General features: G+C 38.4%; 1 protein-coding gene across 1 annotated transcript; it reads left to right on the top strand.

The window, feature by feature from the left end:
- Positions 1-19,026: 19,026 nt before the first annotated feature.
- Positions 19,027-42,159, top strand: LOC101129103 (putative dimethylaniline monooxygenase [N-oxide-forming] 6). Its single transcript, XM_055377598.2, is given in 8 exon segments — positions 19,027-19,171; positions 23,998-24,186; positions 27,174-27,336; positions 28,443-28,585; positions 30,381-30,580; positions 32,726-33,078; positions 34,953-35,028; positions 41,817-42,159. Coding segments are annotated over 8 exon segments (1,599 nt in total). The 5' UTR covers positions 19,027-19,039.
- The last annotated feature ends 18,544 nt before the right edge of the window (positions 42,160-60,703 follow it).

Raw genomic sequence — 60,703 nt, 5'->3', positions numbered from 1 at the left:
GATAAATGGTTGAGGTGATGGATATGCTAGTTACCCTGATTTGATCACTATTCATGATATACATGCATCAAAATATCACACTGTGCCCCATAAATTGTATAATTATTATGTGTCCATTCAAAATAGTAAAGGCAATAAAAAGATATTATAGATCAGTGGTTCTCAACGCAACATAACTTGGTGCAATGCCCTCTTTTAATAGCTAGAATTTTGTAACACTTTATCTACAGTCCTGAAGTAAAATTAATACACAAATGTGTTAAATGTGTGTGTGTCACTGTAGCCCCACTTGTAACGAATAGAATATTTTCAAGTTGTGCAACTGTAAGTACACATCCAAGAGGGCTTTGTGTCAAATCATTTTGCAGGACTTCACAGAGCTTCTAATAACTAGAACTCCTCAATCATGCAACAACAAAAACTCACCCTGAAAATTCCAAAAATACCCTAAATCAAGTGAAGTACCCCTAATGAGATTCACTATAAAATGAATGAAAAATCTAAGTCTCAGAGATTATGATCCAAGAACACTAATCTAAAAAGGGTAGAGTTTGAACCCAAAGCCATATCTCATGATATATAATCTAGTAAATTTGTTTAGAATGTCGCAACTGCCTCCTAATTTAGAGTGGTTTTTCAGGGTGACATTTAAACCTTTGTGTCTGTCCAAGGTCTGTTGACTTTTAGAGACACAGAAATCAGGCAGCACATAGTTCCATTCAATACAAAGTAATGGACAATCTAACTTACTGACATTGATATATGATGCTAGCCCCATATAACCAGCCCTTTTGGTTGAAATCCAGAAGGGATTGAGAATAGATGACAGGGCTCAAATTTATTTATTTAAATCATCTGCATAAGAATTTATAAAATTTCCAGATTTGCACATACCACTGCCTCCTTGATATCTTTTCTTGCATGTGCATAGGCATCCCACACATAAACTACTACATTTACCTCTCAGTTTTCCCCACCACCAACATTCCCGTATAGATTCCAAACATGTTCTTTCCTCAATCTTACTCGTCCTGGTAATGAGACCTCTAAATACCCCATTTCTCAAGCCACAAAACTAGGCATAATCCTCAATTCCTTTAGCTGCCTCCTGTATTCATTAGCCAGGGATGCCATAAGAAAGTACCACAGACTGGGTGGCTTAAACAATAAAAATTTATTTTCTCACAATTCCTGAGTCTAGAAATCCAAGATCAGGGTGTCAGCAATGTTGGTTTCTTCTGAAGCCTCTCTCGTTGGTTTGTAGATAACTTCTTCTGTGTCTTCACACAGTCTTCTTCTGTACATGCCTGTGACCGAATCTCCTCTTCTCATGAAGAAACCGATTATATTGGATTAGGGACAACCCTATGACCTCATTTTAACTTAATAACCTTTTTAAGAATGCTGTCTTCAAATATAGTAACATTCTGAAGTACTAGGGGTTAGAACTTCAATATATAAATTTGAGAGTGACACAAGTCAGTCCATAACACCTCACCATTCCCCCACCTACAGCATCAGCAAATGTTCTCACTTCTGTCTACCTCCACAGCCTCCACTCAGGTCAAAGCCACCAATAACTCTTACCCATTATTCTAAGAGCCTCCTTCTTGATTCCATTCTTGCATCTTAACATTCCATTTTGTATGCAGCAGCAAGAGTAAACTTTTTCAAACACAAATAGGATCTTGTCACCCTTCTTGCTGTGTCATGTAAGGACATGCTTCCAATTCCTTGCATGCTGCTGGCTAATCTTAAAACATAGGAGGGAAGCACCCATAATCCAGAAACTCAGCTCTCTATTGACAGTTCTCTTGGGTTAAGATAATAGTATTTAACAAAAGAAGTTCTGTCCACCCTCTTATAATTCTGAGATGGTACCTACGCTGCTCAAGCGTTTTCCTACAGACATTTATACCTGCTGTATTTAAAACTTCTTTTCATAGGCTTGGTTACCAGATTTAAGTATGAAGAAAGCCCTGAAAATAGAAAGCTTTCTAAGTTGGAAACATAAGTTGGTTAGGATAATTGCCCATCTCTGATTGCCAAAAGGATTAAGTTGTAATATTAGTCTCCACATGGAAATGTATAGCCTCTTGTTTGTTGTGTAACTGTGTAGTTATCCAACAAGTAGAAATTTCAGTTCTCTCTGTTAAGTCCATGCCTCAGGTTTGTAGAAAGGCACTTCCTGATGTTGGGAAAAACTATGGAGGCAATGAGATTTACTGTGAAATTATCAGCTTTCCCTTTCTGCTTTTGTGCCCCTTAGAATATTTTCATGTCACTCAAATAGCCACTGCCTTCACATTTCTTCTGCTTTCACACTAATCTCATTGAAGGATCTGTAGTTTGCTCCCACTAATAATGTTTTCCCATTAAGAAAACAGCTGAAAATGTCACCTTTCTTGAAGGGAGTACATTTCAACATCTCATATAAGTGATTACTACTTTAATTATTGATGTATGAGAATCCGGTACCTCAACTGTAGGCCAGTGTGAAAAGGAACAAAGTCCAAAATCATGCATATTACAGGCTTATGCAACTTACCTGACCACAATAGAAAGGTGGAAAGTGGTCAAAATTCCGGTGTCCAACTTGATTCAATTTATAGCTGGCATCCAAGAGGACAAGATAGTGAGTTTCTTGGTTTCTCGGTCATAGCTACAATGAGGACAAGATGAGTTCCTCAATTGTAACAAGATTCAAAATCGTACAAATGGTTCTAGAAGACCAATGTCATTCTAGGTAGCCCATACATTGGTGGAATAAGACTCCAGCCAGAAGTAAATGACATGAAGAAAAGATTTAGCTCCTAATTACAGGTAAGGGATACTCCTAAGAACCAGACAGACTACCAGAGTCCCAATCAAGTGGCATGGAGATCAGAATAAGGCTCCAATAAGTCAAGTCATAGAGCATGGGTATATTCTCTAAGAATGGTCCTCCAAGGAGCATATGACAACATATGACTAAACATGCAAGGAATTGATCAGGAGAATACCTGTGAAAGATAATAGGAAAGGAGCTGGAAAAGACAGGGAGAGCTGTCAGACAGGGATGCAAGTATGACCCCAAGCGAAGAAGTGAGGGGAGAAGAGTTGGGTGAAAACATTTCAGACTACCAAGCAGTCTAGAAATGGTTTGGCAAAGCTGCAGGGGAATGCCTGAACAAAGTTGGGCATCAGAAGAACCCTGTGTCTATAAGGAAGAGGCCTGCCTAGGTATCTCTTCCATACTCAGTCATTGGCTGGGAATAGCCTGAACAAGTACAGCCTCAGTTCAAAGGCAGCATTCAATGAGCAGCTTGGGTCCATTAGTCAATTATGCTCCCTGTAGTCTGGGTCCATTGGTCAATTATGCTCCCTGTAGTTTGGGTCCATTGGTCAATTATGCTCCCTGTAGTTGGAGATCTGCAACTTCTCATGACCACCAGAAGGAGCCAGCCCAGTAGGATTTACCAAAGGATTGGTGAGGGAACAGGTGCAGAGTTTATACCAGATACCAACATTACCAAAGGAAAACTAATTCCAGGCCCTGCAGCTGACCATTGTTCACCTTTCACCTTGGTTTGGATTGGCTTAGTGATCAGGAACAGCAAACTCAGCAGACTGAAATTTCTCTGTGTTTAGGTGAAAATGTGCTTCTGTGTGAAGGCACAACTGGCAATTATTAAAACTCCTCTCCCAAGCTTGAGTAAATTAAAGAGGGGCTCTGAGCTATGAATTTCAGCTCAGAGCCTTCAAAGATAAATGTTAAACTTTTGAAAATTTTCCAGCAAGATAATGGCAAATGGTTATCTAAATTTCACTGTGTAATTTGCATCCTGTCAGATAACACAACTCCTGTCAGTGTTTTATGTTGTTCCCCCAGCCTGTTTTCAAGCAGTTTTCTTCCTGTGGAACATAAAACAGACAGATAATAGTGGGGGTCACATGATCTGCTTATTTTTAGACTGCTGCTCTACTGCAAATAGCTTTCCAGTGCCACTGTGTCTTAGCCCATATGTGCTGCTGTAAAGGAATATCTGAGGCTGGATAATTTATAAAGAAAAAAAGGTTTCTTTGGCTCATGGTTCTGCAGGCTGTACAAAAGCATTGCACTAGCATCTGCTTCTGATGAGGGCCTCAGGCTGCTTCCACTCATGATGGAAGGGAAAGGGGAACTGATGTGTGCATAAATTACATGGTAAGGCAGTAAGCAGTAGAGAGAGGAGGAGGCATCAGACTCTTTTTAACAACCAATTCTCACAGAACTAAGAGTGAGAACTCACTCCTGTGAGGATGACACCAAGCAGTTCACGAGAGGTCCACCCTCAAGATCCAAATACCTCCCACCAGGACCCACCTCCAACACTGGGATCAAATGTCAACCTGAGACTTGACAGGGCCAAGCACAGTATATCCAAATCACAGCACAGTTTTTCAGCTCCAGAATAATTATCATGTTTTCCAGTGCAAAAGTTTCCATAAAAATGATAATAGTAAAGGGCAAACAGAATTCATGCTTTCTACCAAAAGTTTTTGTACTAGTTATGTACTAGGGTATATTCTAGGACCTGGAGATTTAACAGGAAATTATATTAAAATAATCCCACTTTTAAGAAAGTCACATTCTATCAGGGGAAAATAGTCTATTTAAAAATACACAGGCCAAACACAGTGGCTCACGTCTATAATCCCAGCACTTTGGGAGGCCAAGACAGGCGGATCACGAGGTCAAGAGATCAAGACCATCCTGGCCAACATGGTGAAACCTTGCCTCTACTAAAAATACAAAAAATAGCCAGGTGCGGTGGCGGGTGCCTGTAGTCCCAGCTATTCAGTTGGCTGAGGCAGGAGAATTGCTTGAACATGGGAGGCAGAGGTTGCAGTGAGCTGAGATCATGCCACTGCACTCCAGCCTGGCGACAGAGCAAGACTCCGTCTCAAAAAAAAAATTAAAATTAAAATTAATAGAGAACATATCATGACATAGAAAAATAGAAAACAAATGGCCTTGAAAGTTGTCTAGTCCAGTCCTCTAGTTGTAAACCAAAGCAACCCAGGAAACATGTGAGGCCAGTGGTTACCAACTCCCTTTGAGTCCCAGGTGTACTTTTTCTTAAGCTACTGAAACTATATTGCTTACAGTGTATCAGCCCCAAACCTGATGGATTTCTAGTCAATTTATCAATATTCTGAAGTTCTATATTTCCCTAATCTCTAGTGCAGAAATCCAGCTGCAATTCCTTCTATTTTATCCCAGTAAGATCTCATTCTAAATCAGCAGAATGCTCCTTTTTGGCATCTTCAATGCTTGTTCCCACCCCACTGTGCCTTCGACCAATTCATTTCATCATTTCTTCTCTCTCTCTCTCATTTTTATGCTACCCATACCCAGACTCAATATTTCAGCCTCATTCTCTCTTCCCCTGGCTTGAATCCCCACTTGCAATCTAAGGATAGGTTCTATAAAGTCTACTTTCTATATCTCTTTTGCCTCTTTCCATCTTATAATTCCCACTCTGGCAAATTAGATCTAGCTATCATTATTTTTTTTAATTTTGATATAGTATTATTTGTCTATTTTTCTTTTGCTGCCTGGTTTGTTTTTTAATTTTTTGTTCATGTTTTGTTTTGGTTTTTTTAGAGGCAGGTTTTTGTTATGTTGTCCAGGCTGGCCTGGAACTCCTGGGCTCAAGCAGTCCTCCCATCTGAGCCTCCCGAGTACATGGAACATACCACCCCACTCCCAGCTATCATAATTTCTTAGTCTGTTGGAATAGGCCTCTAACTGGCCAGCTAGACTTTAGTTTCCCTGTCATAGTTTATCCTGTATACTACTGCCAGAATCATCTTCCTGAAGTGAGCCTCTAAAACACATTACATGTGCATACAATTCTTTACTGGTTCGTCTTTCTCCCCATTTAAATCTCATACAAGGGGCCTCCCAATATGACTAACGCTACTTTTCCAGTCTTATTTGTAACTATGTTCCAGACAAACTATACTATTTAGAGTTTTCTCCCTGAATAAACCCACCTTCATGTATATATTTATGGTTATACATGAAATATATATATAACCATAGAAAAATGCCTGAAATCCAGGCATTTTTTAAACCCGTCTTAAATCTAAATTCTTTCCTTTGGGGTCAGACTTTGTACCTGTTCCCAGAAGCATGCTGAGATCTAACTCTAGTCATGAATCTAATGGCAGCAAAGGCTGGATTGGGGTACTTCTTGAGAATAGCCATCCTTTTGCAAAGCAATTGCCACCAGTGAGGTTATTACAGGATTTTTAAACATCCTCAGACTTGGGATGGTGGGCTGCTTCCACTAGAAAGAGAAGCTCAAAGTGATTCGAAGGTTTGAGATTCTCAGCTTCATTAAAAGACTTGCTGAGGCTGGGTATTCAGCATAAGTTGTCATTCTGAAACCTGCAAAATTAAAATTTGTTCTGATTTTCAGACAAGTTGAACCTTTGTTGCAAGAAATAACATTATTTTAAATCCACCACAGGAGCACTCTCGCTGTCTGGCATGACTTGAGCCGAGAGTTGAAAAACCTGTGCCTGTCATCTTCTTTCTTAAGTGCTTCAGTGCACTCAGAAGTTACCATCCCTACCCTTGATCTTGTGGTCATTATTGCCATCATGCAGGTAAATGTAGCAACCACTTGTCGTCTGCCCCACCCCCACCCTGCCCCACCAAGGGACTTGCTTCAGTAGGTACTTCCTCACAATCAAATAGAGGTGATAATGTGGTTAATTGTGATGCCATTGCTTGCATGGATTACTGTATCACGATTCTCAATTTTTAAGGAGGTCAGCACTGCATTCAAGTCCAAGGACATGACCAAACCAATCCCAATATCTTATTTTTAAGTGTCCATTTTCTTGGACCATTCCTGGCACCAACTTCTGTATCAGTCAGGGTGCTTTCAGGAAAGAGAAACCTTATCAATAGTTTCAACATAGAGAATATTGATATAGTTTTGCTGTGTCCCCACCCAAATCTCATCTTGAATTCCCACGTGCTGTGGGCAGGACCCAGCGGGAGGTAATTGAATCATGGAAGCAGGTCTTTCCTGTGCTGTTCTCGTGATAGTGAATAAGTCTCATGAGATCTGATGGTTTTAAAGAGGGGAGCTTCCCTGCACAAGCTCTCTTCTCTTGTCTGCTGCCATGAGAGATGTGCCTTTCACCTTCTGCCATGATTTTGAGGCCTTCCCAGACACGTGGAACTATAAGTCCAATAAATTTCTTTCTTTTGTAAATTGCCCAGTCTCTGGTATGTCTTTATCAGCAGTGTGAAAATGGACTAATACAAATATAATATTTAAAAGCATTAGCAAGGTATCAGAGAGTCTTAAAGGCGAAAAGAGAACTCAGAGTATCACACAGATAGTTTCTATAGAAGGAGTTGCCTCTCCTATGCCTGAAGAGAAAACAGAAACAGGTTGGAATTATTAAAACTTAGAGGCTTAGGAGGAACTTGCAGAGCTGGAATCTCATCTCTGAAGAGGGTGCCAGCTGGCTGGTCTTGCTCTCCCTGAAGTCACATGAAGAAACTTGTTCTAGGAGTTTGGGAACAACTATAAATCGGAACTAGCTACAGCACCAGCATGGCTGCAGAGGTGAAGACCTTTTTCTGCAACAATACTAACAGGAACAGGAAGCAACCAGGAAGGAGCGAAGGGGAATGAAGTTTGCAAAGTCCCAGCCCCAGCAACATAAAGCACAGCGTAAAAGAACATGTTTGAAGTTGAGAGAAAGTAACTTAATCAGGAAGCCTTCTTTAAACCCATCTCAAATGGGTTTAAATCCTCCTCGTTTGAGGCTTTCTTAATTTACTCTCTATATATGTGTTTTTCTCTCTCCTTAGAATCTCTACAGCAACTTAGATGCTTTTTGGTGTCACTTGTATTTTGCCCTGTACTACAGGTATCCCTATAGCTGTCTTAATCTCTCCCCTCTTCATTGTCATTCTTCTCCATACACAAAAACATACATATTAGAAAAAAATCAATGAATGCTGGAACAGTGTTTCATTTATTTCCATATTGCCTCTGACTTCTCAATAGCTAGTTGTTGAACTTGTTCACTGCTGAATCCCCAGTGCTTAGAACTGGACCTAGAGTATAATACATCATGTATGTATGTGTGTGTGTATGTGTGTGTGAAAATAAATGATTAGTTAGTGAATAAATTTAACTGAATTGAATGTCAGTCCAGGAAGTCAGACTTGAATGACAATAGGGGATTCTGCATATGGGAATGCTTTGATTAAACAGTAATGCCATTTGAGGAAACAAAATAAAATATCTTCTTTTTATGGTGATTAACCTAATCTCAAACTTGGAAAACTTCTCAGCATCTAATTCATTGTCTTCCTTCACTCCTCCCCTTGACCATGTCAAAAGAAAGATTTAAGTGGATCCAAACCTGAAAATGTTCCCATAACACAACAAATGTAGAGAATGTGTTTTGCAACCAGTAGTAATGACCAAAAAATGTATTTACATGGACTTGCTTGAAAAGATAAACATAGCATATTATATTCAGAACAAAGGAAGAATGGCTCTTAGCATGCCTGTGGTAAGAAATAAAGTCTGTTCCAAATCCCAAGGTACCAGAGAGCCTAAAATTCCCTGGCAGATGAATTTAATCACTCTTCTGTGTTGTTAATAAGAAAACACTACAGAATGTCAGCTGGTGGAATGGGAATTTTCAGTGCTCATTCTCTCACAGTAATATCAATTTTAATAACCATCCACCACAAAAATACCAGCACAAGACCTAAGGAATCCAGGTGAGAGATTACAGCACCTGAATGGGGCACATAAATAAGAAAAAACACATAGAAGAGGATAGGAGGGACAGTTTCACACTACCTGTATCACCTCTCCCCCAAGCCTAGGCAACACAGTATGGAGACAGATGCCCTCCATTTAAGTAAGGAGAAGAAAATGAGTAGGCAACTTTGCTCTGGACCCTATTACCAGGCCTGCACTACTAAACCCCAGTGCCAGGTGAGTCCTCACAGTCCCAGGCTCCAGGCTTAACCAGGTGTCAGGCCATATCTAATGGTCCCAGGCTGCAGGATAACTCCTGCGAATCCAGTTTTCCAGGCCTGCCTGAGATTTAAGGGCAGCAGCCCTCATGGCCCCAGACACCAGACTGACCACTGAGAACCCAGGTTTTAGGCCCACCCCAGTACCAGGCCAGCCCCTGTGGACTTGGGCCTAAGAACTGCCCCAATGCCAGGATAGCTCCTGTAGACATAAGCTTCAAGCGCACCCCCATGGACAGTCACTAAGGCCACCCCAGTGGACCACAGAGCCATGCTGGCCCCTGTGGATGCAAGCACCAGGACTGTCCACATGGCTGCAGCTTCAGGCCAAGCCCGATGGACCCAGGCTCCAAGTCTTTCCCATGGACCTATGCATCAAGTTGACCTTTGTGAACCTAGGCATCAGACCTGTTCATCTGCTAACTTAGGCACCAAGCCAGCTCACCTGAGGACTTCAGTAGCAAACCTGTCATGGACCTTGCATGTCAGACTGCCAAGAATCTCTGCCCAGTCTGACTGTAAAGGGATCTCCCTGCCAAAACCTGTCTCTAACAACTAGAAGAGGTCCTTACTTTTTAAAAGCTGCAGACAGCAGTTCAAGACCACAAGATTACAAATAATCTGGGCAATGTGACACCACCAAAGGAACAGAATAAAGCACCAGTAAACCAACACTAAAGAAATGAAGATCTACAAACTTCCTGAAAAAGAATTTAAAATAATTGTCTTAAAGAAGTCCAGTGAGCTAAAATAGAACACAGGTAGGCAATTAAATGAAATCAGGGGAAAAATAAACAAAACGATAAGTTTAACAAAGAGATAGAAACCATTCAAAAAACACACAAAAAAATTCTGGAGCTGAAAAACACAATTACAGAACTGAAAGATTCAACAGAGAACTTCAACAGCAGACTTGATCAAGCAGAAAAAAAAAATCAGCAAACTTTAAGACAGATCAGTTGAAATTACCCAGTGAGAGAAACAGAAAAAAGAATGACAGATAGTAAAGAAAGTCTACAAGACAAATGGGAAACCATCAAGTCAACCAATATATGCATTATGGGAGCCCCACAAAGAACCAAGAAATAGAGGTAGAAAGCTTATATAAAGAAATAATGATAGCAGACTTTCCAAACCTAGGAAGGGAGCTAAACATCCAAATCCATAAATCCCAAAGAATTCAGTTAGATTAAACATAAAGAGATCTTCACTGTGACACATAATCAAATTCATAAAAGTCAAAAGACAGAATTTTAAAGGCACCAAGAAAAAAGTGATTCATCACATACAAGAGAACACTCATAAAACAATCAGTAGATTTCTCAGTAGAAACTTTGTAGGCAAAAATGGAATGATATACTCAACATGCTGAAAGAAAAATAAAATGCCAATCAAGAATACTATATGTGATGTGTTAGTCTGTTCTTGCATTCCTATAAAGGAATACCTGATGCTGGGTGATTTATAAAGAAAAGAGGTTTTATTTTTCACTCACAGTTCTTCAGGTTGTATAGGAAGCATAGTGCCAGCATCTGCCTTTGGTAAGGGCCTTGGGAAACTTGCAATTATGGCAGAAACTGAAGGAAAGCAAGCATGTTACACGGCCAGAGGGCGAGCAAGAGAGAAAGAGAGGAGGTGCCACTCAGATCTTGAGTGAACTACCAGAGCAAGAACTTACTCATCACCAAGGGGATGGCAATAAGCCATTCATGAGCAATATGGCCCCATGATCCAAACATCTCCCACCAGGCCCCACTTCCAATATTGGGGATTACATTTCAACATAAGATTTGGAGGGCACAAACACCCAAACTACATCATTCCACCCCTAGACCCCAAATCTCATGTCCTTCTCACATTGCAAAATATAATTATCCCTTCCAATAGTCCCCAAAGTCTTAACTCATTCTAGTATTAACTTAAAAGTCCCAAGTTCTGAGTCTCAAGTCCAACGTCTTATCTGGAAATGAACCCCTTTCACCTATGAGCCCACATTTGTCTCAAGTGCCCATAGACTATTCTCCAGGATAGATAATATGTTAGGCCACAAAACAAGTCTTAACAAATTTAAGAATACTGAAATCATATCAAGTATCTTTACTGACCACATGGTATTAAATCAGAAATCGATGACAGAAAGAACTTTGGAAAATTTACAAATACATGTAAATTAAATAATATTCTCCTGAACAATGACTAGGACAAAGAAGAAATCAAAAAGAACATTTTAAAATATCTTGAGAGAAAAAAAATACCAAAACTGAGGGATGCAGCAAAATCAGTTCTAAGAGCAAAGCTTACAGAGATAAATGCCTACATTTTAAAATAAATGAAAGAAGAGACATTATACAGATGCCTCAGAAACAAAAAAGATCATAGAGGACTATTATGAATAATTATATACCAACAAATTGAATAACCTAGAGGAAATATATGAATTCCTAGAAACAGAAAACAAACCAAAACTGAGTCAAGAAGAAATAAAAAGCCTGAACATATAAACAAAAAAATTTAAGTAGTAATTTAAAATCTTCCAATAAAGAAAAGCCCAGGACCAGGCTGGACATGGTGGTTCATGCCTGTAATCCCAGCACTTTGGGAGTCTGAGGTAGGTGGATTGCTTGAGCCCAGGAGTTTGAGACCAGCCGGAAACATGGTAAAACCCCGTCTCTACAAAAAATACAAAATTAGCCAGGTGAGGTGCTGTGCACTGGTAGTCCCAGCTACTCAGGAGGCTGAGGTGGGAGGAATAGCTTGAGCCAGGGATATGGAGGTTGTGGTGAGCAGAGATAGCCTCATTGCACTGCAGCCTAGGAAACAGAGATAGACCCAGTCTCAAAAATAAAAAATAAATAAACAAAATAAAGAAAAAAAGCCCAGGAAAAGATGATTTCATAGCTAAATTCTAGAAAACATTCAAATAAATAATATCAATCCTTCTTAAACTCTTCCAAAAAATTGAACCAGAGGAAATCAAACTCATTTTATGAGGCCAGTGTTATCTTCAAAACAAAACCAGACAAGGATACTGTAAGAAAAGAAAATTCTAGGCCAATATCCCTAATGAACATAGATGCAAAAATCCTCAACAAAATGCTAGCAAACTGAGTTTACAACACATTAAAATGATTATACATTATGACCAAGTGGGATTTATCCTTGGGATAGAAGGAAGGTTTAACATATGCAAATCAGTAAATGTGATACATCAAATTAACAAAAAGAAAGACAAAAAAGAAGATAATCTCAATTGATGCAGAGAAAGTGTTTGACAATTCAGCATCCTTTCAAGATGAAAATTCTCAACAATTACATATACAACAAATGTACCTCAATATAATAAGACCATATATGATAAGCTTACAGCTAACTTCATGCAAAATAGTAAAAAGCTGAAAGCTTTTCTTTTAAGATCAGAAACAAACAAGAAAGCTAACTCTCACCCCTTCTATTCAATGTAGAACTGAAAGTCCTAGCCAGACAATCAAGCGAGAGAAAAAAAAATCAAATCAGAAACGAAAATGGTAAATTGCCTTTATTTACAGTTGACATCATATTTTATATAGCAAGCCCTAAAGACTTCACCAAAAACTTTTATAACTAATAAACACATTCAGTAAAGTTGCAGGATACAAAATCAACACTAAAAAATTGATTGCATTTCCATACACCAACAACAAACTATCCAAAAAAGAAATTAAGAAAGAAATTCCATTTACGATAGCATCAAAAAGAAAAAATACTTAGGAATACAATTAGCCAATAAGGTGAAAAATCTGGACATTTAAAACTATAGTCTTTAAGGCAATTGAGGAAGACACAAAAGAATGCAAAGATATTTTGTGTTCATTAATTAATATTTTTAAAATGTCCATATAATCCAAAGCAATTTACATACTTAATGCAATCCCTTTCAAAATATAAATAGCATTTTTCACACAAATATGAAAAAACATTCCTAAAATTTATATGGAACCAAAAATATCCCAGATAGCCAAAGCAATCTTGAGCAAAAAGAACAAAGCTGGAATCATCAGACTACCTGATTTCAAAATATATTACAAAGCTATAGTATTCAAAACAGTAATGTACTGGCACCAAAACAGACACAGACCAATGAAACAGTATAGAGAGCCAAGTAATTACCCACACATATACAACCAACTAATCTTTGACAAAAGTGCCAAGGACACACAATGAGAAAAGGATAGTTTCTTCAATAAATGGTGTTGGAAAAAACTGGATATCCACATGCAAAAGAATGAAATTGGACCCTTAGCTCACACAATATGCAAAAATTAACTCAAAATATATTAAAGACTTAAACTGTAAGTATAACATGTATATAAAACATGAAACTGTAAAACTACTGAAAATAAAAACAGAGACAAAGCTTTTTGAGATTTGTCTGGGCAATGATTTTTTCAGATATAACCCCAAAACCATAGGCAACAAAAGCAAAAAGAGACAAATGTGATTGCTTCAAAATAAAAGGCTTCTATACAGGAAAGGAAACAACATAGTGAAGAGACAACCTATAGAATGACAGAAAAGATTTGCAAACCATGCATGTGATACGGGGTTAATATCAAAATATATAAGAAACGTAAACAAGTCAACAGCAAGAAAACAAATAACCTGATTTTAAAATGGGTAAAGGACCTGAATAAACATGTAAAAAAAATGGCCATATGAAAAAATTCCCAACATCACTAATCATCAGGAAAATGCTAATCAAAACAACAAGATATCACCTCACACCTATTAGGATGGCTATTATCAAAAAGATGAAAGATAACAAGTGTTGGTGAGGATGTGGAGTAATGGGAATCCTTGAACGCTGTTGATGGGAATGTAAATTAGAATAGCCATTATGGGAAACAGTATGAAGATTCCTCAAAAAAGTAGAATAGAACTACCATATGATTCTGCAATCCTACTTTTGGGTATATATCCACAGGACATGAAATCAGTAAGTCAAAGACATGTCTGCACTCCCATGTTCACTGCAAAATTATTCACAATGACCAAAATATAGAATCAACCTAAGCGTTTATCAACAAATGGATAAAGAAAATGTGGCACTTTACAGTGGAATATTATTCAGGCTTAAAAATGGAAAACATCTTGTTGCAACAATATGGATGAACCTGACAGACATTTTGCTATGTGAAATTAACCTAGGCCCAGAAAGACAAATACTGATCATTCTCACTTACGTGCAGAATCTAAAAAAGATAAACTCACAGAAGCAAAGAGTAGTAGGGTGATTTCCAGGGGCTTGAGGGTGGGGGAAATTGAGTAATCTTGGTCAAATGGTACAAAGTTTCAGTCATGCAGGATAATTTTGTTCTGGAGATGTAATGTACAATATGGTGACTATGGTTAAAATACTGTATTGTATGCTTCAAATTTGCTAAAAGAGTAGATCTTAAATGTTCTCAAAAATAATGGTAACTATGAGGTGATAAATATGTTAAATAGCTTGATTATCATTTCACAATGGGGAGATATATATATATATACCATGTTTTGTGCCTTAAATATATGCAGTTTTTATTTGTCATACACCTTACCTCATGGTTTGCATTCTGCACTCTGCCCAACTCTCTGTGTGCACTCTCTTGGGTATGTGCTCTTGCTCCCATGGTCCCTGTAGCTGACAACACTTTCCACCCATTTCAAACCACACATTTTTCCTCATTCTTCGAGTCCTTTCTCAAACACTGATGAAAATGCAAATCTTCCTCCAGTCCCCTCCCACAGAGTAAATTTCTCACCCTTCTAGGTTTAAATAGCCCCTTTTAAGACTCTGTTACTATGTGAATCATGGTCAAAACTGTAGCATAGTTAACGATGTATGTGTCTTCCTCCTGTCTATGTGGCCTAATGCTGTGACTGATACCTATTAAATATTTGGTACATAATAATTCCTTTTCCTTTTCTTTTCTTTTCTTTCTCTTAAGGGGAGGCAGCACATCTTCACAGTCCTGCCACATCTTAGTTGTATAATTGTGCCAGGTTAACCTGCTAAGCCCCAGTCTTTCTTCAGAAAAATGGCCGCAGTAATACTTGCCTTATAAGGTACTTTTGAAAACAAATAACATAATGTGTCTAAAGTGCTTAGTTTAGTGCCTGGCACCCAGTGAATGCACATTCTGAAGTGATTATTTTTAGTGGTATTTTCCCCCATCATTTCCTGACTGTGAGGCAGTCTGAAGCATTTTACGTACCATGTCCCAGAGTCTGCACTAGAACTTAGCTTCCTAGGAGATGGTACTCTGTCCTTTTTTGTTGCCACTGTATCTGTAACATTGCAAACAATGCCTGGCATGCAGTAAATGCTCGATTAATACTTGCTGAATAACCCTCTGAAGGTTCCATACTCTCTAAAGTAAGAGTATCTTCTTCATACTCTCTAAAGTATGTCTTCTCACTATTCCCATTTATAGGGTATTGGAAAAAACATAGCATCAAGTCATCAATTTTTGCTGGCTTAGCAAATCTGAACAGTTCAGTTTTTCATTAGTATATTGAGGATAATAATACCTGCCTCACAAGGTTAATGGAAGAAAATAAATGAAAAGCACTTTGAAATACATGTCAGCATTCTGAAGATGTTCATTAATCTCAATCTATTCTTAATCCTGTTCTTGGAGTGGCTAGTGTGAACCATTAGGGGCTGCAAGCCTCAGTGGTATGACCTATAGAGCCCTGAGCTTTAAGGGAAAAGCATGGAACTTTAAGTACAAGGAGACATGGAAAGGCCACAGAGAGGTAGATTCCCAGCTGAGGGGGAGGTAGAGGAGCTCTGGAAATGATCACCTTTATCCCTGGCCTTAACATATCTCTTCCTCCTGGGTCCTCCATAGTACTCAGGGTCAGCCTGAAGATGGTTCACCAGTAGAGAACTGCTGGCGCTGAGGAAGAAGAAGACACTGTGGACAATGTTCTCCCCTTGTTTCATGATCTTGCTCACTTTGGCCTATCAAATAACTCCAGGGACTTCATCTTTTAGTTGATTAAGTACCTGGGATACCACCTTCTTATAGCTCTAAAGACACTGCCAAGTTATGAGAATGCAGGGGGAGGCAGGAGATCGACAAGGTCTGATTTTCCTGATCATTTTTGAGTAACAGGACTTTCTGTGATCTCATTAAATCACAAACGCAGTCTCAATCCAGAAAATAGATCCCATCATATGTGATAATCAAAACCTTGGACTTTACTTTCAGCTGTAATCTTTTCAGTATTACCTTCAGCTGAACCTGCAGCTAGGGGAAGCCTGAGGTCCTGGAAGGCAAGCATGAGGCTTTTCTCCTATATCGCCTTATGCTTCCACTCCTCCTCCCCATGATGCTGATGGAAAAGTTTCCAACCCTTTCGGAAAATTATATTTTCTGTCTTTGAAAAGCTGACATTTTACAAATCTCTTAATTTCTTAATACACTGAGGTGTATGCAGGAAATTAAGAGATTTGTAAAATGTTGAAGGGATATTAGTAATTACTTAATCCAATTTGCTTATCTTACAGGGGAGGGATCTAAATTCCTGCAAGAATTATCCCAAAATATACAGCCAAAGAGATGAATCACTGAGTTTTTAACTATAATATTAGATAATAGTATGAATATTTTTTAAATTTATAAGAAGGCAGAACTGGCTTTCATTTAATATCATATGTATTACAAGAATTGGAAAGCTAAAAACCACATTTCTAAGACTCTCTTGCAGTTAGGGATTGGATGCAATTAGTTTTGCCAGTGAGACAGACATTTAGGCTCAGAAGGCAAAGGGAAGCAAAAGCTAAATTTTCGTGACAATGTTGATGGGCAAATGTATTCCAACAGGTGTGCTTACATCAGCTGAACTCCATGTTCCACCTTTTAGCCCCCCAATTTGTATGTTGGAGGCATCTGTGGTGATAGAAGCAGTTTCCTGCTCTCTGGATAGTAGCTCTAGTGGTGTGACCTCTCCAGTCCTGCAGCAACCTCCTAGTTCCTGCTCTTTCAGCTCTTTGACCTTTTGCAAGCACCTAATTCCCTGTAGTATATACCTTTCTTCATGAAATATAGTGTTTTTTATCTCCTGCACTAAATCATGAGCATATGCATATAAATCATAATACGAAATCTTAAAAACAGAAGTACTTTTGCTGAGGCATTAAGCATATAATCAGTCAGCAGGTCCCCAAACATCTAATTCCTGAATATCTCTTATATCCTGTCTCCATTATCCATTCCTCTAACGCTACTCTAATTTAAGTCCTCAGTCTCTCTGGCCTAGATTGTTGAAATAACATCCTGGGTTTTTGGTCTCCTTGATTCTAGTCACCATCCGCTCTAGCCTCCAGGTGAATCTGATCTTGTCTGATGTTGTCACTTCCTTGTTCAAAATTCTCGAATGGACAACCGTAATCCAGAAGATAGTATCCAAACCTGTGATTGTGGCACTTCAGTATCCTTCATAACCTATGTCCTGCATGTTTAACCCATATTTTGCTATTCCCATCACTTATGGTCCAGCAAAACTGAACTAATTGTAGTTCCCCCATCACGTGTTCTTACTTTTCTATGCATTTTCACATATTTTTCTCTCTGCCTTTTTTCTATTTCTTGTCCCTTATCTGTCTGGAAAACATCTATTCTTCCTTCAAGACTCAGCTGTCTTCTCACACTCCTTGAAGCCTCTCTTTTTCTTCCTCCAAGTGGACCTAGATTTTTCTTCCTACATGCTAGCACTACACTGAACCATACTTCCACTGTGACATGTATCATCTCCCTCAACACTAGACTTCATGGTTCCAGATGGAAAGCACTGTGTCTTCTCACCTTTGAATCCCCCAAAAGACTATTATAATGCATGACATATAGTAGGCTGTCAGTACAGTGAAAGGAATGGCCAGAGGAAGGAAAGGAGGGAAACAGAAGCAGGAAGGACAGGTATAGAAGCCGGAGGGAGCCAGAGACAAGGTTCAGAGACCACAATTCTGTCTTTTGAGTTCACTAGTTTTACAAGCTCATCTACAAGCGTTAGTTCAGCAACTCAGATCAGGCCCTAAGTTTCCAGAAATTTGAGCTACTTTTCACTGTTGACACAACAAAACATTTCATTATAGTCCAGGTGCATAGCCTTTGTTTATATATTCTATATTTCCAAAGCAAAAATAAATGAAAGAATCATTGTTCCCCTAATCTCCCAGGAGTTTCACCTTACAGCTCCAGTGGCCATGGCAGTCACTGTTTTATATTTTTTGTAACAAGAACCAGAGACTTCATTCTTGCCTTTTTCCTACCCCTTTCTTTTTACTTCACCCATGCCTCCCCTGTTCTTCTCTTATCCCTACCACACTCAGTCCTTCTCTTTCAGATTTTACTATGGCTCTATACCATTAAAAATACAAGAAAAAAAAAAGGAATTTTTACTTTAAGAATAACTCCTTCCCCTTCCCCAATTTTTACATCAAAAGATATTGTTAAATGTCATTCTCTTCCACATTTCGAGAACTGCTGATTCTCTGGGGAGAGAAAGGTGATTGCTTAAGAGGTGAAGCCCCTTAGAGCATTCAAAATGAGGAGTGATTCTGTACAGAGGATATCATGCAGCAGGCTGGATGTCTAGTTCCAATTCCTTTATTTGTTACCTCTGAGACCTTGAAGAAGTAGTTTCTAGTCTCAGCATACCAAAGCGTCATCTGCAATTGAGAGCATTGGACTGATGATCTTCAAGGTCCTTCCTGCTCTAGCATTCACTGAATCTGCTATTTTTGACATATTGAATAATCAGAAGCAGCCAGTTTTAGAATCTTATTATAGCAAAAGTGGTAAAAATAATGAGCATATACTATCAATGTGCATCTATGTCTTCTTATGTTTGAGGGAGGATCCTGATACATAAACCTTGGCTGATAATTTCTACTGAAAAAAATCGTAAGTATTAAAGACACTCTTCTGAAGATGTTCTCTCCAGACTCTCCTACAGGCAATCATGAGCAAGAGGGTTGGCATCATCGGAGCTGGAGTCAGTGGCTTGGCTGCCATACGGTGCTGTCTGGAGGAGGGGCTGGAGCCCACTTGCTTTGAAAGGAGCGATGATGTTGGAGGCCTGTGGAAATTCTCGGTGAGTGGCACATCATTAGAACACCAGTGGAAGGAGATGGATTCCAATGCAAATCAAATCTGGTCATTTCTAATTCAGATTTAGAAGGCAGATCACAAAAGCTCCAAATCTGGAAAGTAAAATCTTACCTCTCCAATCACACTAATGCCCAAAAAACTATTTCACACCAGCAAAATTTGTCCTGAAAAGGACATTTTCAGCTCATTAAACATCATTACCTGCATGGTGAAATCCAGATCTTCAAGCTGTAAAGGGCACTAATGTTAGTAATTAGTCAAAAATATACCATGGCCTTCCCAGGTAACTGAAACGATTCTATTCTTTATTGCTCTTAAATGCCAGGAACACGATTAGAAAAGAGACAAACAAACCTGGACTGAGATCCTGAGGTCAGAAGTCCTGAGTTCTAATTTCAACTTGTAGGTTTTCTAGGCAGATAAGATTTCAGGCCAGTTGCTTTTGTTTCCCTGGACCTCAAATGCTCATTTGTCAAATGCAGAGGATATGATTCTATAATTAACTTATGTCTATTGGGCAGATAGAAATTATTATAGATGATGATTGTGTGTGCGGCTGTTGAACAGCCTATCAGCTCCAAATCCAGAGGGAAAAATTATGGTCTTTGCCATTTGGGCTCATTGTAGAAATAATATAATTAGGAAATAGTCCTTGTAAACACATTTTTTTTTTTAATTTCAAAGCCAAGTTTGGAGAAACTTCTAGTTCTTCTGTCCTGGATTTCCCAGCCATTGTAATCAGTTGTCGATGATACATATTTGGCTTGAAAACATATTCACATCATTCATATTGTAACTACTTCCTGTCCTGGTCTCAGTTACTGCTCTGCCTGCGCCAATAGCCTCCTCCAATAGAGTATATCAGTGCTAATTTAGAACACATTTTTATTCTTCTCCAAGCTTTTTTTAAAAAAATTTTTGGTTTTGTAACCCTGAAAGCACTCCATGAGATATAAGGTCATTAATTTTTATTTCCCAGTAGGGGGTAATCAAGAGTTAATATTTTTCAAGAATTTAATTTTCCTTATTTACATTTGCTCAGGGAAATGTGGACAGCTTAGAGTAAATCATAAAATGGCTTTCTACCATCTCCCTAGTAACAATTAAATGATGCTTGAGCATCTATTCTGGTAGTTTGTGCTAAGTACTGGGATGACAAATATGGAATATAATCACTCCTTGTAAATGGTTCCATCTCATTTGATTAAGCAAGCCATAATATAATTCCGCAATCCTTTGATAGCAAATGGGCAAAAACTCATTTGACAGCCGAACCTCTTCTGAAATCATAAGGTTAAATACCGTGAACTGGATCAACATGAAGCTAAGGCTCTCTTTCTGTTGCACGGCAGAAATTTTATTGCATTTGACAGATTGCTGCCCCAGATCTCACTAGGAGTATTATGGAGCAAAATCCAAAAATGTACACATTCCAAAATATATCTGGCCCTGAGACTTTTAAAATAAGAGATTATATAACTACAACAACAAGATAGACCTTGACACCATCAATTCAATGGACGAGTGCCTCGAGCATTTAGAAGAGGGTGGACTACGGAAATCTTAGTAGGTCAAAGAAAACTTCCCACAGGGATGACACTTAGCCTTGAAGGATAACCCCAGACAAGCAAAATAGAGGACCACCTGTGACACAACTCCTAGAGAGTGCATTTCCCAACAAAGTCTGCGAATGGCACTCCATAGGCCTATGCAGTCATTGGCAGTGTGCCAGCACCAGGTTAAGAGAGACCAACAATCCATGAAAGGCACAGAAAAGGCAATGAACACGGTGTGTGCAGAGAGGGATCCATGAGTTAGCCAATATAGCCAGATCAGAAAGTTTACTTAAGGAAGCAATAATATGATACAAAGATCAGTAAGATTCAAAGTTGGATTCTGAGTTATCCACAAGAGGAAATTCTTCTTTTCCATAAGGTCATGTCTATAAGCAAAATTCTACTCAAAGTCCTGGTGAGGATATGGACCCATACAAATACTCAAAACTTTAGCCCCCTCCACATACCCCAGCCCTTCCTTCTTTTCTTAGAAAAGTTGCTTGGCACAATATATAATCAGAGAGGGATTTTTTTTTATGTGTTACATATGACTTTATCTTGTAAGCCTTTTTTAGAAGGTGTTCTAGCAGACAGAAACCTGATAATTCTGAACTTTTCACTATTTGCTTTTTCTGAGAAATGAAAACCAAATGGGATTTAAATACTAGCAGGCTGAATGTGTGTTTTAAGTTTCATCCACTCCTAAATAGGGCCTCGTGTCCTCAAAAGATGCTGTAATAAGAAGTTGCTTAACAGCCAGGTGCGGTGGCTCATGCCTATAATCTCAGCACTTTGGGAGGCCGAAGCGGGTGGATCACCAGAGGTCAGGAGTTCAAGATCAGCCTGGCCAACACAGAAAAACCCCGTCTCTACTAAAAACACAAAAATTAGCCAGGTGTGGTGGTGGGTGCCTGTAATCCCAGCTACTCAGGAGGCTGAGGCAGGAGAATCTCTTGAACCCAGGAGGCAGAGGTTGCAGTGAGCTCAGATCATGCCACTGCACTCCAGCCTGAGCAATAGAGAAAGACTCCATTAAAAAAAAAATGCTTACCAATAGGTTAGTAGCATTTTGATTGCAAAAGCTGAAACCAGGACTATTTGAACTTTTTCCCACTCATTTATTCCTTTGTTCATTCAATGAATACATACTGTGTACTTTATGTGTAGGGTACTATATTAAGCATAAGCTGCAGATAAGAGGCCAGCCAGCACTTTAAAAGCCATGAGAAAACAAGTATTAGAATAACTATAAGTGACTATATAATTAGGGCAATAAGGATAATGGGAGCTTAGTAAAACTAAAGATGATTTGGCAGTAGCTGAGAGGGAAGGTAAAGAAAGGCATGAGAAAGTTGAAGGCAACTTTTGAGCATATTTCAAGGGCATATTTAGACAAGGAGATATGGGACTCATAAGCAGAGCTGGAATAGGAAAGAAGATCAAGGTAAACTGCTTAGATGCATGTACAACATTCTGAAATTAACCTCTGACTTTGCCCTCAAGTTACTTATGTTCTCGTGGGAAAGATGAGAGATGAACACAGTTATCATCCAAGACAGATGGTGCCCACAGCTGCTTAGATCTCTGGTTCTAGGGTAAAGCTCCCTCAGCTAGAGGCAGAGTCGAAGTTGAATTTCCTCCTTACTGGCTCAAACCACACCTCATATTGAAATAATAAAAATGCATGCTCCCTGGAGCAACTGACTTGTTATCTAATACATTTGCTTTTTTGTGTTTGTTTGGAGAACAGTCTTTTAGGAAAAATTCCAAGGAGCTGTAGTGTACATACTCTTCTCTCCTTGTGTTATAATTGGCTGAGGTCAAGGGGCAAAAAAGCAGACATTCATTTAAGATGGAAATATTCCAAGGCCTTAGCATCTGTTTCCCGGAACAGAGTCTTACATTCTTTAACCAGGCTCCATCCCACAGTTCAGTCCTGCCTCCTTTCAATAGGCAGCTGAAAAAAACCTCCTTCCCACCTCTCCTTCTTCTCACAACCATCAGTAGAAGGCACTAGCTGTGGGTGAAAGGGAAGCACTCAGCCTGCCAAACTGCTGGACATGAGCCTTCACCCTTTTTCTGACCTCCACAAAAATTTTAAAAAGTTTAAATTCCTGTGCTTCCACGCTTATGAGAAATACAGCAACCATGAATAGAGGAAGATTATGTTTTCAACTTGAGAAAAAATACTGAGGCTTTGGGCAGCCCCCCACTTCCCCACTGGGACACAATCCTCTCAACCCTTTCCAGCACTTTTTGTCTCCCTCTTCCAGAGGTCATCTGGTGTGAGAGGGAGATACACATCTTGAATCCAGCAGCAACGTGACATTCCATCTCTTTCCCCCATTGCACAAGAGTCCCTTCCGGACCTCGGGAAGCAGAAGCTGCCAGCTCTGAAATGTATTTTCAAGGCAGCACATTGTGTGCACTTTTACCCTACCCTCACAACTGAGAGGAAATGTTTATTTTCAATTTGGCTTTTGACTGCTTCTAAAAAATAAGCCACTTTTCAATTACACAGAGGCTTTAAAATGAAGTGCCAAGATTTAACACATGTTCTAAGGGCTCTGGTTTCCTGTGTTTCTTTGGTGAGGAGTGAAGTCCAGCAACTGATGAGCCAAAGAATAGGATTCATTTACAACAGAGCAGTAGTTCTCAAAGTGTGGTTCCTAAACCAGCCACATCAGCATCACCAGGAACTTGTTAGAAATGCAAACCACCCCAGACTCCACCCCAGACAGATTGAATCCGAAATTCTAAGAATAGGGCCCAAGAATCTACTGTCTAGGGAGCCTCCAGGTGATTCTCATTACGCCAAAGTTGGGAAACCACTGCAATATTGGGATGTTGCCAGTGAAGAGTTTGCTAAACTCCAAAAGCAAATAAATGGGCTAGAAGTCAGAGCCTCCTCTAGACAGTTTTGTTTTTTGTTTTTTTGTTTGTTTTTTTTTAACCTGAGTATAAGATCAGAACCAGTGTTGGCACAGGAGAAAGCAAAAACCACTAAGTGACTATAAAGACAGAGCTAACACTGAGGGTAATAACAGTAAGAGGATTCACGTGGAAAGAGCTCCAGTTCTGTGCCAGGTGCTACGCGAAGGGCTTTCCATTCCTTATCTTACTGAGAGCTTTTAATTTTTGTTTACACTTTTAAACATTAAAAGGGTTTTAGTCAACCAAGAATTGAACCACTGTGTTCACTGAAGGGAACACGATTCTTGGCTTTCTCTTTAAGCTTTCTTATTCTCCCTAGGACCACACAGAAGAAGGCAGAGCCAGCATTTACCAGTCTGTATTCACAAACTCTTCCAAAGAAATGATGTGCTTTCCAGACTTCCCTTACCCGGATGATTACCCAAAATACATGCACCACAGCAAGCTCCAGGAATATATAAAGACATATGCTCAAAAGAAGGATCTTTTAAGATACATACAGTTTGAGGTAGGGGTCTCATAACTTGTACTGTTGAAATTAAGATATGTGTGGGTTAGAGAAAAAGGAGGCAGCAAACTATTAAAAAAATTAGAGCCAAATGTTTGGGCACCTCAGTAATCAAATGTTGGCTCTGATTATAAAGCATTCATGCATTGATTTTTTTTCTCCTAGACTTATTAGTTCACTAGTCTCTGAGAGCTTTCAGACTACCTTAGAAAATGGAGGCAGCTAGCCCACCATTGTCCACTTTCCACCCTCATGCTCTGATGTTTTGGAAATAATCCAAAATGCTTTAGTATATATTAGGAATTTTGTCAGTTCAATGCCAATGAGTTGTGGTTCAAAAAACCACAGCATTTGGTAGGGATTCTCCCATTACATTATGAAAAGGTTAACAACTTAAATGGGAAATATACTCATTGCCCCCATCTTTACCCACTCAGTTCGTTAGTTTTTTTTTTTATTAAAAAGATGCGATTTCAGCATTGTTTCTGTGAGAATAATGTTTTACATTTATTTGGGACTCTTTATTGAGCATTTCTGTCTGTATGTTTGGAACTCTTAACCTCAATTAACTGCTGCTAAATGCAGAACACATGCATATAGTGGGAAAAACAATCAGCAAAATTATGAACCATGGTGATATTTACATCACTATTTTACCTGGAGTAGTCCCAAATGTATAGTTAAAATAAAATTTTCCAATAGTCATTTTATTCCATTCATTCATTACATTCATTTGCTTCCATTATGGTGTTAATATCAACAAACATTAATGAAGTTCCTATTGTGTGCTTGCGTTGTGCTATGTGTTATATGTAAAAGAAAGAGGTCTAAGACTTAGCTCTCAAGAAGTTATTTCAAAATAAATATATAAAGAGTAAGTAAAAAGATTCCAGTAACAATTTCAATCAAAGAGAAAATTTTTTAAAGCTGTCCATGATTTGTTTATAAATAAAACAATGCTATGGAGATCATGAAGCAAGAGGCAACACTTTGGGGGAAGGTATTTTCTAGAGGAGGTAAAATTTAGTTGTATTTAGTAGGTGTTTTAGATAAATGAGTGGCATAAGTAAAATTAGAGAGGTGGGAAAATGCCCTGCTCATTTGGAGAACAGTGGGCAAACCAAGTTGGTTAGGAGGGAGATATATATGCTAGGATGAGATATGGCCACATATATCAGTAAACTAGTGTGTACTGTGACTTTGAAAAATAGAGGATTATTTTGCAACCATGTAAAAGAAGTCCAAAGAAGGGACATCCAGAGCTTATGTGATGGCACCAAAGTTATCAAAGATTCAGCTTCACCCTTCTTAGCATGCGGCCTACATCATGAGGTTTGCCTTGTGGTCCAAAACAGTTGCTGAAGCTTGAGCCGTCACATCTGCCTTCCAGGAAAAAAAAAAAAAAAAAAAGTGAAGAATGAAGGGCAAAGGGATGTTCTCTCAGCTGAATCAGCTCCCCTTTTACAAATTCTCCTGAAAAAACTGTCCAACATTGCTTATATCTCACAGGCCACCCTAGTTGCACAGGAACCTGGAAAATGCATCCCTTTTCTGTGTATGTTGTCGCTCCAAACAAAATCAGGGTTCTGTTAGTAAGAATGAAGGGAGAATGGACATTAGGGAAGCAATCTGCAGAATATGTCCCAGAAAAGTCTGTGGGAATAACAGAAAATAAAACTAAAAGAGTAAATTGGAAAAAAATTGTATGGACTTAATAGTAATCGCATTCAAAATGTAGAATAAGTTTTAGAGGCTGTGAAGTAACAGAAATTGAGCAGGAGACATGAAATGAATATAGTCCTTCAGGAAGATTAATCTGACAAGCAGGACAAAGGAGGGCTTGTAGGAAATGGGAGGCTGAAGACAGGCTAGTTATAGGTTCTTGCCGTAGTCCATGCAAGGGAGTGATAAGGACTTGAATGAAGGCAGCGTTAGCAATCATGGAAAGAAAGCGTGAGATTGGGAGAGAAATATTGTTTAAACATGAGGCAAGGATGGAGAAATAACAAGGAAAACAAGTCATGGATTTGAAGCATAAGTGGCTGGGAGTTTCATGTCATCATTCAAAGAAATAAGAAAGTCAGAAGCCAGTTTCAAAGGAAATTTAAGTAGGTCAATCAAAACCTGCTACATATGAGGAAGTATTAGGTGGCCCTCCAGATGGAAAGGTCAAGCTAAACTGGATAGAAGAGAGACCAAGGATAGATGTATTTGTATATTCATACCACAAAAGTTGCTAATTTTTTTTTTTTTTTTTTTGAGACGGAGTCTGGCTCTGTCGCCCAGGCTGGAGTGCAGTGGCGCAATCTCGGCTCACTGCAACCTCCGCCTCCCGGGTTCACACCATTCTCCTGCCTCAGCCTCCTGAGTAGCTGGGACTACAGGCGCCCGCCACCACGCCTGGCTAATTTTTTGTATTTTTAGTAGAGACGGGGTTTCACCATGCTAGCCAGGATGGTCTTGATCTCCTGACCTCGTCATCCACCCGCCTCGGCCTCCCAAAGTGCTGGGATTACAGGCATAAGCCACTGCGCCTGGCCGTAAAGTTGCTATATTTCTAAGATAAGAGTATTTATGCAGAGCAAAAGAGATGCCAACGATCAAACCTTGAGATATTCCCATATTTATTGAGTAGATGGAAGATGAGGTCAGAAAAGGAGGAAGCCATGTCAGTAGAGGGTAGCCATAAGAAAATAACACAGATTTGTTATATGACATCATTCACAAAAATATTCAGTGTGATTTACTCCTAAATCAACTAACTTGATGTCAAAAAGTAAATGTACTCCAGTGAGTAATTTTTCTTGTGAGATTCAAAGACTCACTGAAGATTCACTGTGACTCCAATTTTACTATCTTTCTATACATTTCTGAATGACCAAGAGAGCTCATAACGATTATTTCCTCCACAGAAACAAGGCAAGAAGGAAAAAACTTTCACATGTAGAATTATAAATGGAAAAATAAATTTTCTGGTTTTCTTAAAGACCCTGGTTTCCAGTATAAAGAAATGTCCCAGCTTCTTAGTCACGGGCCGATGGGTTGTTGTTACTGAAAAGGATGGGAAACAGGAATCTACTATTTTTGATGCTGTAATGATTTGTTCAGGACATCACGTATACCCCAATCTGCCAACTGATTCCTTTCCTGGTAAGTTTGGAAAATATATAATAATCTAGGGACTTATATGCAAACATCAAGAGTTAGAAACATATCTTTCTATAGGTATTACATAATGATTATTCTTAGATTTCAAAAGAAAAAAATTAAGTTTAATGATAGGATGTAGTAATAAATAGCCTCATAAGTCCTTATATTAAAATAATCAAGGACTGCAAGCCAGAGATCAGACAAATACAAGTTCCTGTTTTACAGAGAGTAACTCAAATATAAGTTCTGGCAGCGCACGGGATCTCCAAGCACAGTTACATTAAAAAAAAGTAGAGTCCAACTGCCAAATGGTTTAAAGAAAGACACGTTTACTTATGTTATTTATAGGAGACTCCTAGGTTTCTAATTTCATCTTCATCCACAATTTGCAAATAAACTTTAGAAATCTCAGTGATTTGTGTGTGGGTACACACATGGGTGTGTGTATAGCAGCATACTTCATTACCATCCAAAAGTGGCAAACCTCAAATAAATACAATATAGATGGAGGCTTCCTTCCATTTTTCCTTCCTTCCTTGCCACAGGAACACAATCTACTCAAAGATATTAGAGTTCCCATGTCTAGGTATGATGTCCATAGGCCAAGGCAAATTAAAGAGTGAAGGTTCAGGAGGAATATAAGATTAAAACTCTTAATGTTAACGGGCAGCATATTTAATGTTTATAAGCATGGGATCAGAACACCTGGCCTCAACTTACTATTCCACTAGTTCCTTACCACTTAACTTCTTTGACTCAATTTCCTCCTCTTTTAAAATAGGGACAATAGCCCACCATGCAGGGATGTTATCAAGATTAAATAGTTAAAATGTGTAAAGCATTTATCAGAGGATCTAGCCCACAGAGTTAACTTAATAAATATTAACCATTATTATTATCAAAACATACATTCTCATGCCTTAAGATTTTTTAAGGAACTAAAAGTAAGTTTTAGGGGGCTTAATGTCAAAAAATGCTAAATGGATAAATGCACTTCAACTAGGGAATTTTTTAATTACAACTGATAATAGGTTTAAAAAGACACAAAGAAAACATCTTCATAATTTCTGAAAATCAGTTCAAACCACTTGCCATGTTCCACTTAGGCCTGGACCAGTTTCGAGGCAACTACCTCCATAGCCGGGATTATAAGAATCCAGAAGCCTTCAAGGGGAAGAGGGTCCTCGTGATTGGTCTGGGGAATTTGGGATCTGACATTGCTGTTGAGCTCAGCTGTCTGGCTACACAGGTACATGACGTAAAGGTTTTGGGAAATAAACCTAAGGTAGGGCTGTGCTACTAAATCAGTAGCCAAGGCACAGAGGATGGTACTTCTATGTCACACCACAAGAGATCCACCTCTTCTATGTGGCCCTTCGAATCAAGGAGGACTTGAGACATCCTCCATGTGAAGCCAGGTAATGTGGCCCACGCTAGTAAGGAAGTACATTCCATTGAATCCAGAAGTGAGTGCACGAGTGTGTGTATGTACAGATGAGTGTGTATGTGTGTATTTCTTGTTTTCATTTTATATTCTGATCACCTCCAAATAGACTAGTTCCTGGTCAGGCTTAATCTTTATTTATTTAACAGTATTTATTATAACGTATCATGCAAAAAGCACTGTGTTTACCACTCTGAAGTTCTGAAAGATATGCATGACTTGGTATTTACTAACATTAATTCAATCAACAGCAGATGCTCAACAAATATTGGGCACTTACTATGCTTACTATGTGTCAGAACTATGATAAAAAATAAATGCATAAATAAGTTAGACTAGTTCCTGACTTCAAGAAAGAGTCAATGGATGGAGATGGAGTTGACAGGTAGACACAGACTATCACCAGAGGAGATGGTGAGTCTTCCAGTAGAATTAGGTGTGGCAATAGCAACACAGGGAAAAGAGAATCTAACTTAGCCTGGATGAGGTCAAGGAAGACTTCCCAGAGGACTCCAAGCTAAATCATGTATCATCGATAGACCCTAAAGAAACAACATATTTTTAAGAAAACAGGTTCTCAATAAATAAATTCTTAAATGGATGTAAATAAAACCTAAATTTTTTAAACTAAAAATTCCCTTCAGTTATCACAAAGTTAGAGTCTATTTTGCAAAGACGGTAAAATAGATAAGCAGCCAGACTCATCTCAGGGCTGAGGCGGTTGCCATGGTTTGGGTTGCTCAGGAGAAATCCTTGGGGTATGTGTATAGGGAGAACTGGAAAAGGCAACCAGAGACAGAGAACAGAATTAAATCCTTGACATCTCGTCAGCCTAATTTCAGCTAGAGATTTAGCTACACTTTTCCCACACCTAGTCCACTATCACCAGCCACAACCACTGGGGCTCACTGGATCATCTGGTCCCTACCAGACTTGCCATCTTAGTCTATGAGTATGTGAAGATTAAACCATCACAGTTGAACACAGAGCCCTGTTGTTCCTAGAGGTATGATTCTAATCCTTTCAACAACTACACACCAGCCCTCAAGGGCAGTGAAAGAATCCTGTCTCTACTAGTTTAAATTTTAGACTTTAAAAAAATTTTTTTTTATTTTAAGTTCTGGGATACATGTACAGAACATGCATAGGTCTGCACATGCCATGGTGGTTTGCTGCACCTATCAACCCTTCATCTAGATTTTAAGCCCCACATGCATTAGGTATTTGTCTTAGTGCTCTCCCTCCCCTAGCCCTCCACCCCCCCGACAGGCCTTGGTGTGTGTTGTTCCCCTTCCTGTGTCCATGTGTTCTCATGATTCAACTCCTGCTTATGAGTGAGAACATGAGAACATGCGGTGTTCGGTTTTCTGTTTCTGTGTTAGTTTGCTGAGGATGATGGTTTCCAGCTTCATCCATGTCCCTGCAAAGGACATGAACTCATTCTTTTTTATGGCTGCTAGACAACTTATTTAGACTCGCCTTTTAAAAGTGTTCCTACTTGGATATTGAGGAAAATGCGTGGAAGTGCCCAAAGAAGTGTGTTGTGTTTGCTTATTTCTTACAGAGTAATGCTGAAATCTGTGTTGCTTTTCCCCTCCAGGTCATTATCAGTACCAGAAGTGGTTCCTGGGTCATGAGTCGGGTCTGGGATGATGGCTATCCTTGGGATATGATGTATGTTACCCGCTTTGCATCCTTTCTCCGGAATGTCCTTCCTTCATTCATCTCTGACTGGTTATATGTCCAGAAGATGAACACGTGGTTTAAGCATGAGAACTATGGCCTGATGCCTTTAAATGGGTACTTAAAAATGGAAATTTTTTTTATTCAAAAAAGGGGGGCACTCATTTAATGAATTTATTCTCTCTAGAACTTACTTTTGTTGTCTCATTGAGCCTAGAAACATTAAACTCAAGGTTTCACAGGTGACGGAATATGCCCAGAGACCACGTATGGCTTGGAAAACTTATTGAAATTAGTCCAGTACAGAAAGGGTATGGAAATATCTGAAATGGAGATGACGCAGGCAGATAAATCACCCTGATATGCATGATTCATTTGTGGTAGCTACAAGCTATAGCATAGAACTTTGAGGACTGAACAAACTCAAATTGGTTTTTTGGAAGAATATCTTGTCCGTGCTTATGGGTGTATGAAGACATCAATAATAATACTTGCTTCTCAAGATGGTTGTGGTATTCAATAATATAAAAACATAAAAATTGCTTTCTAAATGATAAAGCTTTAAAAAAAATTGGTTCTTCTTAGTCTCAAATTTTCTAATGTGCTTCAAAGGAGCAAATAACAAAATAGTGTTAATCAACGTGTCTCAGCAAATAGGAAGTCTCAAAACAAAAGTGCACACTTCCTCCACCCCTGAAATGTTGACTTTTTCGCAGAACCATCAGGAGGCATGGAACACATAAAGTAATGGAGAGTCACAACTAATGTGGCCTGTAAGATTAGTCAGATTCATTTATTTACTTCTTTATAGAGACAGGACCCAACACTTACTAATTAGGAAGTCATTCCAGGTAGAAGAATCAGCATATCAATAGAAAAAAAGAATATTTAAGTTGGTAAGAAAAGAAAGAATTGAGAAATTTTATCTCCTGGCCCATGCTAGCCAAAAAGTTTCATTGTGTTTAGAGAAAGAGGGTAAGAAAAAGGAGGAACTGTAAATCAGAAGAGCAAATGCCAGATTTAGGAGCTAAACTGTCAGTCCAAAGCACTTATACTACCAAGTCTTGCAGGCTGCTATAACCCTTAAGAAAATGTTGATTTTATGCATTTAAAATTATGTTTAACACTGGGGCTTGCTTGAGGGTAGAGGGTGGGAGGAGGAAGAGAATCAGAAAAAAATACTTATCAGGTACTATGCTTATTACCCAGGCGACAAAATTATCTATACACCAAACCCCTGTGACACACAATTTACTTATATAACAAACCATGGACCCCCAAACCTAAAAGTTTTTAAAAATTATGTTTAATATAATAAGTCCCATAGCTTGAGCTGGTTAAGATTTTTTATCTTGTAAGAGTAACTATAAATTATATTTTGGCCTTGCCATTTAGACAATTAAAACATAGTTTTAGAAATTCATTCATTCTAAAATCTAAGCTTCCTTTTGGAAAGGGTTGCAATTACCCTAAGTTTCTGGAGGGAGAAAGGGGAGGAAAAACAGGTTTCATTGTGGTCTATGTTTTGCTACCTTGTAAGGTAAAGAAGAGGTTGCAGGATTAGATAGACAGAAAATGATGTGGAAGTATACAGACAAATTTCAGGATTTACAAGGTTTCTTTGTGTCTGAGATACTTGCAGGAAATTCCGGAATCTCAAAGGAAACTTAAATCAAAATGAAATATATTGTCCTGAAAAATATTATTCCTAGAATTCTGGCAACTAAAATGCAATATCAAAGTTGTTACACTTTTTTGTGGACACAGCTGATGAAAGAAAACCAAACATGGCAATAAAACTTCCCACCACTGCAAGTCTGATTTCCCCATGTAAGACAAGACTTTAAAGTTATGATAATAGTACACTTATAACAACAGTGCTTGCATGTGTCAGGAACTGTTTTAAGTGCTTTAAGGATAATTGATCATTTAATTTTCACAACAACCTATGAGGAAGATTCCATCATCATCCCCATTTTACACATAAAGAAACAAATACAGAAAAGTAACAACTAGTAAGAGATGGAGCTAGGTTATGAACCTGGGCCATCTGCTTCCAGAGTTGGCGTTCTTAACCACTTTAGTATGTCTGTAAATTAGTTTTAGTCTCATTTAGGAAAGGAATTGCCATGAGAGAAAAGAGTCAATGGCACTCATGCTGATGTTTAACTGCTCGATGTTATTTCAATGTTATGGACTGTTGCAGGTATTTCTTGGAAATGAGCTATTTACAGCAAGGGTGTTTGCCTCTCATTGCTGTAGTTCCCTGAGAAAAGAGCCTGTGTTCAATGATGAGCTCCCATCCCGCATCCTGTGTGGCACTCTGTCCATCAAGCCCAGTGTGAAGGAGTTCACAGAAACCTCAGCTGTGTTTGAGGATGGGACCGTGTTTGAGGCTATCGACTCTGTCATCTTTGCAACAGGCTATGATTATTCCTACCCCTTCCTTGATGAGACCATCATGAAAAGCAGAAACAATGAGGTTACCTTGTTTAAAGGCATCTTCCCCCCACTAATGGAGAAGCCAACCTTGGCTGTGATTGGCTTGGTTCAGTCCCTTGGAGCTGCCATCCCCACAGCAGACCTGCAAGCCCGGTGGGCTGCTAAAGTATTTGCAAGTAGGTGGGCCATTCTGTCTTTCATTCATTTTATCAATGAACATTTACTGAACACCTGCTATATGCAAAGCACTGTGCTAGGGATACAATTAGAACAAGACAAACATGTTCCTTGACCTCTCAAAGCTTAAAATGGGGTGTGGGGGATGCCATAATAGGGGAAATTTGGGGAGGTTCTAGTGAGGGGAGTTGGACTGTTGCACAGAGCAAACAGTATACAGGAAGTCATAAAGGTGAGGAAAATCATGAAATGTGTAAGGACCCAGAAACATTTTGGTGGAAGGGAATATAAAGCAGAGGCAGGGAGTGGCAAGAAATATAGGTTTATAAGCCACGTTAAAGAGCTTAAACTTCTCATAGGGATTAAGGACTTTGCAAGATTTTAAGCAAGAAAAAAATAGCAGAGGATAACTGCAATGTCAGGCTACATTATGAAGATGGGAAGGGCCCTGGTGAGGGTTGGAGGTGTGCCAGAAACCTCACTGGTGTCAACTTCTGTCAGAATAACAAAGTCAGGCCACTCTGATTCTCATGACAATCTTCTTCTTCTCTCCCTCTACTCTAGACCTCATGGTCTCCAGGGGCTACAAGTATGCTTATGTGAGGAAATCAAGAATATGAGGATTACATGGAGAAAGGCAATGTCTCAAATATAGTAATTTACTCCAGTCATACTGAATATTATATTATTGAAAAGTGTTCTTTTATTCAAGTATTCTCCAAAATATTGACCAATATAGGTATAACTTACCTAACATAACTAATCCACAAAAACTTATACTATTGGTAATTAATAGACCATTACAATCATGGAATATATGTATATATATTGTCTAAAACTTTGTAGATAAATAAATTTCTATTTCAAATACACCATGAAAGATCATTATTTAAATAAACCCCATCATGAAATCTTTTGTAAAGGTGCTCCCTGCAAAATACTTCTATTGCCTTTTTCCTTTGAAAGGCACAACAATGCCAAGAGCCTGGGGTATTATGAGAAGACTGGATATAGTTCATAAACCTAAGAAATTTACATGAAGCAAATGGTATCATTTATTTATTCAGAAAATACTTACTGAACACCTACTATGTGTCAGGCTCTAACCTGGCACTTAGGACACAACAACAAACAAAGCAGAACAAAATTCTGGCCTCTTACTTTCTAGCAGGGTGTCCAGCCAATATCAATCATAGGGTACTATCAGGTTGACATAAGACTCTAATGATGACTGGGAAATATTCACGCACTGCAAATTTTAGAGTAACTTTCTTCCACTGTTACAAAGGCAAATAAGCTACCATCACCAGTTAAAAGAAGTTGCATTGATGTAGTGAAATTCACAAAAAGCTAAAACTTGTCTGCTGCCCCTTAAAACACCTTACATAGCTGCAGAAGATGTTTAAAATCCTATGCTTCCTTCCATTACCTCATTTAAAATGCCAGAAACCTTAAAGGGAACTGTTTTACCAGATTCTTTCTTCAGAGAAGTTTTAGGAAGAGGATACAGAAAAAAAAAAGGAAGAAATTATTAAGCTATTATATGCATGAAGTGTACTGAGCACATATGTTGAGGATTAGGTCCTCCATAATGTTACTGAAATAAGAGACTGAGTGATTTGAAGCTACGAATGTCTCTGCTGTCACTATCTCACTACAGGCCAGCTTTGCCATTCCCAAAGGTTCATTAACTTTTCAGATCTTTGTTTCTATGAACTGGTATTTTGCTAAAGATATCAAAGACATCTCCAGCTCCTCTTAATACAAAAGTTTTCAGGAATACAGTTTATAAAAACCAAATGATTTCCATCATATGTCATTATATATTTCTGATTTGTGTTTTTCAATATTTTTCTCTTCATTTCTTTTCTAAACTCATGTACCCTGCCAACCACGAATGAAATGATGGATGACATTGATGAGAAAATGGGGAAAAAACTCAAGTGGTAAGCAACTAACTGCACTTGCTAATAGAGCAAGTCCTAAAATGTGCCTTTATATGTAGAAAAACATTAATATGCTCTAAATATTGTCATTAGTCAGAGTTTACATTTTCTGAACACTTGCAATAATCAAAAAATATTTAGATAGTAAACAGTCATTACACTTCTCTTGTGTAACTCAAGAATAGAGGTTTTCTATCAGGGATAATTTTACCCTCCAGGGGACATATGGCAAAATCTGGAGACACTTTTGGTCATTGTGAGTGGAGAGGGCATGCTACCAGCATCTTATGGGTAGAGAACAGGGATTCTGCTAACCATCCAACAATGCAGAGCACAGTCCACCAAAACAAATAATTATCTGGCTCAAAATGTCAATAGTGCTGAGGTTAAGAAACAACTCTATAAATGACTACAGTTGACCTTTGAACAACACAGGTTTGAATTATTTGGGTCCACTTATACATGGATTTTTTTCAGTTAACATAATGCAGACTGGGCACGGCAGCTCACGCCTGTAATCCCAGCACTTTGTGGGGCTGAGGCGGGTGGATTACCTGAGGTCAGGAGTTCAAGACCAGTCTGGCCAACATGGTAAAACCCTGTCTCTACTAAAAATACAAAAAAATTAGTTGGGCGTGGTGGTGTGCACCTGTAATCCCAGCTACTCGGGAAGCTGAGGCAGGCGAATTGCTTGAATCAGGGAGGTGGAGGTTGCAGTGAGCTGAGAGCGCACCACCGCACTCTAGCCTAGGTGACAGAATGAGACCCCGTCTCACAAAAAAAAAAAAAAATGCAATTTTTTGGAGATTTGCAGCAATTTAAAAAACTCAAGGCCGGGCACGGTGGCTCACGCCTGTAATCCCAGCACTTTGAGAGGCCGAGGTGCATGGATCATGAGGTCAGGAGATCGAGACCATACTGGCTAACATGGTGAAACCCCGTCTCTACTAAAAATACACCAAAATTAGCCGGGCGTGGTGGCGGGCGCCTGTAGTCCCAGCTACTCGGGACGCTGAGGCAGGAGAATGGCATGAACCCAGGAGGCGGAGCTTGCAGTGAGCCCAGATTGTGCCACTGCACTCCAGTCTGGGCAACAGAGTGAGACTCCGTCTCGAATTGTGTAGCCTAGAAATATTGAAAAAAATTAAGAAAAAGATGCCATGTTTAAAATATTTTTAGATACTAGTCTATTTTATCATTTACTACAATAAAATATACACAAATCTATTATTAAAAAATTAAAATTTATCAAAACTAAATGCATACATACAAACTCTTACAGACTATACATGGCACCATTCATAGTCAAGAGAAATGTAAACAAACAAAGATGCAATATTGTCATAACTGCATAAAATGTAGTACATAATGTACTAGTATAATAATTTTGCAGTCACCTCCTGTTGGTATTGCAGTGAGCTCGTGTTTTGACTATCTACTTAAAATGCTGTGTGACATTAGTCATTTTCACCTGAGCAGTTCATATCTCCAGTAAATTCTGCATCACAGTAAAAAGTGATCTCTCAAGGTTCTCACATATTTTTATCATGTTCAGTGCAATACCTTAAGCCTTTAATAACACCATGGGCTCCATATGAAGTGTCATTAATGATGTTGGAAGTGCTCCCAAGAAGCACAGAAAAGTTATGACATTATAATAAAAAAAATTGAGTTGCTTAATATATACTATACATTGAGGTCTGCAGCTATAGTTGCCCACCATTTCAAGATAAATGAATCCAGTGCAACTATGCCAGCAGGCATGAAATCTTTCACTTTTTGTAAAATATCTTTTTATTTTGGATTGAAAATGCAGCTTTTTATGTGGGTGCAGGATTGCTATAAGAAAATATACATATAGACTCTAATATAATTTGAGAAAAAGTGAAGTTATTATATGACAAAGCAAAAGGAAGGTGAAGGATCTAGAGCTGGAAAAGTTAATGCCAGCAAAGGATGATTTGATTATATCAGAAAGAGTTTGGCTTAAAAAATGTCAAGATAACAGGAGACATGCATGCTGCCAACCAAGAAGAAGGAGATGAATTCCCAGATGTCATTATGAAAATCATTGAGGAGGAAGGATTTCTGCCTGAACAGATTTTTAACGCAGACAAAAGTGCCCTATTCTGGAAAAAAAAAGCCACAAAGGCCATTTATTAATAAGGAGCAGAAGTGAGCACCAAGATTAGGCAGGAAAGAATAAGCTAACTACTGTTTTGTGCAAATGCAGTCAGATTTATGATCAGGATGGCCCCTATCTATGAAGCTAACCCCTCAAGCCTCAAAGGGAAAAGATGAATATCAGCTTCCTATCTTTTGGTTATACAAGACCCTTTTTCTGGATTAGCTCTGTCAATGCTTTGTCCCTGAAGTCAGAAAGTCCTTGCCAATAAGAGACTGTCTTTTAAAGTTTTTTTGATATAGACAATGCCCCTGACCACCCAGAACCCCACGAGTTCAACATGGAAGGCATCGAAGTAGTCTAATTTCCCCCAAACACAACATTCTAATTCAGCCTTTATATCAGGGAGTCATAAGGACCTTTAAGGCTCATCACATACCTTACTCTATGGAAAAGATAGTCAATGCTGTGGAAGATAACCCAATAGAGAGAACATCATGAAAGTCTGGAAGGATTATACCATTGAAGATGCCCTAATTGTTATAGAAAAAGCCATGAAAGCCATCAATCCTAAAACAACATATTTCTCCTGGAGAAAACTATGTCCAGATGTTATATATGACTTCAGAGGATTTACAACAGACCAGTCACAGAAATCATGAAAAAGATTATGGATATGGCAAAATAAAAAGGTGAGGGTGAAGGGTTTCAAGATATGGATCATGGAGAAATTCAACAGCTAATAGACACCACTAATAGACACTTTTAATTCCACACTAGAGGAACTAAAAGATGACTTGATGGAGATGAGTCCTTCCAAAGCAGTGCCATATGAGAACGAAGACATAGAAAAAGCCATGCCAGAAATAAATTGACATTAGATAATCTGGCAGACAGGTTCAAGTTATTTAAGACTTCTTTTGACTTCTTTTATATAACATGGACCCTTCTATGATACAGGCACCGAAACTAAAGCAAATGATAGAGGAAGGATTACTACTATATAGAAAATTTTTAGAGAAATAAAAAAGCAAAGTCAGACAGAAATTATAATGTATTTCCATAATTACACCAATGGGCCTGCCTCTCCTGCCCCCAATTCTACCTCCTCCATCTCTTCCGCTTCTGCCACCCCTGAAACAGCAAGACCAACCCCTTCTGTTTCTCCTCCTCCTCCTCAGCCTACTCAACATAAAGATGATAAGGATGAAGACGTTTATGATAAACCACTTCCACTTAATGAATAGTAAACATATTTTTTCTTCCTCATAATTTTCTTAATAACATTTTCTTTTCTCCGTATTACTTTATTGTAAGAATAGTATTTAATACATATGACATATAAAATATGTGTTAATCAACTGTTTGCATTATTGGTAAGGCTTCCAGTCAACAGGTTATTAAGAGTTAAGTATTTGGGGAGTCAAAAGTTATACATGGATTTTTGACTGCAAGAGGGCTCAATGCCCCTAACCCCTGAGTTCTTCCAAAGTCAACTGATACAGGAAGTTTCTTTACTTTTTCAAACATTTAACATGGCATTGATATGTCAACCTAAAGGAAAACACTGAGGCAAATTTAATATAAAAAGAGAATTGATTTGGGCCAAGTTTGAGGACTGCAACCCAGGAGCACAGAGTCAAATTGCCCTGAATATACACTCCGTTGGCAGCAGTTACAAGTAGGTTTTTTAAAGGAAATACAAAAGAGTCAACTTCTAAGTTGTTTACCAAGAACTTACATTAAAATTATATAAGCTATTGATTGGCTATATACTGTTCTTCGTATCACAAATTCTACGAACATGAAGATGATGAGTGAGACATCTAGTCAGGAATAAAAATGCCTTTTAACGATTGCCCCCAGGCATTGGTAGAGGGCAGCATGACAAGTCCCATACACGTGGCTCTCTCAGCTTGATAAATTTTGCATACCTCACACAGCGCAGACTACTCTGAGCTATTTTTCTTCTCTCACATTGAATGCCACAATGTAGTCACCCATTCAGGGCCTAGAGAAGAAAAGAAATGGAACCCTCAGATTCAACAAAACCTCCCCTGCACAACTTCATCCAGTTCACGAACAACTTTCAGAGTTGGGCACTTTTACATGCTAACAATTCATGCAGCTTGATACCCTTTCCTTTAGAGCCCAATAGAAATACAAATGATGAAATAGGTTAAAATGTTCATCTTATTGCTTAAATGATAAGCTGCTCTTCAGAGTTTCAAAAAGCAAATTATGCCACATTCCAACTAAAAGAACTATAGAGGCGGAAAGGAGGTGATCTCTTTTCTCTCTGTCTTAAAAGGTAATGGCCCACACCCCTATAACAAAAGACAGGTTAACAAGAGAAAACATAACAGATTTATTATGTGCACACGTGTGCATGAGAGCCTTACAAAACATGAACTCAAAGGAGGGCCAGATCGTTCATGTTTAAATATTCTCTTCACTGGGGTTAGGGGAGATGGAAGTGTAAAAGTAAATGATTTTTCAGAGGAAATTAATAAGTCCAAAGAAGAGCAGCTTAGACCAAGTTTCTCTGGGCTTTGGGGGTGGTGTAATCACCCAACAGATTCATCTTGCTCACTGCCCAGAAAAGCTGATGCCCTGAGAACAGCAGGTTTTTCCAACAGAGAGAGTTTAATAAACACACAGCTGTCAGAGGCATTTGAACCAGAGTGACTCCATCTTGAATAGGGGCTGGGTAAAATGAGGCTGAGACCCACTAGGCTGCATTCCCAGGAGGTTAGGCATTCTTAGTCACAGGATGAGAAAAGAGGCCAGCACAAGACTCAGGTCACAAAGATCTGGCTGATAAAACAGGATTCAGTATCGAAGCTGGCCAAAACCCACCAAAACCAAGATGATGAAAAAAGTGACCTCTGGTCGTCCTCACTACTCATTATATGCTGATTATAATGAATTAGCATGCTAGAAGACACTCCCACCAGCACCGTGATAGTTTACAAATGCCATGGCAATATCAGGAATTTACCCTATATAGTCTAAAAAGGGGAGGAAACCTCAGTTCTTGGAACTGCCCATTTCTTTCCTGGAAAACTTATGAATAATCCACCCCTTGTTTAACATGTAATCAAGAAGTAACTATAAGTATACTCAGTTGAGCAGCCCATGCCACTGCTCTGCCTATGAAGTAGCCATTCTTTTATTCCTTTACTTTCTTAATAAACTTGCTTTCACTTTATGGACTGGCCCTGAATTCTTTCTTGTGAGAAGTCCAAGAACCCTCTTTTGGGGTCTGGCCAGCTAAACAGAAGGACAGGAGTTTATTACTACTCAAATCAGCCTCCATGAAAATTCAGAGGCTAGATTTTTTTAAGGATAGTTTGGTAGTCAGGGGCTAGGGAATGGGGAATGCTGATTGGTTGGGTCAGGGATGAAACCATAGGGAGTCAAAGCTTGTCTTCTGGTCTTCCTGGAAGGAGACCACATGACAAGATGAACCAGTTTACCAGTCTGGGTAGTGCCAGCTGGCCCATCAGAATGCAGGGTCTGAAAAATATCTTGAGCACCAATGGTAGGTTTTATAATGGTGATGTTATCCATAGGAGCAATTGGGGACTTCTGACTGCATGACTCCTGAGCCCTAATTTCTTATCTTGTGGCTAATTTGTTAGTTCTACAAAAGCAGTGTGATCTCCAAGCAAGGAGGGGGTTTGTTTTGGGAAAGGGCTGTTACCATCTTTGTTTCAAAGTTAAACTGTAAACTAAATGTCTCCCATAGTTAGCTTGGCCTATGCTCAGGAATGAATAATGGCAGCTTGGAGATTAGAAGAAAGATGGAGTAATCACATTTTTTTTCACTGTCATAATTTTTTAAAGGTGATTTCAGAGGTAACATCACAGGACATGGGAGACTAAAGGGAGGAAAGTATGTCAAACAAAGGCTGTCCTGTTCTGCAGACGAAACCTCACAGAAAGCAACTCTCAGAGTCAGTAGCCTATGATGAAAGTTTCTCTGTCAGACATTCAGCGGTGCCTGACTCTCAGCCTCTCTCTCCTGCAAGTTAATCTTTCCTAGAGTGGGCAAGGGAGGCCTCCGAGAAAGCCTAGTTTCCATCTTCTGTTTACTTCCTTTTATTTTCTCCACAGATAAAAATCTCCTTCACAAAAGGCAGCTTTTCAGGGCTGTTTGTGTCTGCAGGCCCTCTGAATAGCCATCTCAAAATCTGTCAACGAAGTATATATTTTGCAGTAAAATATTTTTTGTTTTCTTTAGTATGAAACAATTTATATTATTAGATTACGGGAGTATTAAAACAATCCATGATCTCACTTTTAAACAAACCAATCTGAAAGTCTAACATTGGGGCAGATTCTAAGCAATGTCTTATAAAGAATAATTATGTGTTAATGAGTAAACTAAGTTAATTAGTCTCCTTAAACCAGAGGGTCAGTTTACTCCAGGCCACATGGTCAAAGGCAAAAGTCCAACATTACATCAAACTCAAATAGAGATTAGGAAGGAGGAGAAAAGCAGCTCACTTAGCTAAAGAAAAAACAATAAATTCAATTTTGTGGAAAAGGAGGGCATAAATGGAGGTGCCATCTAAAATGTTATTTTTCTGAAAGAAGAAATTAATGCTCCTATTTGCAACTGTAACACTTATTCCAGTATGTTCTCTTCTTTCTTCAGGTTTGGCCAGAGTTAGACTTTGCAAACAGATTACATCACATATATGGATGAGCTGGGCTCTTTCATAGGGGCCAAGCCTAACATACCATGGCTCTTCCTGACAGATCCCCACCTGGCCCTGGAGGTGTACTTTGGCCCTTGCAGCCCATATCAGTTTCAACTGATGGGACCAGGGAAGTGGGATGGGGCCAGAAATGCCATCCTGACCCAGTGGAACCGGACAGTGAAGCCAACCAGGACAAGAGTTGTCAGTGAAGCTAAGCGACCCCATCCCTTTTACAATTTGCCTAAAATGCTTTCATTCCCATTACTCCTTCTGGCTGTTACACTTACATTTTATTAATGAGAAAGTCTTTGAGGTCTCAAAATTCAGCGTAGAAGTGTAATCACACAATACAACACACACACACACACATACACACACACAATCACAACATAGTTCCTCTCTCCTTTCCTGAAGATATGAAAATCAGTCTTGGCCCATTTGAATTAAAGTATAAGTAAAATGGAAAATACTCAGCTTCTCTCTCTCTGTTGGGAATCTGTTCTCTAAAAGGCTTTTCACATGCTGAATTGGCAAATTTGGGGATGCTTAAGATAAGACAGGAAGTCGAATAAGCATGAGCACAGATTTTCAGGCTGAACAAAGTTTAACAAAATGTAAAGGCATTTTATTTTGTCCATTATAGTATATCAACCAATGTATTTTTCATATTAACTGAAGTTCTTGACATTAAATCAACATAGAGAGATAAGTTTATACCAATACAACAACAAAGATAAAATGAACACATTGCTTGAAAGATACATACTGCCAAAGCTCTCCCAAGAAGAAACATATAACCTGAATAGACCTAAATCTATTAAAGTACTTGAATTTGCAGTTTAAAAACTCTTCCACAAAGAACAGGCCAAGAACCAGGTCTTCACTGGTTAATTCTGTCAAACATTTGAGAAAGCAATATACCAATTATATGCAAAATTTTCCAGAAGATTAAAGAGGACAGAATAATCCTCAGCTCATCGTAGCCCTGACACCTAAACAAGACAAACACATTCTAAAAAAATAAAATATAGATCAATATCCTTCATGAAGATATATGCAAAAATTCTTAACAAATGTTAATATAATCAAACAGTTTATAAAATGAATAGCATAACCAAGTAGGAATTATTCTGGAAAAGCAATGTTGGTTTAATAGTCAATGTAATTCACCACATTTGTAAACTAAAAATGAAAAACCATAGGATCATCTCAATAGATGCATAAAAAGCAACTGACAAAAGCCAACATCCATTCCTGAAGAAAACTCTCAACAAAGTGATAGAAGGAAACTTCCTCAACATGAAAAAGGGCATCTATGAAAAACCTACAGCTAATATCATACTCAATGGTGAAAAACTAAATGCTGTATTTCTAAGATCAGGAACAATATAAAGGCCTTGGTTCTCACTACTTCTGGTCAACATCCTACTGGGGTTTCTAGCCAGTGCAATAAGGAAAAAAAAATATCAATAAGGAATAAAAGATATCAAAAGTGGAATGGGAGAAGTAGAACTTTCTTTATTCTTAGACAACATGATTGTCTATGCAGAAATTATTTTGAAATCTACATAAAAATTACAGAACAAATAATTATATTTCTATATACTAACAGTAAACAGTAGAAAATTAGAAAATTATAAACTATTATTTATAACATCCAAAAATATGAAATATTTAGGATAAGCCAGCATAAGAAAGGTAAAAACTGTACACTGAAAGCTAAAAAACATAGCTGAGAGTAATTAAAAGTCTAAATAAATGGAGAGATATACTATATCCTGGGTTGAACCACCGATACTGTGGTTGATGTCAATTATCCTCAAGTTGATCCACAATTTCAATGCAATACTAATCAACCCCCTAACATGCTTTTTTATAGAAATTGAAAACTGATTCTAAAATTTATAAGGTATTTAAAGGACCTAGAATTGCTTAAAAATAACTTTGAAAAGGCCGGGCACGAAGGCTTACGCCAGTAATCCTAGTATTTCGGGAGGCTGAGGCAGGCAGATCACCTGAGGTTGGGAGCTTGAGACCAGCCTGGCCAACATGGAGAAACCCCATCTCTACTAAAAATACAAAATTAGCCAGACGTGGTGGTGCATGCCTGTAATCCCAGCTACTCGGGAGGCTGAGACAGGAGAATCGCTTGAGGCGGAGGTTGCAGTGAGCCGAGATAGTGCCATTGCACTCCAGTCTGGGCAAAAAGAGCCAAACTCCATTTCAAAAGAAAAAACAAATGTGGAGCATTAACACTACCTGACTTCTGATTTCAAAATTTCTTACTTTATGAAGCTACAATAATCAAGTCAGTATGTTATGGTGTGAAGATAAACAATAGGTCAATAAAAAAGAATGGAATGTCTGGAAATAGAACCACACAATATGGACAAAGGTGAAAATTCAGTAAAGACAGGAGAGTCTTTTCAACAAATGATGTTGGAACCATAGGATATCATGCAATATGGAAAAAAAAAAACCTTCAGTCAATACTTTGTACTATATATAAAAAGTAACTGAAAGAGGATTATAGAACTAAAACCCTAAAACTTCTAGCAGAAAATGAAAAAGAAAATCTTTGGGTTAGGCAAAAATGTCTTAGATACAATACTAAATGCACAATATTCATTTTAAAAATTGTGTAAATTGGACTTCATCAAATTAAGAACAGTTCTAATGTTCCTTTAGGAAAGAATATAGTAAGTACATTGATGCTTATGACATCCACATTATTTGTATCTAATAAAAGCAGGATGAATATTCTAACTCAATTTGTCTAATTGGAGAGATGGATAGGACATAGTAGAAAAAGTTCAGACTTGAAAAGAAAAATGTATACCAAACTATCTCAATTTGTTTTTAGAATATATATAATTTATCCTAGTAATCAAAATTGGTTCAAACCAGATGTGTCTCCAAAGTATTCTTGTGTACATGTGTGTATGTGTACACACATGCTAGGGTTGTGTTGTGTTTAGTATGATGCTAGATTGTGTAACAGAAAGAGTCTGTAAGAATTATAAGCTGATTTTCCAAATATCCTATGCACGTATTTCTGAGTCCTCTGTTCAATCTGGGGACTACCAATGAAGACTAATCTGGAATCTTGGAGAGAGACGCTTGGGAAGAACAAGAAAAATAATATTTTGAGTGGGGGTCTCTTTTCCGGAACATGTTTCAGGGTGTGAGAGTCTCATTCCCTTCTCAGACCTAGTACTAGAGGGATGTTCTCCTCAACAAAGACTGTGGTGAAAGTTGGCTAAATGGACTGCTGAGCCCTTCAGACTTAGTTTATTTGAGCCAACTAGAAACTTTTTTGTAATTCAGACTTCTTGATATTTTATTCAATCATATGGATAATATTAATTTGCACTAAATTAAATTTGATGGAATGTTGCTTATAACCTCTGTGTATTTGGTCCTGTGTAGTAAGCAGACATAAGTGTGGTCCTTCCCATCATCTTTACCAACTATGCAAAATAAAGTGAGAACAAAGAGCCTTTGAGGAGTGACAAAAGGCGAGGGAGCATGCTAACTCAGAGCTAACTCATGCACCTCATTCTATTGATTGGGTAGCCTGCTCATCTGTGAAATCTATGTTTGTGTGTATATACAATCTGTAATTGAATCTAGTGTAAGGACTATACCAGACAAACTCATTAATAAACTAACTAAATAAAACCCTTTTACCAGTTGATTCCCAAAGACAATCAGCTTTTCAGTCAGATTAATAGCAAATCTCACAGTTAAGAAACTACTATGTTTTGCATCATCAGACACAGAAGAAACCATATTTTTAACGTTTTACTTTGCCTCTAAAATCCTAGCATAAATTAGCATATTTTTAAAAAAGGGTTAAGAGTAGTAGTTTATGCCTGGAATCCCAGCATTTCAGGAGGCCCAGGCACAAAGATTGCTTAAGCACAGGAGTTTGAGACCAGCCTAAGCAACATAGCAAAACCTTGTCCTACAAAAAAATTAAAATTAAAAAATTAGCCAGGTGCTATGACTCGGATGTGTGTCCCCTCCAAATCTCATGTTGAAATGTGATCCCCAGAGTTGGAAGTGGGGCCTTGTGGGAAGTGATTCTCTCATAAATGGGTTGGTGCCCTCCCCAGGGTAATGAGTGAGTTCTCATTCTATTAGTTCACAAGAGCTATTATAGTTGTTTAAAAGAGACTGGCACCTCCTCTCCTCTCTCTTGCTCCAATTCTCGTGCTCCCTTTCACACCATGTGACATGCCTGCTCCCCCTTCACCTTCTGCCATGATTGCAAGCGTCTTGAGGCCTCACCAGAAGCAGATGTCGGCACCATGCTTCTTGTACTGTCTGCAGAACGATGAACCAAAATAAATCTCTTTTCTTTATAAATTACCCAGTCTCAGGTATTTCTTTATAGCAGCACAAAATGTGTAACTGGCAAAAGGGTCCTGCTGCTTGCCACTTTTAGAAAGATGCCAACATAACAAGAGTGAGATGTGACAGAGAAAGAGTGAGTTTTATCATCTGTGTTAGCAAGGAAAAGAGTGGGCAGAATTCTTTCCCAAAATTTCCACTCTTCAATTTGTGGGAGGAACACAGGGTTTTTTTTAAGAGACAGGGGTTTGGAATGCAGGAGAGGAAAAGGGCAGCTACACAGATCAAAAGGCAGGCCCTTAGACGTGGCACCTTGCTCTGTATATACCAATCTCTTTAAGGATATAAACCACAATCTGGTTTATACATTATGTTGATGATTATAATACTTTGATAATTAACATTGGTATATCTGGATGCAGTGTCATAATATGGCTTTTTAGTAAAAAGTACTTGAAGGTAAAATGAATAATTAGATTAAAAAATGAAGCCACAAGGAAATGATAGCTGAAATTTAAGCCACAAGGAAATGATAGCTGAAATTTGTATGCATATATTTAAAATTTACCTCTTACATTGAACTGCAGTGGTCTAGGTGCCTTCAACTGCCCTGTCCTTAGATTTAATAAGGTGTAGATAGCTTCACAGATTACCTTTTCTTATATTATAATAAAAGAAGTATAACCAGAGCCTTTATGACTACATTTGTTAATTTCTCCTCTCTGAAATAAGACAATGTAATCTTCAGGTATTTGGTTTACTAATATATCACAGATTCATCACCACCCCACCCAACTAATCATCAAATGAGTTTTGCAGCTAAGAACTGACTCATATTCTATACCTGCCTTCTTAATGTATTAAGAAAATCCTTAAGCTCCATTAGGCTTTGGCCAATATGAGACATCCAAATCCAGATACTTTTGGGACTAGACTGAAAAAATAAGTGAGTAAAGCAGACAGATTGCATATTAATCATTCTGTTGGCACATTAAACAAAGAGAAATCATCCTTTACTTCCGCGAAAATATTTGCAGGCCCAGGACAATCAGATTTTCTAAACTTTTTAAAGAAGCCTTGTATTGATATTTCCATCTGTTATTTTCTGGATTTTTAATGTTTAGCAACAACTTTTAAAAAAAGATTTGTAGGTCTTAGATGGGCTGGAGAAAACTCAGTAAGGGCAGATTTCAGCCGAAGAACCTCCACTTCTCCTTACCTTCTCTGGAAACAATATGTATTGCCATCTTCCAGCCACCATTCTCAGGGTCCAGAGGGAGTTTAAAGATCTCCTAATTTAACCCTTGGTTGATACTTGTGTTCTTTCTACAATATCCTGCCTCCTCTTTAACACCTCTTTGGACACAAAATTCATTCATTACCCTCTGGAGCAGCCTTCAGATAACTGACTGCCTCTGGCATTTACCCAGTACAGCCACCATTCATTCACAGTGGCGAACACCAGCCCTGTGAGATAGAAAGAGGTTCAAATGCGGGAGTCACAGCTACCTGCTCAAAAACTCAAAGCAAAACACTGAACTGATTCCAAACAGGAGTCTTCATAACTTATTAGAATATTTAAAAAGGAATAATTATTTCTAGGAATCTGTTATATGGATATTTTTGCATTAAAGCACAAAGATGGATGAACAAGGAAAATCATTGCAGTCTCATTTATAATCATGAAAACCTGGAAACAATTCAAATATCTATAATAGTATAAAATAACATACAGTAAAATATAGGAGATCAACGTATATATACTGACATGGAACTCTTTTCAAAATATATTGTTTAATGAAAAAAGCAAGTAACAAAGTAAACAATATTTCTTCATTTATGTAAAGTCTAGTATCTATGTGTATTTAAATGTTATTTATACACAGAAGGAAATGTCTGAAAGCCAATTGTCATCAGTAGTTTTCTCTGAAGATTAGACTGGGGCTGGAAATGGGAGGAAGGAGTAGGAAACGCACTTTTGTTTCTACATACTTTTGCATTGTTTGAGTTTTTTCATTGAAGACATTTTCATACATGACTTGTTTTATATGTAAGAAAATAATTTTTTAAATAGGTACCATTTAGTCTAGAAAGCACCTACAAGATGCCTGACTGGTGAAACTTGTGAAGACAAGAGAAAAATGGAAGATTTTGTGTATGAATTTTAGTCTCAACTGCAAAATATTTTTCTGCTTTCTCAATGACACTACTTTGTCCTGTGTGTCATGTTACCACTCCCTGTGTTCAGATGACTGTGTTTGTGCATTATATAACAATATTAATTGTGCTATTGCCAGAGAGGGCTGTGACTAATGAGGTATATACTAATTAGAATGCACTTTACCAGAATACACAGTTGTGGATAAGCCAACAAAAGGTTGAGCGCAGGTTGTGAACTTCTCCTTACCTTTCCTGAAAACAACATGAATTGTCATCTTCCAGTCACCATTCTCAAAGTTCAAAGGGAGTTCAAAGATCTCAGCCTCTTTGCCCTGTACATGAGAAAGGGAAGAATAATGGAATCGCAAAAGTCCCCAGGTAATGCATGTAATTTTTTCATAATGCATCACCCAGATCAATGCTGAGATCTGGAAAGAGATGACCATAGGTTGTGATAATGCCCTGCCACCTCCCCGTCTATCCTCAACTCTGCTGCAGGTCTGGCCATAGCACACCCTGCTCAAAACCCTTCAAAGGCTTCTCATCACCTTTTGGATAATGCCCAAGCTCAAGAGCAAATGAGGCCCTCTACCATCTGGCTCTACTCTTTCTCATTTTTACCTCTTCCTTGCTCCCTCTTAATACTCTGGTAGTATTGGACTGGTGATATTTCCTAAACTCATACCATAATGATCCTCACCTCTTTTCTCCAATTCCTGCTGTTCCCCTGGTCACAGATACCTTCCATCACCCCACACACATCTCTACCACCATAGCCTTGGGCAACTCCTGCTCTTTGTTATTTATCTTTATTCTTTCTGCACAGTGGCTTTTCCTGGGGACCATTGTCTTCATTCCTCTTTGCCCATACCTATCCTTACATATACATGTTGAAATGATTACTACAGTCAAGGCAATTAATATATCCATCATCTCACCCTGCCCTAATTGGTGTGTGTGTGTATGGCAAGAGCACCAAAAATCTACTCTCTTAGCCAATTTCTAGTATACAATACAATGATATCCGCAAGAGGCAGGCAAATGCCTAGGCAGACAGGGGCAGGTCCCTGGTGAAACCCCACCTTCAAGCCAAACACAGTTTGAAGCCTGAAAGCCAAGCTACAAGTCAAATCCACAGACTGGATTGAGAACCTCTCTTCCCATTTGGTGCACTTTCCTCTGAATGATCCCTACCCTTCACCTATTTTATATATACCTACCCTTCCCTAATTGGTTTTTTACACTGCCATGCCCACTGAGTTGTGCCTTTGTTTTAACCTTTTTTGCGTACTCACAAACCAATCACCACTCCCCCATTCTGAGCCCATAAAAGCCCCAGACCCAGCCACACTGAAGGGGAGACCACCCAACTTCATGTGGTGGACCACCCTCATGGCCCCTCTTTGCTGAGAGCTGTTCTGTCACTTAATAAAGCTCTTCTCTGCCCTTCTCACCCTTCAATTGTCAGTGTAACCTCACTTCTCTTGGATGCAGGACAAGAACACAAGAATTGCTGAACATAGGTATGAGCTGTAACACAGGTGGGCTGGGGCACTCCTGGGCCAGTCATGGGGTGAGCTAGTGTGCAAATGGGCAGAGTACCTCCTACAGAAGGCCTGGGGCTGAGCGAGGCCCAGTTTGGGGCATCGCCAGCCAGACACTTCCAGCTGGCAAAAGTGACAGAAAAATCCTGTATCAGCAACACTATTAACTATAGTCCACATGCTTTATATCAGACCTCTAGATTTATTCATCTGACAAAACTGCAACTTTGTTTCTTTTTATCTACATCTCCTGATCTCCCCCTACCTCTGGTAACCACCTTTCTACTCTGTTTGTGTGTATTCAGCATTTTTTAAGATGCTGCATATAAGAAAGATGTGGAATACTTTTTTTTTCTGTGGCTTATTTCACTTAGCATAATGTCCTCTAGGATCATCATGTTGCAAATGGCAGGATCTCCTTCCTTTCTAAGGCTGAATAATATTCGTGTGTGTGTGTGTGTGTGTGTGTGTGTGTGTGTGTGTGTGTGTGTAGAAACCAGCCCTTTCAAAAGATTCCATGCCTGATTTCAACCAACTGCCTGATAAGAGATCACTGATGACCATGGAGTGGTTCTGGCCAGTCTGCAGAGAATGCACAGTGAGGATTTTGGGTCCTCTGCTTCACCTTTTGACATCAGAGGGCCAAAAACACCACCCTTGGGTCATGCTAATCCTGCCATTTTTTGAACATGGGTCCCGTGAAGGAAGATGAAGCTCAGATGTGCACATAAATGTTTCTCATTTCATAAATACTCATGATTCCTCCTATAGCATATTGAATTTGCATATTTAGCCACTCTGCTCATCATAAATTCATGTTCCCTTTGCCCCACCTCCACACCCCTCCCCCCCACAAAAGTGCCTGCTTCTGGCTTCTGGCCAGAGGCCATGCTTCCCAGCTCGTCAGAAGGGCTGCCCTTCAGGCTATAATCATTTATGAGAAATAAAGCTCTCCTTCACAAATTTATGAACCTTGTCATTCTTCAACTGACACTAGTATATCATGATCCACCAAGCTTAAAATCTTACAAATAACCTTTATTGTCTCTGTCTCCTTAGCTATTTGTAGTTATTAGGTCACCAAGATCTGAAAATAGACACATCTATGGGAATAGAAGAGGCAAGGCCAAGCCACAAGATATCTATATTCTTCCTGAATTCCTCCCTATGTGAGCATGTACGCACACGCACTCGTGGACATGCACATGAACGCACACACACACTCAGATTTGAACATGAAATACATTGGGCTTAAAGTAAATAAGTCACTCCTGTTGGCAACCTGTTCTTGTTCCCACTTTAAAGTAAGACTCGGCTATTCCCTAAAAGTACATCCGATTCTATGAAATGTTAGCAAATCATTCCAATTTTTCTATAGGAAGATAAAAGAATACACCTGACAACAAAAACATTAATAAAAAATCCTCATTAGATCTCTGTTTCCTCTCAAGGTTCTTCTCAGATGACTTGTCACCCCCACCCTTTTATCAGCCCATCCTCCCCAGAGCTTCTCCATCCTTGATTTCAAACTAACTGCCTATTCAGAGCAAGGTCAAAGAATTATTTTATGGCCTATTTCAGGGAAGAAAGACAGCAAGAAAGTCAAGGAGTACTTTCTGCTTGTGCTGTTTTCTCAAATGCCAAGCTGTCATATTTTGAAGCAATGTATCCTCAATCCCATCACCACCAAGCTTCCACTCTTTTCTCATTAGAAAACTTCAGTTATCTCTGGCTTTTCCAACTCAGTACCCTAACATCTATTATCTCTGTTAACAAAGGATTATCCTTTGAAAATATCTGGGAATAGTCCACACAACTACTTTTCCTCATGTGTCATAATTATTTGTCCTGTGACAGGTACATCCAGTACAGGCTTGAAAGGTAAAAGAAGCCGTAAAGAAGCATCTGTAATCAGAAAGAGGTTGTAGAAAAGAAGAAAAAGTCAGTTATTTTGCTTTCTCTACAGTTAGAGCCAAGAAAACTATATTTAGAAAATTGGATTTTATTCTAAAATTTGGAGATTTTTCCCACATCTCTTCTCTGGATAGATTATAATTCTATACCCCTATCTCAAAACTTGTAACATATGCAGAATAACAGGTATTTGCATTCCTCTTAAATATCTGGTTGTGACAAAACTTGTTGTTGATCAGACTCCGTTTCACTCATACATATTATAATGGTTTTGTTTCATAAATGTGTTACACACAACAAAAATGTGATTGCTTCAAAATATTTATAAAATATTGAGGAAATTCAGGATGTACCACCCCAATATAACTGTAGGAGACCAGACTATGCCACCTTAAGAATGCCTCTTTGGCACAAAAATTACTTAAAGTTGATTATTTTGAGAAACAGCAGACACAAGAGAAGCTTTGAAAACAGAAGTTATTCTTTTGTAAGGAAAATTTATATCTATAAAGGAAATCTTCATTTGTAAGGGTATCTCCCTCTCTGTACCAGGAAGAGAAGGATTACTTAATCATTAGAAATTCTTATCAATGGAAAAGTCATCAGCAAAAATCTGCATAATAAACCTTGTTCTTGTTTAACAGGCTTTTCTTGGCATAATTTTTTTCTTGTCATAACTGAGTCTCTCTCACATACTTCTTTGTATCAGGGAACCATGGTATTTAAGCTCGAAGTCAAAGCCACCTGTTTCAGATCTACTCCAGAGAACTCCTCATTTTTCCCTGAAAATGTATAGATAAGATATACATGTGATTAAACTTCTGTTTTTTTTCTCTTATTAATCTGTCTTTTATTACAAAGGTCTGTCCCAACTAAGAACTCATGCAGGGTACAGAGAAAATGGTGTTTCTTCACCTACAGCTCATTAAATGACTCAAAACAATGTTTAAATAGGAAACCAATGGGGTGTTTAAGCAGGGAAGTAGCAAAAATTGATTTAACAGTATAGGAAAATACTTTTACCTTCAAGGCAGAGAATTTATTATAAATGGGAAAGACTACAAACAAGAACACCAGTTGAAAAGCCACTGCAACAATCTAGGCCTGATTTCAATAATTCAGAACTTATGACAATTTTGACAAGAACATGGCTGAAGTGTCCCTTTATTTTATCTATAAAAGGGATATTTCATGAACACTTAGCATTATAAACGAAATTGTAAGAGAAAGCTTAAACTATTATACAACACAAAATATTTTAAATACCGTGGAAGCAATCACATTCCCACAATTAATGTACTAGTTATAAATTATTACGTGCTTTTGAAAGTATGTTCTTGAAAGACTTTCACTGGGCAAGAACTTGTTCAGTAGTTCAAGTATGTGCAATACCTGGCACACAATATGTACTCAATAAATATTTACTGAATAAATCCATACACTCATCATTTCTTTAAAAATAGCACCCCATTCAGATATCACACCAATTTACTGGCTTTACCACCTCCACCTACCACCCTGCCTCCAGCTACTATGGAAAAAAAGTCTTTTATCCATAACATATTCTCATAGAATATGAGCTACAATCCTAGTATATAAATATTTTAAAATAGACCAGAAATTATCTTTGACTTATACAATTAAACAACATAATTTTAAATCACACAAAATATAGTAGGATTAAAGTTATGAATGTATCTGCAGAGAAGCCAGCAAAAATTCAAGTTGTTTGTTTTCCTAAACATTAGTCATATTGGAAATGTGTTGTGTTAAAAGACGAAATTACAACAAATCTGTTTTACAGACGTTAATTGGCCTTTATTTGTGACTTTAGAATCGAGCAGCAGTTCAGTCCAAAAATGGCTCAGAATGTTCCACCCCACCAAATGTGTAGGTTATATTTGTAACTAGAGAAAAGGAAGTGACATACAGAAAACTGCACTGAGGTACAGAGATAGCCCAATTGGTTATAGCTCACATCTGTCTTATTTGAACATGGTTTGAAGAATTGGCCGTCTGTGATTGGCTGAGATTCTGTTCCTAAGTTACGTTTTCAGTTTGTTTAAGTGCTGAGTTGGGCTGCATTTAGGAACTCACACATAGGCCTCCTTGGGCCCACTTTTAGTTTGTTTTAACAGTTGTTCATGTGATTTAAAGGATTTGATTAAACACAGTAAAGAACTTCCTGGTGATGAGGACAGCTAAAAGAATGAGTGATAAAGAGAAATTCAGCATCTCCCTCTCTAGGAAGCTTTATAAACACACTAACTCCTTATAAGTCTCAGTAAATTTCTATGTAAAATTCATAATGTCATGGATATAGTTTGAGCTAAAATTTACTTCTGCTAACTATAACTTCTGTTTTTAAGTTTGCAGAGTAAATAAATTAAGTGAACAATATTTCAATGGGGGAACTTAGACTACTGAAGAAAACAAAATGCAATCTGGTACTATTTTAACATAAAATCCATACAATTAAGAAATATAACAATTATAAATAATTACTTCTTTGCAAAGAAAGTGCTCCCGAAGGTCCTCACCACACCTGAAAGTAATCATACTGCATTTATTTTTAAATAAATCATTATTCAAAGCTTTCACTAATTTTCACTGACATCCTAAAAGGTAAATACTAGTCAGTCTCTTTACATTTTGTTTGTTTGAGATGGACTCTTGCTCGGTTGCCCAGGCTGGAATGTAGTGGTGTAATCTCAGCTCACTGCAACCTCCACCTCCCAGGTTCAAGCGATTCTCCTGCCTCAGCCTCCCAAGTAGCCAGGACTACAGGCACACACCACCACACTGGGCAAAATTTTATATTTTTAGTAGAGACAGTGTTTCACCATGTGGGCCAGGCTGATCTTGAACTCCTGGCCTCAAGTGATCCTCCTGCCTCGGCCTCCCAAAGTGCTGGGATTATAGGCATGAGCCACCACACCTGAATAATTTTTGTATTTTTAGTAGAAATGGGGTTTCGCCATGTTGGCCATACTGGAGTCTCTTTACAGTAAATTCAAAAAGTATCATAAAATAAAACTAGTTTATATTAGAAACTGTAAAAAAGCATGTAAGCAAGTCAGAGTACTGGCTACTAGAAAGTAATTTCAAATACTAGCTATTTAAAGGACCAGGCACCATTGAAAAGGATTGATGCAATATAAAGAGACAGGTGAGATTTAAAAGGATAGACTACATTTTAAAAGTTGGTCTTTGAAATGCATAGCTCTGAGTGAGAAAAGAAAAGGCAAAAAGAAGGAAGACAAGCCCTGTGGCAATTTGGCAGTGAAGGGAGAAAGAAGAAAAAAAGGAAGAAAAAAATTAGGGTCCTATAAGACAAAAAAAGAACCATAAAATTGGAGGATTCAAAACCCTTCCCCAATCATCATCATTAAAACAAACAAACAAAAGGAAAACTGTTAAATATCTGAACTTTTCTACTTTTTCAGAAGAGGGCACCACTAAATAAGAAATCTGGTAAAATATCCTAATTTCATAAAAACAAATAAGATAAAGATAAGCTATGTCCAGAGAGATAGGAGAGAGAGATGAAAATGAGAAAAGAAGGAAAGGAGGAAGGGAAGGAAGGGAGGAAGGAAGGAAGGAACGAAGGAGGGAGGGAGGGAGGGAGGGAGGGAGGGAGGGAGAGAGGGAGGGAGAGAGGGGAGGGGAGGGAGGGAGGGGGAGGGGAAGGGAGGGAGGGAGGGAGGGAGAGGGGAAGGGAGGGAGGGAGGAAGGAATCAAAAGGTTTTCTAGAGATCCACTGGGAGAATTCTGTTTATACCTCACGGGTCAGAGTGGAGATTGCATGGTGACTTCTAAGTACAAGGGCATCTGAAATAATGATAAATAATTTTTCCCAGCCTATAGTGGAAAGTAAAAAGAGAAAAGTGAACTTGGAAACTTTTGGGTAACCAATAAACAGTATGTGTCATACCTCTTCTGTAACTGAAATATATTACTTCCATGCTCACACTTTATTAGTAATTCAGGTAAATGTAAAAGTATAAGCTGAAAATGATACTACCTTAGACTTTTAAAGTCATTGCCCCATTGCCTTCGAGCTTCAGTATTGTTAAAAGCCCATTGTTCATTCTACTTCCTGTCCTTTATATGTGACTTGTATTTCCTTTTCTGAAAGGTTGTGGAATCTCTATCTCTGGGGTTCTGAAATTTCATGGTGAAGTGCCCTGGTTTTGAGTCCTTTTTATATTATCAGGTCTGGAACTTTACCAGTTCAATTTCCACAAAGATCAAACCTACAGTCTCCATCCAGGATGAAGGAAGGTCAGTCTCATAGTTGTTTGCAGAATGGGGATGAGAAATATCCATTTCATAAAAAGAATTTCAACGAATTCCTCTGTTAGGTCCCATTACCAACATCTTTGCAGTTCCTGATGCCTCCAATCACTCACTAAGCTATCTTAAAATCATCTGGCATGCATTCACTTTTTTCATGTTAGCATCCCACTTGCAAGCCCTTGGTGTTAGCATTCTCTTTTCTGATAATTCATCAACTCACTTCTCATCTTCAAATAGTGTGTTGACATTTCTTCTCACTGTAATGTCAATCTCTTACTTCATTTATCCTCTAAGTTTATGCCTTTTAAAATACTCTTTCGTGAGATTTCAAGAGGAAGCAGAGGAAAATGTGTCTTCAGTCCACCATATTTAATCTGAAGTTCTCTCAATTTCAGCTGTAGTGTAAAGAATGAATTGGTAGGGGGAGAGCTAGAAGTGGTTGGAGTGGGAAGGTGGTGGTGGGTCAAGACTGAGAGGGAGGAGACAATCAAGACTTCTAGTAAGAAGTGGTGAGTATGTGAACCATGATAGTAGCAGGAAAAATAGAGATAAGAGGACAAATTTGAGACAAACTAAATTGATAGAAGCAACTGGAGTTGATAAGTGTCGTAAAGAAGTCCAAGAGGTACAGCACATAAGAGGAATTTCTGTAGGTTACATTTCAATAGTAGCAACAGTGAGCTTTAACTCCTGGCTGGGGTAATCAGAAAAAATGGGTGAAATTTGATAGATGGGGATGGAGGCAGGGCATTCTAAGTTAGATGATTAATCATGAGCATTTATTTGTAACAAGTGTTTTGTGAAGACTAGAACTTAGAACATTCTGAAATTGAAAAACTTTTATTTTGACAAGCACAATTAGTGTGTGTCTTCCTGAGTGGGGAACTGTGATTTGCCTTTTGGGCATATCTTCCCTTTGTTCCCTTTGTTCATTCCTCTATCATTTCAGTAATGACCATGTAAGACAAGTGCTCAGACATTTTACTTAGGCAAGCCTGAAATCAGAGAATCAACCCAAATGTCGATGCTTTATTGATCATGGGCTAACAATAAGTGTTGTGTTTGTGCTATTGTTTTAAGTTATATGTTCTCATGATTCAAAAAAAAATTTAAGTGAAAAAAATCTTACTTTCACTCCCAGCCTCTATCTGCCTAAACACTGCCTTCTTCTTTTCAGTTCCCACCCCCTGATCCTCTCAAGTGTCCACTCTTACTAATTTCTTGAATATTTTTCAGATTTATGCAGATATGAGAAAAATAAATTGTATTTTCCTTTTTACACAAAGCATAGTATTGTGTATATGCTGTTCTGTATCTTACTTATTTAATAATATACCTCGACAACTAATATATAGAGAGCTGTGTCATTCTTTTCAAAGCTACATGTTATTCAATCATAGACATGTACCATAAGATATGGAACCAATATTCTATTGATGGACATTTTGTTAGTTTTTGGAGTGTTGATGGAAAATTCCCCTCTGCTCTCTGAAGATTTGCTAAAAATCTACTGACAAAAGGCATATTAATAGAAGAAAATGTACACAAATTTATTAACTTCCACAGGAGTTGGGGTAAAAATCACATGATTATCCCAGCATGCAATGGGGTACAGATGCTTATATACCCCTTCCTTAGGTGACAGGGAGATGAGAAAGTGTGGATTGATTTTAGGGTGACTATGAAATGATCTCTAGGGGACCCAATGGGCTTGAAGAACATACAATGGCCTGGAATAAAGTATGTTGGGCCCGCAGCGCAAACAATGGCTTATGACAAGTCTGTCTAGGTGTGTTGACAGAATTCTTTCTTCCTGCAGTATGAGTTCAGTTAATGAAAACTCAGGGAAGGTACCAAAGGTAATTGATTTCTTCTTTGGCAAGTCTAGACTTTAGGCAAATAAGGGAACTGCAGAGAACAACTTCACCCTGGTTTTTGGGAGAGCTTTGGGGGATACACAGGATTGAGATACAGGAAGAAAGGGAAGGTCAGAGAGATCCTGAGTCGTCTTCTTCAGTTCAGCATGTTAAAGTGCCATATTTTGGGGTATTGGTTTCTAAGTCCCAAAATTTTTAATCTTATTTGGCTTCAGTGAATAACCTTACACATGATCCAGTTCACACACATTCAACTGTATTTGTAAAAAGCAAATATTTTGTTAAGGAATAAAAATTGAGTGTTTTAGCAAAACTATAATCATGCAGACCCAGTAAAATGTTTAGCCTTGTTTTTCTATTTTTTCATAAATCTGGAGCTAGACCAATGTATGCTTAAAACCAGTTTTTGAGTAACTTCTGTGAGTTTGTGTTTACTTATAATTTAACTTCCAGGATACTAAAGTAGAATTGAGAGCACAGCTAAAGAAATATGCAGGAAGTCCTCTGAGAAAAGAATGGGGTAGAATGATATTGGCCTTGGCAGCACAATATGCCCCAACTGTTGGAGTCACCCACATGGTGTTGAGGCTTTCTAACTCCAACTTTGGGATATCTCTACTGTCATTCTAACGGTCTACCAGTTTTTTGTTTTGCTTCACTTTGTTTTGTAGAGATGGGGTCTCACTATGTTGCACAGGGTGGTCTCAAACTCCTGAACTCAAGCAATCCTCCTGCCTAAGCCTCCCAAACTGCTAGAATTACAGGCATGAGCCACTGTGCCTGGTGTACTGTTATTCTATTATATTCTCATCCTATTAACCTACTATTATGTTCTGCCCTGACCATACAGACCAAAGATATTCTTTATGAGAATGGATTTTCCCTGAAGAATATTAAATTCTCATTATCAGCTGAATGGAGAATGAGATAATCTTCAGGCAGCACATGAGGTGGACATTGGTGAACTTGGTCTCTGCGTTTTGCAGGCAATTTGGCCTTCCCTTCAAGGTTAGTGCCTCCTAGAAGCTAAGCAAAATGTTGGTGAGAGACTCTAAGGTCTAATTTAAGTATATGGGCTATAAGAGAAGCCAGTTCTGGGCTGGGCACCGTGGCTCATGCCTGTAATCCCAGCACTTTGGGAGACCAAGGCAGGTGGATCACCTGAGGTCAGGAGTTTGAGACCAGCCTGGCCTACATGGTGAAACTCGCCTCTACTAAAAATACAAAAATTAGCTGGCAGTGGTGGCATGTGCCTGTAATTCCAGCTACTCAGGAGGCTGAGGCAGGAGAATCACTTGAACCTGGGAGGCCAAGGTTGCAGTGAGCTGAGTTCATGCCTTTGCACTCCAGCCTGGGCAACAGAGCAAGACTCCGACTCAAAAAAAAAAAAAAAAAAAAGCAACTCTGGCCAGGCACAGTGACTCACGCCTGTAATCCCAACACTGAAGCAGAAGGGTTGCTTGAGACCAGGAGTTCAAGACCAGCCTGGGCAACATGGGGAGACCTTGTATCTACAAATAATTTTTTTTTAATTAGCCAGGCAGGGTGGCATGTGCCTGTGGTCCTAGCTACTGAGGAAGCTGAGGTTGGAGGATCACTTGAGCCTAGGAGGTCAAGGCTGCAATAAGTTGTGATGGCTCCATTGCACTCCAGCCTAGGCGACAGAGTGAGTCTTGTCTCCAGAAAAAAAAAAAAAAAAAAAAAAGAGAGAGAGAGAGAGAAGCCATTCTACCAATTATTGTATCAACTGTTAAGTTACTCTCTGATTGCACTGCTATCTCCAAGTTTTTCTTAATTCATAGCATTGACTAGTAATCAAGGAAATGCAACTTAAAACCACAATAAAATATATTTTCACATCTTAAAATCAGCAAATAAATTATAAAAGTCTGACAATATCATGTATCAGATAGAACGAGAAACAAAAAGAATCCTTCACTGTTGCAGGGAGCATAAATTGGTACTAACATTTTAAAGAACAATTTATCACCATCTAGTAATGTTGAAAATATGCATATTCAACAACCTAGCCATTCCACAGCTGGGCATGTACTCTGGAGAAACTCTTGAATGGGTGTACAAGTAAACAAGCACAAGAATGTTTTTGTATTGTTTGTATTAGAAAAAATGGAGAGAATATAAATATCAATGGGAAAGAGCTAAATGAATTCTAATATATCTATATAAGAGAGTTTTTCACATAATAAGAATAAAATAAAGTTGCTTAAATTAGAAAATAGATCTCACAAAAACAACGAGCAAAAAAGCAAGCTGAACAATGCATATGCCTCAATAAATTGTTGTAATAACATAATGTCTTGATTCATACATAGGACTTTGAATTTTCCTCTGTTAATTAGAACTAATTCTGGAGGCAAATACTCCTGCTCCCAATCCCCATGCTGGGAGATGATGGGTGGAAGCATGAAGGAAGAAAAATAATCCCAGCTGTTACATAAGCTCTCATTTATTTAATTACTTGGATTAACATCCCACAACCTACTCCTCTTCCAACGGTGATTAAGAGCATGTAGTGCATAGATGGCCTAGATTTAAAACCCTCCTCCTTGTGTTTTCAGCATTTTACTTAATTATTCTGGGTATTAACTTTCTCACTCAAAAAATGCAGCTAACAAGATTTACTTTTCACAAGATTGTGATAACAAGCAACTTAATCTACATAAAACTTAG

Source organism: Gorilla gorilla, chromosome 1 (assembly GCF_029281585.2).
Source record: "Gorilla gorilla gorilla isolate KB3781 chromosome 1, NHGRI_mGorGor1-v2.1_pri, whole genome shotgun sequence".
Classification (NCBI taxonomy): domain Eukaryota; kingdom Metazoa; phylum Chordata; class Mammalia; order Primates; family Hominidae; genus Gorilla; species Gorilla gorilla.
Note: the sequence above shows the minus strand (reverse complement) of the source record. Positions and strands in the feature narration are given on the sequence as shown.